The sequence below is a fragment of the Oncorhynchus nerka genome, unplaced genomic scaffold (assembly GCF_034236695.1).
Source record: "Oncorhynchus nerka isolate Pitt River unplaced genomic scaffold, Oner_Uvic_2.0 unplaced_scaffold_16___fragment_4___debris, whole genome shotgun sequence".
Lineage (NCBI taxonomy): Eukaryota > Metazoa > Chordata > Actinopteri > Salmoniformes > Salmonidae > Oncorhynchus > Oncorhynchus nerka.
In genome coordinates, this window is record NW_027039968.1 from 32,938 (window position 1) to 105,026 (window position 72,089).

The following is a 72,089-nucleotide window of genomic DNA, read 5'->3' on the forward strand; positions in this document are numbered from 1 at the left end:
CAAGAGAAGAGAATATCAGCACAAGACAAGAGGAGATCGCGCAGAGGACACAGGTAGGCAACGGACAACGGCTGAACCCTCGGACTGAGGGGGCAGGCTGAAACAGCACAAGAGAAGAGGAGTCAGCACAAGAGAAGAGGATATCAGCACAAGAGAAGACAAGAGAAGATATCAGCACAAGACAAGAGGAGATCGCGCAGAGGACACAGGTAGGTAACGGACAACGGCTGAACCCTCGGACTGGGGGCAGCATGCTGAAACTGCACAAGTCAGCACAAGAGAAGAGATATCAGCACAAGACAAGAGGAGAAGAGGACACAGGTAGGTAACGGACAACGGCTGAACCCTCGGACTGAGGGGCAGGCTGAAACTGCACAATCAGCACAAGAGAAGAGGATATCAGCACAAGAGAAGAGAATATCAGCACAAGACAAGAGGAGATCGCGCAGAGGACATAGGTAGGCAACGGACAACGGCTGAACCCTCGGACTGAGGGGGCAGGCTGAAACTGCACAAGTCAGCACAAGAGAAGAGGATATCAGCACAAGAGAAGAGAATATCAGCACAAGACAAGAGGGGATCGCGCAGAGGACACAGTTAGGTAATGGACAACGGCTGAACCCTCGGACTGAGGGGGCAGGCTGAAACTGCACAAGTCAGCACAAGAGAAGAGGATATCAGCACAAGAGAAGAGAATATCAGCACAAGACAAGAGAAGATGGCGCAGAGGACACAGGTAGGCAACCGACAATGGCTGAACCTTCGGACTTAGGGGGCAGGCTGAAACTGCACAAGTCAGCACAAGAGAAGAGGATATCAGCACAAGAGAAGAGGATATCAGCACAAGAGAAGAGAATATCAGCACAAGACAAGAGGAGATCGCGTAGAGGACACAGGTAGGTAACGGACAACGGCTGAACCCTCGGACTGAGGGGGCATGCTGAAACTGCACAAGTCAGCACAAGAGAAGAGGATATCAGCACAAGAGAAGAGAATATCAGCACAAGACAAGAGAAGATCGCGCAGAGGACACAGGTAGGCAACGGACAACGGCTGAACCCTCGGACTGAGGGGGCAGGCTGAAACTGCACACGTCAGCACAAGAGAAGAGGATATCAGCACAAGAGAAGAGAATATCAGCACAAGACAAGAGGAGATCGCGCAGAGGACACAGGTAGGCAACGGACAACGGCTGAACCCTCGGACTGAGGGGGCAGGCTGAAACTGCACAAGTCAGCACAAGAGAAGAGGATATCAGCACAAGAGAAGAGGATATCAGCACAAGAGAAGAGAATATCAGCACAAGACAAGAGGAGATCGCGCAGAGGACACAGGTAGGTAACGGACAACGGCTGAACCCTCGGACTGAGGGGGCATGCTGAAACTGCACAAGTCAGCACAAGAGAAGAGGATATCAGCACAAGACAAGAGAATATCAGCACAAGACAAGAGAAGATCGCGCAGAGGACACAGGTAGGCAACGGACAATGGCTGAACCCTCGGACTGAGGGGGCAGGCTGACACTGCACAAGTCAGCACAAGAGAAGAGGATATCAGCACAAGAGAAGAGAATATCAGCACAAGACAAGAGAAGATCGCGCAGAGGACACAGGTAGGCAACGGACAACGGCTGAACCCTCGGACTGAGGGGGCAGGCTGAAACTGCACAAGTCAGCACAAGAGAAGAGGATATCAGCACAAGAGAAGAGAATATCAGCACAAGACAAGAGGAGATCGCGCAGAGGACACAGGTAGGTAACGGACAACGGCTGAACCCTCGGACTGAGGGGGCAGGCTGAAACTGCACAAGTCAGCACAAGAGAAGAGGATATCAGCACAAGAGAAGAGAATATCAGCACAAGACAAGAGGAGATCGCACAGAGGACACAGATAGGCAACGGACAACGGCTGAACCCTCGGACTGAGGGGGCAGGCTGAAACTGCACAAGTCAGCACAAGAGAAGAGGATATCAGCACAAGAGAAGAGGATATCAGCACAAGAGAAGAGAATATCAGCACAAGACAAGAGGAGATCGCGCAGAGGACACAGGTAGGTAACGGACAACGGCTGAACCCTCGGACTGAGGGGGCAGGCTGAAACTGCACAAGTCAGCACAAGAGAAGAGGATATCAGCACAAGAGAAGAGATATCAGCACAAGACAAGAGGAGATCGCGCAGAGGACATAGGTAGGCAACGGACAACGGCTGAACCCTCGGACTGAGGGGGCAGGCTGAAACTGCACAAGTCAGCACAAGAGAAGAGGATATCAGCACAAGAGAAGAGAATATCAGCACAAGACAAGAGGGGATCGCGCAGAGGACACAGTTAGGTAATGGACAACGGCTGAACCCTCGGACTGAGGGGGCAGGCTGAAACTGCACAAGTCAGAACAAGAGAAGAGGATATCAGCACAAGAGAAGAGAATATCAGCACAAGACAAGAGAAGATGGCGCAGAGGACACAGGTAGGCAACCGACAATGGCTGAACCTTCGGACTTAGGGGGCAGGCTGAAACTGCACAAGTCAGCACAAGAGAAGAGGATATCAGCACAAGAGAAGAGAATATGAGCACAAGACAAGAGAAGATGGCGCAGAGGACACAGGTAGGCAACCGACAATGGCTGAACCCTCGGACTGAGGGGGCAGGCTGAAACTGCACAAGTCAGCACAAGAGAAGAGGATATCAGCACAAGAGAAGAGGATATCAGCACAAGAGAAGAGAATATCAGCACAAGACAAGAGGAGATCGCGCAGAGGACACAGGTAGGTAACGGACAACGGCTGAACCCTCGGACTGAGGGGGCAGGCTGAAACTGCACAAGTCAGCACAAGAGAAGAGGATATCAGCACAAGAGAAGAGAATATCAGCACAAGACAAGAGGAGATCGCGCAGAGGACACAGGTAGGTAACGGACAACGGCTGAACCCTCGGACTGAGGGGGCATGCTGAAACTGCACAAGTCAGCACAAGAGAAGAGGATATCAGCACAAGACAAGAGAATATCAGCACAAGACAAGAGAAGATCGCGCAGAGGACACAGGTAGGCAACGGACAATGGCTGAACCCTCGGACTGAGGGGGCAGGCTGACACTGCACAAGTCAGCACAAGAGAAGAGGATATCAGCACAAGAGAAGAGAATATCAGCACAAGACAAGAGAAGATCGCGCAGAGGACACAGGTAGGCAACGGACAACGGCTGAACCTCGGACTGAGGGGGCATGCTGAAACTGCACAAGTCAGCACAAGAGAAGAGGATATCAGCACAAGAGAAGAGAATATCAGCACAAGACAAGAGGAGATCGCGCAGAGGACACAGGTAGGTAACGGACAACGGCTGAACCCTCGGACTGAGGGGGCAGGCTGAAACTGCACAAGTCAGCACAAGAGAAGAGGATATCAGCACAAGAGAAGAGAATATCAGCACAAGACAAGAGGAGATCGCACAGAGGACACAGGTAGGCAACGGACAACGGCTGAACCCTCGGACTGAGGGGGCAGGCTGAAACTGCACAAGTCAGCACAAGAGAAGAGGATATCAGCACAAGAGAAGAGGATATCAGCACAAGAGAAGAGAATATCAGCACAAGACAAGAGGAGATCGCGCAGAGAGGACACAGGTAGGTAACGGACAACGGCTGAACCCTCGGACTGAGGGGGCAGGCTGAAACTGCACAAGTCAGCACAAGAGAAGAGGATATCAGCACAAGAGAAGAGAATATCAGCACAAGACAAGAGGAGATCGCGCAGAGGACATAGGTAGGCAACGGACAACGGCTGAACCCTCGGACTGAGGGGGCAGGCTGAAACTGCACAAGTCAGCACAAGAGAAGAGGATATCAGCACAAGAGAAGAGAATATCAGCACAAGACAAGAGGGGATCGCGCAGAGGACACAGTTAGGTAATGGACAACGGCTGAACCCTCGGACTGAGGGGGCAGGCTGAAACTGCACAAGTCAGAACAAGAGAAGAGGATATCAGCACAAGAGAAGAGAATATCAGCACAAGACAAGAGAAGATGGCGCAGAGGACACAGGTAGGCAACCGACAATGGCTGAACCTTCGGACTTAGGGGGCAGGCTGAAACTGCACAAGTCAGCACAAGAGAAGAGGATATCAGCACAAGAGAAGAGAATATGAGCACAAGACAAGAGAAGATGGCGCAGAGGACACAGGTAGGCAACCGACAATGGCTGAACCCTCGGACTGAGGGGGCAGGCTGAAACTGCACAAGTCAGCACAAGAGAAGAGGATATCAGCACAAGAGAAGAGGATATCAGCACAAGAGAAGAGAATATCAGCACAAGACAAGAGGAGATCGCGCAGAGGACACAGGTAGGTAACGGACAACGGCTGAACCCTCGGACTGAGGGGGCAGGCTGAAACTGCACAAGTCAGCACAAGAGAAGAGGATATCAGCACAAGAGAAGAGAATATCAGCACAAGACAAGAGGAGATCGCGCAGAGGACACAGGTAGGTAACGGACAACGGCTGAACCCTCGGACTGAGGGGGCAGGCTGAAACTGCACAAGTCAGCACAAGAGAAGAGGATATCAGCACAAGAGAAGAGAATATCAGAACAAGACAAGAGAAGATGGCGCAGAGGACACAGGTAGGCAACGGACAATGGCTGAAACCTCGAACTGAGGGGGCAGGCTGAAACTGCACAAGTCAGCACAAGAGAAGAGGATATCAGCACAAGAGAAGAGAATATCAGCACAAGAAAAGAGAAGATGGCGCAGAGGACACAGGTAGGCAACGGACAATGGCTGAAACCTCGGACTGAGGAGGCAGGCTGAAACTTTACAAGTCAGCACAAGAGAAGAGGATATCAGCACAAGAGAAGAGAATATCAGCACAAGACAAGAGAAGATGGCGCAGAGGACACAGGTAGGCAACGGACAATGGCTGAAACCTCGGACTGAGGGGGCAGGCTGAAACTGCACAAGTCAGCACAAGAGAAGAGGATATCAGCACAAGAGAAGAGGATATCAGCACAAGAGAAGAGAATATCAGCACAAGACAAGAGGAGATTGCGCAGAGGACACAGGTAGGTAACGGACAACGGCTGAACCCTCGGACTGAGGGGGCAGGCTGAAACTGCACAAGTCAGCACAAGAGAAGAGGATATCAGCACAAGAGAAGAGAATATCAGCACAAGACAAGAGAAGATGGCGCAGAGGACACAGGTAGGTAACGGACAAAGGCTGAACCCTCGGACTGAGGGGGCAGGCTGAAACTGCACAAGTCAGCACAAGAGAAGAGGATATCAGCACAAGAGAAGACAATATCAGCACAAGACAAGAGGAGATAGCACAGAGGACACAGGTAGGCAAAGGACAATGGCTGAACCCTCGGACTGAGGGGGCAGGCTGAAACTGCACAAGTCAGCACAAGAGAAGAGAATATCAGCACAAGACAAGAGGAGATCGCGCAGAGGACACAGGTAGGCAACGGACAACGGCTGAACCCTCGGACTGAGGGGGCAGGCTGAAACTGCACAAGTCAGCACAAGAGAAGAGAATATCAGCACAAGACAAGAGGAGATCGCGCAGAGGACACAGGTAGGCAACGGACAACGGCTGAACCCTCGGACTGAGGGGGCAGGCTGAAACTGCACAAGTCAGTACAAGAGAAGAGGATATCAGCACAAGAGAAGAGAATATCAGCACAAGACGAGGAGATCGCGCAGAGGACACAGGTAGGTAATGGACAACGGCTGAACCCTCGGACTGAGGGGGCAGGCTGAAACTGCACAAGTCAGCACAAGAGAAGAGGATATCAGCACAAGACAAGAGGAGATCGCGCAGAGGACACAGGTAGGTAACGGACAACGGCTGAACCCTCGGACTGAGGGGGCAGGCTGAAACTGCACAAGTCAGCACAAGAGAAGAGGATATCAGCACAAGAGAAGAGAATATCAGCACAAGACAAGAGGAGATCGCGCAGAGGACACAGGTAGGCAACGGACAACGGCTGAACCCTCGGACTGAGGGGGCACGCTGAAACTGCACAAGTCAGCACAAGAGAAGAGGATATCAGCACAAGAGAAGAGGATATCAGCACAAGAGAAGAGAATATCAGCACAAGACAAGAGGAGATCGCGTAGAGGACACAGGTAGGTAACGGACAACGGCTGAACCCTCGGACTGAGGGGGCATGCTGAAACTGCACAAGTCAGCACAAGAGAAGAGGATATCAGCACAAGACAAGAGGAGATCGCGCAGAGGACACAGGTAGGTAACGGACAACGGCTGAACCCTCGGACTGAGGGGGCAGGCTGAAACTGCACAAGTCAGCACAAGAGAAGAGGATATCAGCACAAGAGAAGAGAATATCAGCACAAGACAAGAGGAGATCGCACAGAGGACACAGGTAGGCAACGGACAACGGCTGAACCCTCGGACTGAGGGGGCAGGCTGAAACTGCACAAGTCAGCACAAGAGAAGAGGATATCAGCACAAGAGAAGAGGATATCAGCACAAGAGAAGAGAATATCAGCACAAGACAAGAGGAGATCGCGCAGAGGACACAGGTAGGTAACGGACAACGGCTGAACCCTCGGACTGAGGGGGCAGGCTGAAACTGCACAAGTCAGCACAAGAGAAGAGGATATCAGCACAAGAGAAGAGAATATCAGCACAAGACAAGAGGAGATCGCGCAGAGGACATAGGTAGGCAACGGACAACGGCTGAACCCTCGGACTGAGGGGGCAGGCTGAAACTGCACAAGTCAGCACAAGAGAAGAGGATATCAGCACAAGAGAAGAGAATATCAGCACAAGACAAGAGGAGATCGCGCAGAGGACACAGGTAGGTAATGGACAACGGCTGAACCCTCGGACTGAGGGGGCAGGCTGAAACTGCACAAGTCAGCACAAGAGAAGAGGATATCAGCACAAGAGAAGAGAATATCAGCACAAGACAAGAGAAGATGGCGCAGAGGACACAGGTAGGGCAAGACAATGGCTGAACCTTCGGACTTAGGGGCAGGCTGAAACTGCACAAGTCAGCACAAGAGAAGAGGATATCAGCACAAGAGAAGAGAATATGAGCACAAGACAAGAGAAGATGGCGCAGAGGACACAGGTAGGCAACCGACAATGGCTGAACCCTCGGACTGAGGGGGCAGGCTGAAACTGCACAAGTCAGCACAAGAGAAGAGGATATCAGCACAAGAGAAGAGGATATCAGCACAAGAGAAGAGAATATCAGCACAAGACAAGAGGAGATCGCGCAGAGGACACAGGTAGGTAACGGACAACGGCTGAACCCTCGGACTGAGGGGGCAGGCTGAAACTGCACAAGTCAGCACAAGAGAAGAGGATATCAGCACAAGAGAAGAGAATATCAGCACAAGACAAGAGGAGATCGCGCAGAGGACACAGGTAGGTAACGGACAACGGCTGAACCCTCGGACTGAGGGGCAGGCTGAAACTGCACAAGTCAGCACAAGAGAAGAGGATATCAGCACAAGAGAAGAGAATATCAGAACAAGACAAGAGAAGATGGCGCAGAGGACACAGGTAGGCAACGGACAATGGCTGAAACCTCGGAACTGAGGGGGCAGGCTGAAACTGCACAAGTCAGCACAAGAGAAGAGGATATCAGCACAAGAGAAGAGAATATCAGCACAAGAAAAGAGAAGATGGCGCAGAGGACACAGGTAGGCAACGGACAATGGCTGAAACCTCGGACTGAGGAGGCAGGCTGAAACTTTACAAGTCAGCACAAGAGAAGAGGATATCAGCACAAGAGAAGAGAATATCAGCACAAGACAAGAGAAGATGGCGCAGAGGACACAGGTAGGCAACGGACAATGGCTGAAACCTCGGACTGAGGGGGCAGGCTGAAACTGCACAAGTCAGCACAAGAGAAGAGGATATCAGCACAAGAGAAGAGGATATCAGCACAAGAGAAGAGAATATCAGCACAAGACAAGAGGAGATTGCGCAGAGGACACAGGTAGGTAACGGACAACGGCTGAACCCTCGGACTGAGGGGGCAGGCTGAAACTGCACAAGTCAGCACAAGAGAAGAGGATATCAGCACAAGAGAAGAGAATATCAGCACAAGACAAGAGAAGATGGCGCAGAGGACACAGGTAGGTAACGGACAAAGGCTGAACCCTCGGACTGAGGGGGCAGGCTGAAACTGCACAAGTCAGCACAAGAGAAGAGGATATCAGCACAAGAGAAGACAATATCAGCACAAGACAAGAGGAGATAGCACAGAGGACACAGGTAGGCAAAGGACAATGGCTGAACCCTCGGACTGAGGGGGCAGGCTGAAACTGCACAAGTCAGCACAAGAGAAGAGAATATCAGCACAAGACAAGAGGAGATCGCGCAGAGGACACAGGTCAGCACTGAACCCTCGGACTGAGGGGGCAGGCTGAAACTGCACAAGTCAGCACAAGAGAAGAGAATATCAGCACAAGACAAGAGGAGATCGCGCAGAGGACACAGGTAGGCAACGGACAACGGCTGAACCCTCGGACTGAGGGGGCAGGCTGAAACTGCACAAGTCAGTACAAGAGAAGAGGATATCAGCACAAGAGAAGAGAATATCAGCACAAGACGAGGAGATCGCGCAGAGGACACAGGTAGGTAATGGACAACGGCTGAACCCTCGGACTGAGGGGGCAGGCTGAAACTGCACAAGTCAGCACAAGAGAAGAGGATATCAGCACAAGACAAGAGGAGATCGCGCAGAGGACACAGGTAGGTAACGGACAACGGCTGAACCCTCGGACTGAGGGGGCAGGCTGAAACTGCACAAGTCAGCACAAGAGAAGAGGATATCAGCACAAGAGAAGAGAATATCAGCACAAGACAAGAGGAGATCGCGCAGAGGACACAGGTAGGCAACGGACAACGGCTGAACCCTCGGACTGAGGGGGCACGCTGAAACTGCACAAGTCAGCACAAGAGAAGAGGATATCAGCACAAGAGAAGAGGATATCAGCACAAGAGAAGAGAATATCAGCACAAGACAAGAGGAGATCGCGTAGAGGACACAGGTAGGTAACGGACAACGGCTGAACCCTCGGACTGAGGGGGCATGCTGAAACTGCACAAGTCAGCACAAGAGAAGAGGATATCAGCACAAGACAAGAGGAGATCGCGCAGAGGACACAGGTAGGTAACGGACAACGGCTGAACCCTCGGACTGAGGGGGCAGGCTGAAACTGCACAAGTCAGCACAAGAGAAGAGGATATCAGCACAAGAGAAGAGAATATCAGCACAAGACAAGAGGAGATCGCGCAGAGGACATAGGTAGGCAACGGACAACGGCTGAACCCTCGGACTGAGGGGGCAGGCTGAAACTGCACAAGTCAGCACAAGAGAAGAGGATATCAGCACAAGAGAAGAGAATATCAGCACAAGACAAGAGGGGATCGCGCAGAGGACACAGTTAGGTAATGGACAACGGCTGAACCCTCGGACTGAGGGGGCAGGCTGAAACTGCACAAGTCAGCACAAGAGAAGAGGATATCAGCACAAGAGAAGAGAATATCAGCACAAGACAAGAGAAGATGGCGCAGAGGACACAGGTAGGCAACCGACAATGGCTGAACCCTCGGACTTAGGGGCAGGCTGAAACTGCACAAGTCAGCACAAGAGAAGAGGATATCAGCACAAGAGAAGAGGATATCAGCACAAGAGAAGAGAATATCAGCACAAGACAAGAGGAGATCGTAGAGGACACAGGTAGGTAACGGACAACGGCTGAACCCTCGGACTGAGGGGGCATGCTGAAACTGCACAAGTCAGCACAAGAGAAGAGGATATCAGCACAAGAGAAGAGAATATCAGCACAAGACAAGAGAAGATCGCGCAGAGGACACAGGTAGGCAACGGACAACGGCTGAACCTCGGACTGAGGGGCAGGCTGAAACTGCACACGTCAGCACAAGAGAAGAGGATATCAGCACAAGAGAAGAGAATATCAGCACAAGACAAGAGGAGATCGCGCAGAGGACACAGGTAGGCAACGGACAACGGCTGAACCCTCGGACTGAGGGGGCAGGCTGAAACTGCACAAGTCAGCACAAGAGAAGAGGATATCAGCACAAGAGAAGAGGATATCAGCACAAGAGAAGAGAATATCAGCACAAGACAAGAGGAGATCGCGTAGAGGACACAGGTAGGTAACGGACAACGGCTGAACCCTCGGACTGAGGGGGCATGCTGAAACTGCACAAGTCAGCACAAGAGAAGAGGATATCAGCACAAGACAAGAGAATATCAGCACAAGACAAGAGAAGATCGCGCAGAGGACACAGGTAGGCAACGGACAATGGCTGAACCCTCGGACTGAGGGGGCAGGCTGACACTGCACAAGTCAGCACAAGAGAAGAGGATATCAGCACAAGAGAAGAGAATATCAGCACAAGACAAGAGAAGATCGCGCAGAGGACACAGGTAGGCAACGGACAACGGCTGAACCCTCGGACTGAGGGGGCATGCTGAAACTGCACAAGTCAGCACAAGAGAAGAGGATATCAGCACAAGACAAGAGGAGATCGCGCAGAGGACACAGGTAGGTAACGGACAACGGCTGAACCCTCGGACTGAGGGGGCAGGCTGAAACTGCACAAGTCAGCACAAGAGAAGAGGATATCAGCACAAGAGAAGAGAATATCAGCACAAGACAAGAGGAGATCGCACAGAGGACACAGGTAGGCAACGGACAACGGCTGAACCCTCGGACTGAGGGGGCAGGCTGAAACTGCACAAGTCAGCACAAGAGAAGAGGATATCAGCACAAGAGAAGAGGATATCAGCACAAGAGAAGAGAATATCAGCACAAGACAAGAGGAGATCGCGTAGAGGACACAGGTAGGTAACGGACAACGGCTGAACCCTCGGACTGAGGGGGCATGCTGAAACTGCACAAGTCAGCACAAGAGAAGAGGATATCAGCACAAGAGAAGAGAATATCAGCACAAGACAAGAGAAGATGGCGCAGAGGACACAGGTAGGCAACGGACAACGGCTGAAACCTCGGACTGAGGGGGCAGGCTGAAACTGCACAAGTCAGCACAAGAGAAGAGGATATCAGCACAATTGAAGAGAATATCAGCACAAGACAAGAGAAGATGGCGCAGAGGACACAGGTAGGCAACCGACAATGGCTGAACCCTCGGACTGAGGGGGCAGGCTGAAACTGCACAAGTCAGAACAAGAGAAGAGGATATCAGCACAAGAGAAGAGGATATCAGCACAAGAGAAGAGAATATCAGCACAAGACAAGAGGAGATCGCGCAGAGGACACAGGTAGGTAACGGACAACGGCTGAACCCTCGGACTGAGGGGGCAGGCTGAAACTGCACAAGTCAGCACAAGAGAAGAGGATATCAGCACAAGAGAAGAGAATATCAGCACAAGACAAGAGGAGATCGCGCAGAGGACACAGGTAGGTAACGGACAACGGCTGAACCCTCGGACTGAGGGGGCAGGCTGAAACTGCACAAGTCAGCACAAGAGAAGAGGATATCAGCACAAGAGAAGTGAATATCAGCACAAGACAAGAGAAGATCGCGCAGAGGACACAGGTAGGCAAAGGACAATGGCTGAACCCTCGGACTGAGGGGGCAGGCTGAAACTGCACAAGTCAGCACAATAGAAGAGGATATCAGCACAAGAGAAGAGAATATCAGCACAAGACAAGAGGAGATCGCGCAGAGGACACAGGTAGGTAACGGACAACGGCTGAACCCTCGGACTGAGGGGGCAGGCTGAAACTGCACAAGTCAGCACAAGAGAAGAGGATATCAGCACAAGAGAAGAGGGGATCACGCAGAGGACACAGGTAGGTAATGGACAACGGCTGAACCCTCGGACTGAGGGGGCAGGCTGAAACTGCACAAGTCAGAACAAGAGAAGAGGATATCAGCACAAGAGAAGAGGATATCAGCACAAGAGAAGAGAATATCAGCACAAGACAAGAGGAGATCGCGCAGATGACACAGGTAGGTAACGGACAACGGCTGACCCCTCGGACTGAGGGGGCAGGCTGAAACTGCACAAGTCAGCACAAGAGAAGAGGATATCAGCACAAGAGAAGAGAATATCAGCACAAGACAAGAGGAGATCGCGCAGAGGACACAGGTAGGTAACGGACAACGGCTGAACCCTCGGACTGAGGGGGCAGGCTGAAACTGCACAAGTCAGCACAAGAGAAGAGGATATCAGCACAAGAGAAGAGAATATCAGCACAAGACAAGAGAAGATGGCGCAGAGGACACAGGTAGGCAACGGACAATGGCTGAAACCTCGGACTGAGGGGGCAGGCTGAAACTGCACAAGTCAGCACAAGAGAAGAGGATATCAGCACAAGAGAAGAGAATATCAGCACAAGACAATAGGAGATCGCGTAGAGGACACAGGTAGGTAACGGACAACGGCTGAACCCTCGGAATGAGGGGGCATGCTGACACTGCACAAGTCAGCACAAGAGAAGAGGATATCAGCACAAGAGAAGAGAATATCAGCACAAGACAAGAGGAGATCGCGCAGAGGACACAGGTAGGTAACGGACAACGGCTGAACCCTCGGACTGAGGGGGCAGGCTGAAACTGCACAAGTCAGCACAAGAGAAGAGGATATCAGCACAAGAGAAGAGAATATTTGCACAAGACAAGAGAAGATCGCGCAGAGGACACAGGTAGGTAACGGACAACGGCTGAACCCTCGGACTGAGGGGGCATGCTGAACCTGCACAAGTCAGCACAAGAGAAGAGGATATCAGCACAAGAGAAGAGAATATCAGCACAAGACAAGAGGAGATCGCGCAGAGGACACAGGTAGGTAACGGACAACGGCTGAACCCTCGGACTGAGGGGGCAGGCTGAAACTGCACAAGTCAGCACAAGAGAAGAGGATATCAGCACAAGAGAAGAGGGGATCGCGCAGAGGACACAGGTATGTAATGGACAACGGCTGAACCCTCGGACTGAGGGGGCAGGCTGAAACTGCACAAGTCAGAACAAGAGAAGAGGATATCAGCACAAGAGAAGAGGATATCAGCACAAGAGAAGAGAATATCAGCACAAGACAAGAGGAGATCGCGCAGATGACACAGGTAGGTAACGGACAACGGCTGAACCCTCAGACTGAGGGGGCAGGCTGAAACTGCACAAGTCAGCACAAGAGAAGAGGATATCAGCACAAGAGAAGAGAATATCAGCACAAGACAAGAGAAGATGGCGCAGAGGACACAGGTAGGCAACGGACAATGGCTGAAACCTCGGACTGAGGGGGCAGGCTGAAACTGCACAAGTCAGCACAAGAGAAGAGGATATCAGCACAAGAGAAGAGAATATCAGCACAAGACAATAGGAGATCGCGTAGAGGACACAGGTAGGTAACGGACAACGGCTGAACCCTCGGAATGAGGGGGCATGCTGACACTGCACAAGTCAGCACAAGAGAAGAGGATATCAGCACAAGAGAAGAGAATATCAGCACAAGACAAGAGGAGATCGCGCAGAGGACACAGGTAGGTAACGGACAACGGCTGAACCCTCGGACTGAGGGGGCAGGCTGAAACTGCACAAGTCAGCACAAGAGAAGAGGATATCAGCACAAGAGAAGAGAATATTTGCACAAGACAAGAGAAGATCGCGCAGAGGACACAGGTAGGTAACGGACAACGGCTGAACCCTCGGACTGAGGGGGCATGCTGAACCTGCACAAGTCAGCACAAGAGAAGAGGATATCAGCACAAGAGAAGAGAATATCAGCACAAGACAAGAGAAGATGGCGCAGAGGACACAGGTAGGTAACGGACAACGGCTGAACCCTCGGACTGAGGGGCCAGGCTGAAACTGCACAAGTCAGCACAAGAGAAGAGGATATCAGCACAAGAGAAGAGAATATCAGCACAAGACAAGAGAAGATGGCGCAGAGGACACAGGTAGGTAACGGACAACGGCTGAACCCTCGGACTGAGGGGCCAGGCTGAAACTGCACAAGTCAGCACAAGAGAAGAGGATATCAGCACAAGAGAAGAGAATATCAGCACAAGACAAGAGAAGATGGCGCAGAGGACACAGGTAGGCAACCGACAATGGCTGAACCCTCGGACTGAGGGGGCAGGCTGAAACTGCACAAGTCAGCACAAGAGAAGAGGATATCAGCACAAGAGAAGAGGATATCAGCACAAGAGAAGAGAATATCAGCACAAGACAAGAGGAGATCGCGCAGAGGACACAGGTAGGTAACGGACAATGGCTGAACCCTCGGACTGAGGGGGCAGGCTGAAACTGCACAAGTCAGCACAAGAGAAGAGGATATCAGCACAAGAGAAGAGAATATCAGCACAAGACAAGAGGAGATCGCGCAGAGGACACAGGTAGGTAACGGACAACGGCTGAACCCTCGGACTGAGGGGGCAGGCTGAAACTGCACAAGTCAGCACAAGAGAAGAGGATATCAGCACAAGAGAAGAGAATATCAGCACAAGACAATAGGAGATCGCGTAGAGGACACAGGTAGGTAACGGACAACGGCTGAACCCTCGGAATGAGGGGGCATGCTGACACTGCACAAGTCAGCACAAGAGAAGAGGATATCAGCACAAGAGAAGAGAATATCAGCACAAGACAAGAGGAGATCGCGCAGAGGACACAGGTAGGTAACGGACAACGGCTGAACCCTCAGACTGAGGGGGCAGGCTGAAACTGCACAAGTCAGCACAAGAGAAGAGGATATCAGCACAAGAGAAGAGAATATTTGCACAAGACAAGAGAAGATCGCGCAGAGGACACAGGTAGGTAACGGACAACGGCTGAACCCTCGGACTGAGGGGGCATGCTGAAACTGCACAAGTCAGCACAAGAGAAGAGGATATCAGCACAAGAGAAGAGAATATCAGCACAAGACAAGAGAAGATGGCGCAGAGGACACAGGTAGGCAACAGACAATGGCTGAAACCTTGGACTGAGGGGGCAGGCTGAAACTGCACAAGTCAGCACAAGAGAAGAGGATATCAGCACAAGAGAAGAGGATATCAGCACAAGACAAGAGAAGATGGCGCAGAGGACACAGGTAGGTAACGGACAACGGCTGAACCCTCGGACTGAGGGGGCAGGCTGAAACTGCACAAGTCAGCACAAGAGAAGAGGATATCTGCACAAGAGAAGAGAATATCAGCACAAGACAAGAGAAGATGGTGCAGAGGACACAGGTAGGCAACCGACAATGGCTGAACCCTCGGACTGAGGGGGCAGGCTGAAACTGCACAAGTCAGCACAAGAGAAGAGGATATCAGCACAAGAGAAGAGGATATCAGCACAAGACAAGAGAAGATGGCGCAGAGGACACAGGTAGGTAACGGACAACGGCTGAACCCTCGGACTGAGGGGGCAGGCTGAAACTGCACAAGTCAGCACAAGAGAAGAGGATATCTGCACAAGAGAAGAGAATATCAGCACAAGACAAGAGAAGATGGTGCAGAGGACACAGGTAGGCAACCGACAATGGCTGAACCCTCGGACTGAGGGGGCAGGCTGAAACTGCACAAGTCAGCACAAGAGAAGAGGATATCAGCACAAGAGAAGAGGATATCAGCACAAGAGAAGAGAATATCAGCACAAGACAAGAGGAGATCGCGCAGAGGACACAGGTAGGTAACGGACAACGGCTGAACCCTCGGACTGAAGGGGCAGGCTGAAACTGCACAAGTCAGCACAAGAGAAGAGGATATCAGCACAAGAGAAGAGAATATCAGCAGAAGACAAAAGGAGATCGCGCAGAGGACACAGGTAGGTAACGGACAACGGCTGAACCCTCGGACTGAGGGGGCAGGCTGAAACTGCACAAGTCAGCACAAGAGAAGAGGATATCAGCACAAGAGAAGAGAATATCAGCACAAGACAAGAGAAGATGGCGCAGAGGACACAGGTAGGTAACGGACAACGGCTGAACCCTCGGACTGAGGGGGCATGCTGAAACTGCACAAGTCAGCACAAGAGAAGAGGATATCAGCACAAGAGAAGAGAATATCAGTTCAAGACCAGAGAATATCAGCACAAGACAAGAGGAGATCGCGCAGAGGACACAGGTAGGTAACGGACAACGGCTGAACCCTCGGACTGAGGGGGCAGGCTGAAACTGCACAAGTCAGCACAAGAGAAGAGGATATCAGCACAAGAGAAGAGAATATCAGCAGAAGACAAAAGGAGATCGCGCAGAGGACACAGGTAGGTAACGGACAACGGCTGAACCCTCGGACTGAGGGGGCAGGCTGAAACTGCACAAGTCAGCACAAGAGAAGAGGATATCAGCACAAGAGAAGAGAATATCAGCACAAGACAAGAGAAGATGGCGCAGAGGACACAGGTAGGCAACCGACAATGGCTGAACCCTCGGACTGAGGGGGCAGGCTGAAACTGCACAAGTCAGCACAAGAGAAGAGGATATCAGCACAAGAGAAGAGGATATCAGCACAAGAGAAGAGAATATCAGCACAAGACAAGAGGAGATCGCGCAGAGGACACAGGTAGGTAACGGACAACGGCTGAACCCTCGGACTGAGGGGGCAGGCTGAAACTGCACAAGTCAGCACAAGAGAAGAGGATATCAGCACAAGAGAAGAGAATATCAGCACAAGACAAGAGAAGATCGCGCAGAGGACACAGGTTGGTAACGGACAACGGCTGAACCCTCGGACTGAGGGGGCAGGCTGAAACTGCACAAGTCAGCACAAGAGAAGAGGATATCAGCACAAGAGAAGAGAATATCAGCACAAGACAAGAGGAGATCGCGCAGAGGACACAGGTAGGTAATGGACAATGGCTGAACCCTCGGACTGAGGGGGCAGGCTGAAACTGCACAAGTCAGCACAAGAGAAGAGGATATCAGCAAAGGAGAAGAGGACATCACAGCAAAGGAGAAGATCATATGCCAAACTTGTCATTATATATTATAACCATAGTTGTTGCATTGTAAAATATCAATGTGTACCTTTGTATGCCTTGCTTTTACTCTAACCTCAGATTGCTAATAATAATAATACTCTCCATATCATTTGTACACATGGGCATTGTTTATTGAATCACTTTACGTCAACGTTACACAGTCAAACTATACGTCGCCTTGTAGTAGTAGTTTTATTCTAAAAAGAATCAAGACATTATCCGAACTTGGCCAACACAGACTATCGAACCCTCATGAGGCACCGACGTCGCGTAGGCAAGGCCATGGGTGGGCCGGATTCGCGTAGGAGAATCACCTCGGACAACGAGATGAAGCATAGAACGGATGAAAATTTGAGGACTCCTGGAAGCGATGAAACCTCCACATGCATGGACAGTCCGGTTGAAAAACAAATGATAGCCCCACAAAGCCCAAACCAGATGGGATGGCGTATCGCTGCAGAATGCTGTGGTAGCCATGCTGGTTAAGTATGCATTCTAAATAAATCACAGAGAATTTCACCAGCAAAGCACCCCCACACCATCACGCCTCCTCCTTCATGCTTCACGGTGGGAACCACACATGCAGAGATCATCCATTCACCTACTCTGCGTCTCACAAAGACACAGCGGTTGGGAACCAAAAATCTCAAATTTGGACTCATCATACCAAAGGACAGATTTCCATTGCTCGTGTTTCTTGGCCCAAGCAAGACTCTTCTTATCGGTGTCCTTTTGTGGTGGTTTCTTTGCAGCAATTAGACCATGAAGGCCTGTTTCACTCAGTCTCATCAGGAACAGGTGTTGAGATGTGTCTGTTACTTGAACTCTGCAGCCCAAATAAGCTTTACAATCTCAGGTGCAGTTAATTTGTCTTTTACCAAATAGTGCAATCTTAAGTATACCAACCCTACCTTGTCACAACACAACTGATTGGCTCAAACGTAATAAGAAGGAAAGAAATTCCTCAAATGAATTTTTATCAAGGCACACCTGTTAATTGAAATGCATTGCAGGTTGAAGCTGAAGCTGGTTGAGAGAATGCCAACAGTGTACAAAGCTGTCATCAAGGCAAAGGATGGCCACACTTTTTTGGTTGCTTCATGATTCCATATGTGTTATTTCATATTTTTTATGTCTTCACTATTATTCTACAATGTAGAACATAGTAAAAATAAAGAAAAACCCTTGAATGAGTAGATGTAGGACCGTGTGGTGCCAGGACAACAACCTCTCCCTCAATGTGATCAAGACAAAGGAGTTGATTGTGGACTGCAGGGAAAAAGAGGACCGAGCAACTGCTCGGCCTCCGACCGCAAGACACTACAGAGGGTAGTGCGAACTGCCCAGTACATCACTGGGGCCCAAGCTTTCTGCCATCCAGGACCTCTATACCAGGCGGTGTCAGAGGAAGGCCCTAAAACGTGTCAAAGACTCCAGCCACCCTAGTCATAGACTGTTCTCTCTGCTACCACACGGCATGCGGTACCGGAGCACCAAGTCTAGGTCCAAGAGGCTTCTAAAACAGCTTCTTCCCCTAAGCCGTAAGACTCCTGAACATCTAGTTAAATGGCTACCCAGACTATTTGCAGTGCCCCCCCCACCCCCTCTTTACACCACTGCTACTCTGTTGTCATCTATGCATAGTCACTTTAATAACTCTACCTACATGTACATACTACCTCAAATAACCGGTGTCCCCACACATTGACTCTGTATCGGTACCCCCCTGTATATGGTCTCGCTATTGTTATTTCACTGCTCTTTAATTACTTGTGACTTTTATCTCTTATTCTTATCTGCATTTTTTTGAAACCGCATTGTAGGTTAGGGGCTCATAAGTAAGCATTTCACACCTGTTGTATTCGGCGCATGTGACTAATACAATTTGATTTGATTTGTATCCCAACTTTTGACTGGTACTGTATACCAACCGTTTCTTTCCTCTGTCAGGAATCAACAGAAAAACAAGAGTGGAACGAAAGAGGGAGAAGAGGAAGCAGCATATAAGGGAGGAGGAGAAGAGGCAGAAATGGGAAGAGGCCTGGCAAAAAACTTCAGCGGGAGAAAGCTGAGGAGAAGGACAGAAAGAAAGACCAAAACGAACTGAGCAGGGAGGAGAGGTATGAGAGGTGGGATGCCAAAAGATAACAATATGGTCTGAGAGATTGGCTAGGTGTGTGAAGACCAACAGCAAGAGTACGTCACAGAGGTCTTCACAGAGTATGTCACAGAGGACTTCACAGAGTATGTCACAGAGGACTTCACAGAGTATGTCACAGAGTATGTCACAGAGGACTTCACAGAGGACTTCACCGAGTATGTCACAGAGGACTTCACAGAGTATGTCACAGAGGACTTCACAGAGGACTTCACAGAGTACGTCACAGAGGACTTCACAGAGTATGTCACAGAGGACTTCACAGAGTATGTCACAGAGGACTTCACAGAGTATGTCACAGACGACTTCACAGAGTATGCATGAGCATATGGCAGAAAAGACAGTTGAGGTACAGTATGTACATTATCTGAGAGTAACTTACATTTTTTTTACTAATATGTATATTTTTCCATAGTTGCTTGTCAAATGTCAACAGTATGTAATTCTACTAATGTGTGAAACTCTAACTTCTAATCGTTCTGTTCTGTTTCTCAGATTGAATGCTTTCAACTGACTTGGCATATATGCTGCTCCACCACACTTTACCCTCTCAATTCATGTATTCTTTGCTTTCCTATTTAGACACTGGCCTCCCTCTCAGACGCCAGAGCTTCTTTCCTGCCTTCTCCACCTGAGTTCCATATGCTACCTTCATCCCTTGGATTGGTTCATCATCCATACACCTTTATCTTTCTATTATTCTCATTTGTCAAGTTTTTTTTGCAAGTGCTTACTTAAAATAAAAATACGTTTTTGCACGTTATCACGAGTAGTTGATTTTTTTCCACCACCAGGGGACAGTGCAGGTCTACTAAAGTGAAGACAGGGGAGCTTGAGGTGAGGTACTGTAAATGAGCGAAACAGTATGTCGAGTTTCCATCTGAGGTATACCAAAGTGTTTTTACCGAAAAGGCTCAGACTTTTCTGTTTCCATCTACGCAGGCCGGCACCCATGACTCACTGGGCCATGGCTCCGGCAGACCTGCTTCATCAGGCATATATATATAACAATGGATAACTGTGAACTTGAAAACCTTCTCACAAAGCAACTGTCTTCATAATGCAGAGGTTGTTGATTCTACTACCCAAGTCTTTAGTGTCACACTGCTGATGGAAACACAATTACACTAGAGCTGACGGTAAACATACAACACTGGTGACAGTGGAAGGAAATGCATCACTACAGTAGTAGCCTAGTAGTAGAACACCTCACCCTCCCCCCAGTAGTAGCCTAAATGATAACCAGGATGTCACATGAAACATCCACTGCTGCGTTCCTGCTCAGCAAACCCCAGTGCGACAGACTCATAGAGACACAATAGCAATGCAGCCTCTGTAGACTGCCTTAAAGGTTCGGTGTAGAGCAGGGAGCAGTTTGGGACATTTCGATCCAAGAACCAGAGCACCTCAGCCAGTGCAACGTTTTTAACTCTTACCATTCAAGTAGTCAGTGTGGGGCACCATGCGTCATGTATTATTGCAGTAGTGGTTGTACAGCGCCATGTGGAGGCACATCAGAAAAGGTTATTACAGAGGAGGTGTGTGTGTCAAATATCCCATCTGCAGAAGAACTAAGATCCAAGGATATTTTCATCTAAAAATCAGACTGACAAATGCAATATGTGCTGGCTTATGGCTCATATAAATAATGTTTTATACAATGTAAACAGTACTGAGATGTGCAAATACAGCGGTTGTTCTGTTCTCAGATCCGGTGTGTATTTTCATGTCAGAACCTTCCAGCAGTGCAGGTGGTGTAACCTGTCGGAAGGAACACCATCTCCTGTCATTGCTATCAATATCACCACAGATGCTCTGTAAGTGTTTTCCCTGGTCTTGTGGAGCGGCATCGTGCAGCCCAGGGGTGATTGATCGGCTCTCCCTGGCCCATCTGGAGGATACCCTGCTGCGGCTCGGTCCAAAGCCTCGCGGTCTCAGTTCTGTCAGTCTGAGTGAAGGGATTGAGGTTCTCACACGTACACACATGCACAAACGCATACATTACACACACAGGTGGAAACCAGTGGAGGCTCTCCTCAGAGGGGTAAGGGGAGGACCATCTTACTCAGTGAATTTAATAAAAATACGAAAAATGAAATAATGATCCTTTTTAGATAAAACTATACTAAACGTCAAGTAACTGATTCAAACACATGAAGGTAGCACCATGGTGTAGACAAGTGGTGTGTGGCTGCTATGAAAGTGATCAGGCTGTATTCATTCCGCAGGTTCTGTTGCAAAACATTTCTTAAATAGAAGCAAACGGAACGAAACCGGGAGGGACCTACCTGAATTTCTCCAATTGAAACTCTCGTTTTAGTATGAACTTGCAATGTTTGGACTAACTGTTTGGACTAATGATTCCTGCCAGATCAGCTAGATGCAGGCAAGACTGCAAAGCAGTATTGAATGTGTCACCTTGATTACTCCAATTTGTCTCTCGACCTACGCACCTGTATTATAAACTTTCATTTGTGATGGGTATAGGCCTAAACCTATGGCCTAAACCTATCAACAACAAAAAACGTCCTCCCTAATCTTAAACGGCACCGACTGCCACTGGTGCGCACACACACACACACACACACACACGTGTCCTATAGTGCACACCTGGCATTGCTGCTAGTGTCTGAGTTTTAGATCCCAGTGTCGCCTGCAGGTCAGAGCACAGCTGTGCGTGGATGTAAGAAGGGTTGTAATGTAGTGTAGCAGGGTTGTGCAGAGGTCAACTCCAACCACTGAGATGAGGTCCATTGTGATCTTTCTGGTTGAAACAACTTGTCATGATCTTCCTTGAAATTGGAATCTCTTTGAACATAATGATCTTTTGCCCTGTACAACAACCCCTCAAGAGTATTTTGCTACTTTAAATGGAGTCAATTGGCAATAACTCAGTTTCTTTATTTTGACCTGGCATTGTGCTGCTTATGTAGTAACCCATGAAATTAGTCAGACTGTTTCTTCCCAAGTTCAACTGTTGCAGCCTCTGATCTGCAAAAAACACATGGCACGTACTGCTGCTTTCTCTGCGTGCTCATTTCTTAATGCTAGAAAACAGTGGAGGCTGCTGAGGGGAGGACGGCTCATAATAATGTCTGGAATGGAGTGTAACGGATGGAATGGAGTGAATGGAATGGTATATGGTTGATGCCATTCCATTGACTCCAGTCCAGCCATTATTATGAGCCGTTCTCCCCTAATCAGCCTCTGCTGGAAAACGGTTTGTTTCAATCCTCATGCCATTGTGTGTCTGCCTCACATTTATTTCTCCTTGAGTCAATAACACAGTATCTGGAGTGTTATTGGCTCTAGTCACTGAATCAACATTGTTCAGACTTATTCTCAAAAGTCACTGAATTCTGTCACAAAATACATGCACTACACATAATCCTGAATAAACAGATCTGAAACAAGGAATGAATGTAGCAGATGGCTTGTTACCAGGAGGAGATTGGCATAGTTTGATTGGCATGGTTTGTTTTGCAACGAGGAAACAATAACCTGTACATAAGAAACATGGCTCCCAACAACACAGACAAGAAAGTAACTGTCAGCCTGTGACGGGCTGCCGACGCATTGTCCTCCTCTTTCTGTTCAGCCTGGGCTCCCTGTGACACAAAATCATTACACGACCCAGTACACTCCGTCTTACCCCCTCTTTATTTTTCTACAAAAATATTTCACCTTAGAAAAGACGGCTGAGAAATGTACATGTTTTTTGTTGTTGTAACTGCCATAGAACTTTTCACCTCAAATAGATCTGTATATATAGACTGTAAGTAAATATATCTTAGCAATATTAATAAATCTAGTTGTGTTTTGAGAGGGTGACTATCCTTAGAGATAGTTCATGTTAGGAGAGACAATGGAGAAGGAGAATGGCGCAGCTGGGTGACCGCTGGGTATCGCTGACAGCTGCAGTGGCCACTGGCCTGACCAGACCAAGGCATCATGAAAACCCCATCAAGCACATCCCCGAGTAGGGCTCGACCACAATCCCTCTGTGCTTATTACAAAAATACATCCTAATAATCAATGCTAACGGGTTACCCTCTCTGATAACGGCAGGAGGTGCGACTGTATCTCAGCTGAGAACAAAAAGAAAGATACAGGGGCAAAGGTCTCAAAAGGGCACGCGAGTCTAGTCAAGGAGAGAGAGTCAGTGTCATTACAGGAAGTAGTGTCCATTCCATCCAGATAGCCCTGACATTAGAAACTCAGTGAGAGAACAAGCTGTCCAATTATAGTGGAGTGTTCATCCGACCAGCCCACACATTACCAGTTGAATGAGTGAGAGGAGACAGATACATTTGTCCAGCTAGCTCAGACTGTAAAAAACGCACATGGAGTGGTCTGTGTGTGTGTGTGTGTGTGTGTGTGTGTGTGTGTGTGTGTGAGGGTTCTTAAAGTAACTTTCCAGTAAAAAAAATCATTTAAAAGTTAAAATTCTGCGAACTCATACGCAAATAATGCTGTTGACTATTCCTATACTAGTATTTGTGGCCAAAGCATAAATTGGAGACAAAACACTTGAAAAACCCAACCTCAAACAGTTAAAAAAATGCTTGGTTATTTCCTCAGAGAGGATGGTCATCTTCCTGAGGAGGATGAGCTAGCCATTCAGTGGTCTAGTCGTGTGAATATTTTTAATGACCGGTATACGCCAACACCATTCTGTTGTTGGGGCACGCCCCACAACATTCCAACAAAGAAAAGCTGCTTTTTAACATAATACATTTTTGGGGGGAAGGAAAACTTTCACTAATATTGTAATTAATAATAGGTCATATTTCACAGAAACCCCAAAACACTGGAGAGTTACTTTAAAGCTCTTATAGTGATTGCAGGAACAAGGGGACAGGGAGCACAGCATCCCAGAGGACCACTCTCCTTCTAGACTGCTTAGTCACGGAGGGACATTTTGCTATAAACTTGTTGTCATTATCATCATCAAGTTGATATACTATTTCCATTATCGTCATGTTATCACATTTCTAATTCAATCCAGTATCATAATTTAAACATCATTCATTTGAAAGCATATTGATCCATTGAGAAAGATTTGGTATAATAAATAAAACAAATTAACAATGAGGATCCCAATTAAGATAACAATAACAACTAATTCCTCCAGTCATTGTTTTGATTCGATGGTGTAGCTGGTCTGGCAGAACCCAGGCAAAAAGCCCCTTAAGCCAATCCCCCGCTCTCAGCAGATTGGCTGCTGTACTTCCTGTCACAGAGTGAGGCCGCTCCCCTCTGCTTACATCATAGAGGGAGGTAGGATAGTGCTCCAGAGACAGTCAAGAGGGCAAGTAGCCAGAGGGGGGAGGGGGAGGGCTGGGCTCCCAAGGGCGAGGCAGAGTTGGAGGTGCAGGAGCACACCTCGTAGCCGTTTTCGGCGTGGTCGGCGTGGTGCTGCCCGTGTAGCCGCGTGTTAGCCGTGTTATTGGCCTCTGTGGCTGGGGAGTCCGACTGCATCTCTGTACACACCAGCCAGTCCTTTCCTATGGACCGTGGGTACCCAGCCTCCACCTCCATATCGCTGCCCACCACACGCCAGTACTCCTTCCCCTTGAAGAAGTATGAGGAGCCTTAATGAAAAGAGGAAGAAGACAAAGAGGCTGCATAAGTGAAAAAGAGGGTGTGACGATTGATTTTGCTATGGTAATACATCAGTCACTTGATTCTGTCTCGCTGTTTTTCGTCCAGTCCCTCTCTCTATTCACCAGTTTGTTTTCCCACACCAGTTCGTATTCCCACAACAAACTCTCATTCTCTTCCTCTCTCTCAAATATAATTCCCCCCCTCATCTGTCTCCTGTGTCTCTACAAGCAGCTATCTCTTCCCCTCTCTCTCTCTCTCTCTCTCTCTCCCTTCCTCGCTCTTATCCTCCCTAGCACTATCTCTCCCACTCTTTCCATCCCTGCCACCACATCCACCTCTCTCCCTGAGGTCTTTGATGTGCTTCCAGTTCCCAGGCCCCCAGGGTCCACGTGTATGTATGAATCCTCTGGTGGCTCAGACTGTCATTTTTGCTTGTGTCCTGTGCTCACCGACATCAAACAGCTCCGAGCAGGACCTCTAGAGTTGGCAACGGTACAGAGCCCAGCACACGGAGGAAAGCGCTTACATACACTCAGCCACAGGAGTCGCTACAGGGGAGAAAGGATCTAACTGGCTCATGTGGAGACTCGGCTGGAGCTTGCCATGCGTGTGTGTGTTTATGCACTGTAGAGCGAGTGTGTAAAATGGCTGTGTGTGTTACTGAAGAAGGGGTTTTGACAACTTTTAGTCCCTATACTGTATGAATATGTTTGATAAGCTATTCTATGTATTTGTAGCTACATGATATGCTTGTTTGTGTGTGTGTGTGTGTGTGTGTGTGTGTGTGTGTGTGTGTGTGTGCGCTTGAGTTTCTGTGAGACAGATAGAGAGGTGAGGGCTGTATACTGCATGTGTGCTTTGGTGTGATATGACTTACCAATGTGTCAGACTGATTGTACTTTAATTACTGTTAGACTGGCCCTCCACTGGTTAGGGTCTGACTGAGATAGGCATGAGTAAGGAGCTCACTGCTGAAAGTACTGTGCAATAGCGGGGACATGATGCCCTAGCACCAACCTGCACCCCCCACACACACACACACACACACTCCAGCTGCAGGCGATTGCTGCCATGACAAACCAACAATGAAAACACAGGCTCAGCGATGAAAACACTATGGTTGAATCCCAAATGACACCCCATTCCTTACACAGTGCACTACTTTTGACCAGAGCCCTATGGGCCCTGGCTGTCATTTGGGATTCAACCATAGTGTTTTCATCGCTGAGCCTGTGTTTTAAATAGGGAATAGGATGCCATTTGGGACACAGCACCTATCACTCCCAGATCACACTCCAGATCAAAAGACCGAATATCAAATTACATGTTAGGGGCCGTCTGCATTGAGGGCTTTAGAATGCATAGCGGCTCCAGCAGGACTGTGGTTTAGGCAGGCTTGACTGACCAATGACCTGGGCTGTTTTTGACTAGATTAGTTTCCAGTCTGAGAGTTAGAGGGCAAGGGGGCTGGAGAGGAAAAGGACCCAGTGTGGGTTAGTAGTGGATATACTGTAGAAGTAGACCTGTCAGGACCCTGAGGGCAGGCATGAATGACATACACTCAGGTACTCCATTCTTTTTTACTAATGCTTCCATTATTTTTGTGTACTGTCAAGTGCAGTGTACTGAATGTGTTTTTCAGCTTGTATTTAGTTTTACGAAGTGAGCGATATGTGTATATGTAGTGAGTAAATGTGTGTGTTTAGTATGTTGATCTGTGTGTGTCTAATACTCACTGTCAGACCATCGCATGGCGTCGTCTAGTGGGGACGGGATCCCCTTCCACAGTGTGCTGTCTTTTGGGTAGCCCTGATCCATACGCCGTAGATGGTCGTCATAGCGCCAGTAGCGGTTGTCCTTGAAGAAGTAGGTCTTGTCATTGTGGAGCCACACAAAGGCCGCGTCTACACCCTCCATAGGCAAGCCGAAGTCACTGATTGGCCGAGGATAACCCTCCTCCACGTTGTTGTCCTTGAATATCCAATACTTTAGTCCTGAGGAGGCGGGACAAAGGAACGTCAATCAACGAGAGTGAACTGGATAACTTGTTTAATTTAATAACTCAACTGAATGAAAGTGACTTGTGATTAAATGTGTTTTGTGATTCAACTATTCAATTGACTGAAATATAAAGATTTAGGTTTTACCAAGATACAGGTTTTTACCAAGATACAGGTTTTACCAAGATACAGGTTTTATCAAGAGGTGTTCTTGTTTTTGTGCTTTGGTAATCTTGATTGTATTTTAAACTCTCTGTTATCCACAAAACCGTCAAAAACACCCTCCAAGGCCAATGATGACACACGTCCATCAATGATGACACATGAAAGCAGCAATCAGCAAATACACAATAACAAAGTGTTTCCCCACCAGTGTTTTGGTAAAAGGCTGAGGGATGCAGCCGGAGAAATATAACCACTCTGAAATTCATTGACAGAGCTATGATCATCCATGATGTAAAATGATAGTTTTAACCCTGTTTGTGGCTATATAGTGTTTGTTTACATTTGCTTTATTTACAAACATTGGAGTAAAACTATCTTATATTTTGTGTTCTGATGGGGTGTGACAGTTGAACTAATAAGCTCATGAGGCATTGTATAAGTTAAAATCTTTCAAGAATCAATGGGCACCGATCATGCATTTATAAGTTCACAAATGGAAGTAGCAACTGATAGACCTCTTTTCATGTGTTTCTCAGAACACATTCACCTTCCTTTGACCAGCCCATCATTGGGATCATAGCTGACCTCCCTGCCTCAACCACGGCCACGGCAGAGTTTCCGAGTTATGTACCTTTGAAGAAGACGATCTTGTGGTCCCCAGGTCTCTCGTAGACAGCGTCCACACTGTCCAGGTTGGTAGGCAGGCCTCTCCAGAACCTGTGGGTCTGAGCCGGACGCAGAGACACCAGGTGCTTCTCCCGCGTCAGACGCCAGAAATACTTCCCTAGGAGGAGGAAGAGAGAGAAAGTAAAATAAAAGTAGGAAGGAAGTGGAAGAGAGAATACAAAGTCCTTCTCTCTCTGTTTAAGTGTGTGTGTGTGTCTGTACAGGACTGTATGTGGAGTGTGTGTGTGTTTGTATGCATTGTATGTGTGTTAATTGTAAAATAAGATAAATGGTCCACAGGGATAACATGTGTGGACACCTCAGGGCATATTGTACCCAGGCAGGCACACAGCTGGCGGAACCAACCAAGCGAACAGGGAGAAGCAGATTCAGCCTAGCTCCCAGTATCTGTGTCGGACTGCCTTAGTCTAAGTTTGTCTGAGTTTAGCCACAGCCTGTGCATTATTACTTTGTAATCTGCAGCTCTACAGGGTATTAACAGCGTCCATACATACTTAACTTTAATTATTACCAGGAGTTCTCTTGAGGTCAACTGATGTTAATTAAGATTTTTTTTTGTTGCAAGAGAGACCTGTCTCATAAAACCTTATAACTGGACAGTAAAATGTATCCAGTTGATTGTGTGAGTCAGATGGAACTGGGGGCCCCTCTAGGGCTATCCCCTGTTTTGGTGTGAAGGTGTGTGTGGAACTCAGAGAGATATGCTTGGCTGGGTTCTATATTGATCGCAGGCAGCGCCACACTGTTTTCTCTCCTTTCTGGCCTCTCTCTGTACCTTTGAAAAAGAAGGCCTCTCCACGAATCTGGGCCACTGCATCGAAGTGACTTGTGCACCTGTTAGGGGCATCTCGTGCCGGCCTAAAAGAAGAAAGAAAGGGAGAGAGGGGGAGGGGAGAGAATGAGAGAGAGAGGGGGAGCGAGAGACAAAAGTGAATAATATAATTAATTGAAGAAACTAAGACAGAATGCTCTGTACACCAAACCACTTCTCTATCCCCAGTCAGACGTACTGTAATGTGTGTACGTGTTACTATGCCAGTCTAAATCAGTGTCTTCTCATCTTAAACCAATGTGTGCGTGTCTCTGTTTGTTTCATGTATGCAAAGCGCCCATGCGCACTATATTTGTGTTTATTTTCTGCGTATGCGTGTCAATTAAAAAACGAGCCAAACATCAGAGGAGATGTTATCGTCCTGACGCAGGAGACCGAGGTCCTCACACGCATTATCCCAGTGCTAATGACTGAGTAAAGCGCTTGACGTGTCCTGGCTGCAAATGACGAGGCAATTACAACGACAGGGCTGCTTTTGTGAGACGCTACTCGCCTAGATCCTTATTAACAAAGATCTCCATTCAGGGCTTATTAACAGAGGAGCTGCGAAGAGACTACTATATTAGTGACCTTTGTCGGGCTAAATCCACCTTCTCCACACATTATCCAGCAAGATGAAGTGGAGGAGAAATGAGAAGGGAAAGCTACAGAAAAGAGGACAAAGTCTCCGCTTTGTATGAAAATCTATTACATTAGATGAGTGCTGTGTCATCTGGAGACTGGATTTGGTATAAATGGACTCATTTTGTACTGTTAGCACACGCTCGGCTGTACTTTACTGTGACTCGAGAACAAGGTGAAGTAAGGACTGCTATCTCTCACTGCTGCGGCGTTGTGACAATGTCCAAACTCGCTGACCTCCAGGACAGATGGATGACTGAGGGAGAGAAAATGGGTCTGGAAGTTTCTGAGCTTCAGTTTGGAGGTATACAGGGGTGTGTAGATTTAATGTGTCTGCTTGTGTGTCCATTTGAGTGTGTGTGTGTGTGTGTGTGTGTGTGTGTGTGTGTGTGTGTGTGTGTGTGTGTGTGTGTGTGTGTGTGTGTGTGTGTGTGTGTGTGTGTGTGTGTGTGTGTGTGTGTGTGTGTGTGTGTGTGTGAGACTTACGGGACAGTAGATCTGTTCTCAGGGAGGTCCAGTAGTACAGGTGGGTCAGCGGTCTGGGAGGGATCATCAGGACGCGCCGTATGAGACACTGAATCTCTCACCCCTGGGAAAGATGAGAGGGCAAAGGTCAAGTCAACAGCACTTTGACACGCAACCCCACATTCAGATACAGATATTCAACACATAGGCTGTGTTTACACAGGCAGCCCAATTTGTATATTTTTTTCACTTATTTGTCTTTTAACCAAACAGATCAGCTCTTTTGCCCATAATTGGGCAAAAGATGAGAATTGGGCTGCCTGTGTAAACGCAGACATACAGCCCCAGCATGACTCAACATGGTCTCTCCCTCCCTCCCTCCTTCCATCTCTCTCTCTCTCACCCTCCCTTTCTTCTTTGTCCTACCTTGCCCGCTAACTCGAGTCTCTTCCCTTCTCCCCCAGCCACTTATCCTCTCTCACCTATCAGTCTTCCTATCCTCCTCGCCTCCCTCTCTCTTCGCCCCTCAAGTATCTGTCTCCCTCTACTCTCCTCCTCTTCTACCTCTCTCAGTAGCATGGCACACAGTGATAAGCAGGGCCTGTGCCACAGGGATGACCAATTAAAGCCCTCTCTTCGCTCCTTGCATATAAACAAATCAATTCTGCTTCCTGTGCCGAGGCCTTGGGTTTTCTGCTCTGCACCGCCCATGTCGCGCTGAGGGATGGGCGGCCACATCCCGCTAGGAATCATAGGAGACATTTGCAGTAGGAGACATTTGCAGTGAGTGGTTGAGGGGTGGTGGTAGGTAGGATTTTCTGCACAGCATGTGTACATAGAAGGGATGGCAGGATGCCAGTCCAGTGATCTGTGTAAGCGAGGTAGGTGAGGTAGGAGGGGGCAGGTATAGAAGAGTTATGGAGGAGTAGCTAGGCAAGAGGTGTTCAGATGTGTGGGCCGAAGGATAAAGATGACTGAAATAGGAAAGATAGGAGGAGAGTGGAGGGAGATGACTGGAATATGTGAGATGGAGAGGGGGAGGAGAGAAAGAGAAGTGTTGGTTATAGGAGAGAGGCGTGGGCTGGAGAACGTACCGTAGAGCTGCCAGACGCGGACCTTGTCCTCATAAGGGAGGTCGTACTTGAGTGGGTCCCCCACAGGACCCTGGTAGTACGGCCTCATGATGGACTCTATTGCTGAGGTGTGGGCCAGGCCAATAGCATGACCAAACTCATGCACTGCTACCGCAAACAGATCCATCCCGTGAGAGTCTGAGGAGTGAGAGCGAAAGGATAGAAGTGAGAGAGATAACGGTGAGATTTCTCCATCCATTGGAGCAGAGAAATGCTTTAATAAAGCTTTTGTATCATGAACACACCCCTCACTGATAGACAAGACAAGTCAGAAGAATGTTGTGTTGGACTGCCCTAGAAAGCCTTGGCTTGAGTGAACTGGAATGGCTAATAGGAGCAGGAGCCTATGAGGAGGTAGGCCCCAGGAGCCGAGAAGAGAATCAGACGATAGGTGACCGAGTTGATGCGACTCAGGATCTTGAATGGTCCTACATAGCGCAGGGGAGACTCCGAGAGTACTCTTTTAAGCGGAGATCACTGGTGGACAGCCACTCCCGCTGACCAGGTTGGAGGAGCCGAAGGGGCCTTCGTTGTCGGTTTGCCTGGTGTTGTTGTCAAACAGAGGAGCGGAACAAGGAGGATTGCGCTCTGGTCCAGGTGCGGCAAATTTGTCAAATGAACGCCTCTGCTGAGGGCACCCCCGCTTCGGCCTCCTGTTCAGGAAACGGGAGGGGGTGTGAACCCAAACTGACACTCGAAAGGTGACAGTTCAGCAGTGTGTTGAGAGCATATTCGGCCCAGATGAGGAACTTGCCCCAGTTGGTGACTTGAGTGGAGACAAAACAGCGGAGGAACTTCTCCAGCTCCTGTTTGACCCGCTCAGTCTGCCCATTCGTCTGTGGGTGGAACCCAGAGGAGAGACTCCCGACGCCCCAACAGGGAGCAGAAGGCTTTCCAATACCGTATGATGAACTGGGGGCCACGGTCCAAGACAATGTCCTGTGTGAGTCCTTGTAGTCGAAAGACATGGCTAATCATGAGATCAGTTGTCTCTTTGGCCGAGGGCAACTTGCATAGGGTGATGAAATGGGCGACCACCAGGATAGTGGTAAGCCCTTGGGATGGAGGTAACCCCATGATAGTCTAGGGACAGGTGGGAACCAGGGCCGGTTGGGGATGAGCAGAGGTTGGAGCAACCCAGCCCGTTGCTGTCATGAGGACATGCTTTCGGCACAGATGAAGCAAGCTGTAGCGAAGGATCTGAGATTCTCAATCATGTTGGGCCACCAGAATTTCCGCCTCAGGAAATCGTGTCCGATTAACCCCTGGATGCCCTATTCATGTAGAGGAGTGTCCCAATTGTAGTACTCGAGAATGGGCTGAGCGTGGAACATAAAGTCTGTTAGTGGGACCCCTGCCGGGGTCAGGTTCTCAGTCTGGGCTTGTCGGTCCGTGATCTCAATACTCCATACTACAGGGGCCACAATGCGGGATCTGGCGATGATGGGCTTGGGGTCTTTCTCCTCGTTAGAGACATGTTGTTGGGACAGGGCGTCTGCTTTCTGGTTCTTGGATCCCAGGTGATATAGGCTAGTGTGAAGTTGAACCTGTTAAAAAACAGAGCCCACCGAGCCTAGCGAGTGTTCAACCTCTTCGCTTCTTGAATGGAGACCATGTTCTTGTGGTCCGTCCAGATTACGAAGGAATGAGGTGCCCCCACCAACCGGTGTCTCCACTCGTCAAGTCCCCATTTAACTGCCAAGAGCTCCCGGTTGCCAGCATCGTAATTGCATTCCACCTTTGAGAGCCGCTTGGAGAGAAAGGCACATGGGTGCAGTTTCCTGCTCCCCTCATTCCGCTGTGAAAGGACCGCCCCTGCTCTGGTATCCGAGGCGTCCACCTCTACCATGAAGGGACGAGCAGGATCAGGATGAACAAGGATGGGTCCGGAGGTGAAATGTCTCTTGAGCTCCTTAAATGCCCTGTCAGCCTCAGGGGTCCAGCAAAACCGGGTCTGGAACTGACGGGTTAGGGCTGTGAGAGGCGCTGCCACCACACCAAAGTTGTGTACGTCTGTAAAAATTGGAAAACCCTGGCCTTGTTTGAGTGAGGCGGGACGGGGCCAGTCGGTGACCACCGTAACCTTTACGGGGTCCATCTAGATGCTGGCAGGAGAGATAATATGAGAGATAATATAGCCCAGGAATGAGACTTGGATACGTGGAACTTACACTTCTCTATTTTGACATATAGCTGACTCTGCAGGAGGCGTCTCGGGACTTGGCGGACATGCAGGATGTGTTCTGGAAGGGTCTTGGAGAAGATCAGGATGTCGTCGGGGTAAATAAAGACGAAACGATTCAACATGTCCCTAAGAGTGTCATTGACCAATAATCCGAATGGCATGAATCATAGTGGCCACTAGGGGTGTTAAAGGTAGTTTTCCATTCATCTCCCTCCCTGATTCTCACCAGATTGTAAGCATTGCGGAGGTCGTTTGGTGAAGAATTGGGGCCCTTGGGCAAGCTCCAAGGCGGAGGACATCAGGGACAGGGGGTAACGGTTCTTAATCATAATCCTGTTCAGCCCTCGGTAATCGATGCAGGGATACAGATCCCCATCCTTCTTTCCCACGAAGAATAAGCTTGCGCCAGCTGCGGGATGTTGAGGAACGAATTCCAGTATTCCACCCACTCTCGGCAGTGAGGGTGCAGAACTCAATAGTGAAGTCAGCCACTGCTCGCGGAGGTTGAAGAGCCGGCTGCCCGCTTCTCGTCTGCCGATTGGGTGGTCGAAGACTCGTTGCAACTCGGAAATGAAGGCTGATATCAAATAAAATGTTATTGGTCACATACACATATTTAGCAGATGTTATTGTGGGAATAGAGAAATGCTATTGAGCTGCAAGATGGTGGCTGCTGTTCCCACACCACTGTTGCCCATGCCATGACTTTACCCGAGAGTAGAGAGAGGATATAGGTGATCTTGGCCCGATCGGTGTGGAACAAGAAGGACTGTAGCTCGAACACCAGAGAGTACTGTGTTAGGAACCCCTTGCATCTTCCCGGGTTGCCGTTATGCTACTCGGAGGCTGGGATCTTTGGTTCCCGGTGCAGGTTCCCTGGGAAATCTACGGTGACGACTGGAGCACTGGGCGCTGAGACTTAGGCAGTTGTTCCTCCTGGGTTGTGAGTGTGCATTGGTTGGAGGGAGTCGGTAAGTGGCCGGAGAGTCTCTGATATTTGGGAAAGTTGTTCTTGCTGTCACCCCAGCAGTGCTCCTTGGTGGGTTATAACATTCTTGATCTGGCCGATCTCTGCTGGGTCCATGCTGGAGGCAGACGCTTGCTGTGACATGAGGTAGGACCCAGGAGCAGAGAAGAGAACCAGACGAGGAACCAGTGGTTTAGAATAAACGTAAATACTTTACTTGGAAAAAGTTCAACAGTAGGTACATAGTAAAACTGGGACAACAATAAACACTAGGACTCGAAAACCTACTCAGGAGACAAACACACACAGCAAACAAATCAAACATCTGCAAAGGGTAACAGAAAACACACATCTCTTAAAAGGGAATCATAATTAGTAATAGAAAACACCTGAGCGTCATAATAGTCTCTAGGGCGGTCTCTGCCGCCCTCTTCTGACAGGTGGAACCATGACGCCAATCTCCTGTTTCTGTAGCGTGAGGCAGCTTGATGCACAAGTACACCACCTGGACAGGACGCTAGTCTATTGCAGGGCCTTAACCCCCATTGATCTCCTTCATGTTGAGTGTCAAGCAAAAAGCAAATCGTTTTTACAATCTTTGGTATGACTCGGCCGAGAATCAAACTCCCAACTTTTCAATCTCAGGGGGACACAGTGTTTTTCTCTTACTTCTAAACTCATCTTCATATAGTTACAGTTAAGGAGACTGGCAGACAGGCACAGAGGCTTTTAATGCTTTTAGGGTAGTGGTGCAGAGAGATAGTTATGGAAATGCAGCCTGATCCACGAGCTGTCAGTCACAGACGAGCATGGAGGGACACCTGGAGCGAGGGCAGCATGCTAGAAATACCGTTCCTCTCCTCCACGGCTGAATTTGCTTTAAAAAAAAAAGATGGAAAACCTGTTCGTCTGGCTCTGCTAAGCGAGACCAAGAGTTCTAACCTGTGGCTAAGAGATTTCGATTGCGGCTCTATCATCCACCAAACTCGGTGTGGTGTGTGTTAGTGTGCCACAGCTAGCTAGGTTCCCTGGTGCTTTGTGTGTGGCTAGCTTTAGATTAGCACAGGCTTTGCTGCATCTCAGGGTCATGCTGAAACACAGACAAATGAGAGAGTTGGTGATAGATTCACTCCTGGTTAGTGTAGCCACCAGGGCGAGGAAAGCCCAATTCATGTTGTAATCTAAGGGAGCACATTGTGCAGAAATGGAATGGAGAAATGGAGGAAGGGATAAAAGTAGGGAGAGAGGTTATGGTACCATGGTGCCATTTCCTTTACAAGGAGTATGCAGGGTGGAGGAGGAAGCATCTGGGCTGGGATGGGTGACAGCAGGAGGTACAAAGAGAGAGAGAGAGAGAGAGTACAGGCCAGATGGAGTCTGTCTGTCCCATTAGATTTAGGGATGGGAACCTTTTCTAAAAGCAAGCCACAGGTGGCCAGAAAAGGGTGCTGCTGGGAAAACATTAGGAGTCTGTGGAGGATGAGAGGAACAACCCCCTATTCCCTTTTAGAGTCCTTTGTTCACTGACTACAGCAGGTTCAGCCTTGTGGCTGTTTACTCAGCCAAAATGCGTTCAGCTTTGTGGAACCTGACTCCATGCCCCTGTGACCATCTCCAAACATGACTAGGGCTCCATTTCGATGTCTCTCTCCAATCCTCAGGAGAGGGCTGCTGTTCCTCTGTGGTGATGGCGATGGTGGTGATGGCGTGCAGCCTGATAGCCATGGGGTGCACCCTGGTCTCTGAGGAGCCAGTCAGCCAGAGCAGGGAGACTAAATGACTGGCTGACAGCTTGATAATGTGGATGAGCAGGGTGGAGCAATTTCTACCTTCTCCCATATCATTCTCTTCTCTGTCTCTCTATCTCTCTGTCTCTCTTTCTCTCTCCCAGTTTCACACAAACATGAACACACTCAAGTGTGCACACGCACACAGGCATGAACCAAAGCCAAATTGAAAACACACCTGCTTAATGAGCCTTTTGTTTCGGCCACCGTAAGCTGTCTGCATTAGCGAGCAATCAGCAGTGAGATTATGAATAAAAGCAATCTGTCTGCTGTCAAAACAAAAACAGTGTTCCATTTATGTGACTCCGGCCCCAAGAGCCTACCCTGGCCACCACATTTAATGTCACCCCTTTACAATCAACCAGTGGGGAGCAGAATGCTAGCAAACTTAAATGGAGCTTTCAGCATTCTTCTAGCTCCGCTGTTCTTCAAATGCCCATTTTAAATTCAGTGGTAATTACATACATTAGCAGATGGCCCTCAAAGGGTGGAAAGTTGTAAGGTCCTGACAAGAACAATACAATGGGAGATTAGAGAATAGGCAAGGGGCGAGAGAAAAAAAAGGGTGAGAGGAAAAGCAATTGCTCAAGTCCTTATTCCTCTGGTAACGTCCATCCTTCTTAAGAAGATTAGGGCCCAGGAAGTCTACAGAACCACCGCGTTTCACTGCTAGCTCTTAACCTTACAAGTTTTCCAACCTCTCCAAAGATGATCCTCTTGTTGGAAAGTTGCAGCAACAACAACCCACTCCAATGTCTAGGATATTGGGGGGGGGGGGGGGGGAGCCAGGGCCAGGCTTTGAATCCTGTTTCAGACTGACTGAAAAGGACCTTAATGAAAGAAGCACCTGTATGGCTCGCTGTTATGACAGAAAACTAGGGACAACTAGTTAAGGTTTAACTCCCATTTCTAACCCAAAGCACCAACAACGTTTTCATTACACATGTCAAAGAACACAATCCTTCAGTGTCTTAAAACACAACAACAACCATATCACACATACATGTACATAACGTTAGTCAAGGTAAGGTATTGGTATCAGTTTTAGTAAGTGATCTTTGAGATTAGTATCCTACTGTGTGGGGGGGACTAAGAGTCGCGGTGTTGACCCGATGGACTGTGATGTTGAGAAGAAGTTAAGAGATGATTAATTAACTGTATTTCCTGCACCTCGGTTGACTCACGTCTGCCACCAGAAAGTCAAGGATAACACGAAAAGCAAACAAACACAAATAAATCCAAGTGCTGAATGACTAGGAAATTATACAAGAAATCAAGATGGTGGTTTGGGGTGTTCATTCGTTTCAGTAAAAGGGTTCATATCATAAGCAAATACTGGAGCGATCTCATTCCCTGTGTGGGTTGAGAAGGGTAAATCATAATATTTATCATCATCATTATCCTTCACTTCCACCTCCTCATCATCATCATTTATTCATGCAGTGATGTGAGATAGCATGGAGAGAGGCTGGATTTTCCAATCATCTTCCTTCACTTTCTCCCACTTCATTAAATCTAACCCTCCATCCGCCAACCCTCTCAGTGTATTCCCTTGACCCCCACCGCCTCCCTCCCTCCCTCCCTCCCTCCCTGCTCCACCTGCCAGTCCCTGTGTAGGCAGCTGCTGCCTGCCTGCCCGGCCTGGCCTGGCCTGGTGGGAGCCCTAATTGGAGCAGAATGAGCCACTGTCCAGGAGCATATGGCCCCCAGGCCTCCTGCAGGACAGCGGGAGACCAGGGCACGACCTGGCAGCCTGGCGCCATCACCAGGCATACAAGCTGGGCCAGTCTGCATCACGCAGCACCGCTTCTCTCCTACCCCCACCTCCTACGCCCTACACTGAGGTCTGGGTCCCACAAGCAAGCATACAAGGCCCTTCCTCGTCCTCCATTCGGCAAATCAGATCATGACTCCGTACTCTGCTCTCAGCGGTTCTAGTCTCATCATAGACAGGGAGACGTAGGTGGAGCTCATTCTTGAGAAAAAGAGACAAACATTTTCCAAAACTGTCTGCACTCGCCTGCCACCCTCTTCCTCCGTCTGTCTCGGGAAGGAAGGAGAGGTAAGGTCATAACAGAGAAGGCATGACTTTCTCCATCAGAGATGGACAGGGAGGGAGCGATGGGAAGCCACATTGAGTCCACTCAGTCTAATGAGATTGGGAGAGGAGGGGGGGGGGGGCAGTCCTCAGCCGAGCAGCAGCAAGCTGACTTAATGATTAATGAGAGCATCCCTGTGTCTGGGAGCATTTAGTAGATCTGAACGACCCATGGCTGACCGACCAAACGCTGGAGCTGCAAGGTGTCACAAGGTGTCACTGGGCATCACACACATGCAACCACGTGCAAACTCCTGGAAATGCACATACACATAAATATAATGAACAAATGAACATGATATCACATATACAATGCATGCACAATACACACTAGTCGCTGAAGGTACAGTAAACCACCAACCACTCACCTGGTGATCTGAAGGTCCAGGCCTCATCATCATCAAAGTGGGTGTCCCCGGCCGTGAACCTCTCTCCGGGGAAGAAGGCGTGTGCCACGGTGCCTCCCGGCCCATCAAAAGGGTACCCGTCGTTGTGGTCGGCCTTGGTGAAGTCGATCTGGATGTCTGCGTCGTTGCCAGCAACTTCATGGAAGTTGAGGGGGGAGATGTCACTCCAGACCTTGAGGGCGTAGTACATGAGAGCTCGTACCGTATCTCGACCCAACAGAGGAGACTCCTTAGGAAAGGTACGAATCCTGGAGATGGAGAGGAAGAGAAGAGGGAGAGGGGACCAGGTGGGAGAAGAAGAGAGGAGAAGAGGAGAGGATGAGAGGAGAGTGGAAGCAGATGGAAGTAGGAACAGGGAGAGAGGAGGGCCAGGCAAGAGAGGAGAAAAAAAGATAGGAGGAGAGGAGGAGAGAGTGTGAGAGGTCAAAATTCAAAATTAGAATACAGTACAAGTACACTGGCAGAGCAGCATTCACTGTTCAACAAAATGTTAGCTGATGCCAAAATATTGCCAGTTCATGCATGACTACAGGGCTTGTTTGCAGATACCCACTGATTGTATCTCCTTTTCCATTTCATGGCTTGGTGAGCCCTCGCAGCTGGAAACACATTGACCATAGTGTTAGAATACATCAACATCTTTGAACTGAGTTGCGGAGAGAGAGGAGAAAGACAAAAAATTAGATTTTTTTAGGAATAACTTTTGAGGTACTCCCTCCCTCCCTCCCTTCTCTCTCTCTCTCTCTCTCTCTCTCTCTCTCTCTCTCTCTCTCTCTCTCTCTCTCTCTCTCTCTCTCTCTCTCACTGACTCACACTCTCTGTCTCCCTATCTCCCCCATCTCTCTCTGCCTCTGCTGCAGCAGTAATAGGATTTGAATAAACAGTGGGGCAGTCATACTCTCGCCCTCTATCCCCTCTCTCTATTTCCTACCCCTCTTCTCTCACTCTCCTCTGTGTGTGTTTGTCCAAACCGTACAGAGAGTGATTGGGAACCCACTGTGCCACTCCCACACACACATCCCCTCTCCTGCGAGGGCCATTTGGCCTCTCCACCCCAGACGAGATCGGTAGGAAATGTATGTAAAGTTCACCTGTTAAAGCTTGAGGCCCGCTAGGAGTCCCCCACACACACAGACCCCCACACACAGACCCACACACACAGACTCACACACACAGACCCCACACACACAGACCCACATACACAGACCCCCACACACAGACCCACACACACAGACCCACACACACACAGACCCACACACGCACAGACCCATACACAGACCCCCTGCACACACACAGACACACAAGACCCCCCCAGAGTGGGATTCACTTAGCTAGCCATCCTCCATTCTCTATCTACTAAGACCAGAACTATCACATTCCCCAGCAACAACCCCAGACCAAAAACAAGCTCAATAGCATTATTACAGGTGCTTGGTCAGCCATAGTGTAGGAATAGCAGCTTGCTAGCCAGGTCAGAGGCAGACTCCCCTGCATCACAGATGCACCTTAGAGACTGCTTCCCTATGTACAGAGTCTAGATCTGACAAGCGAGGTATGTGATGTCTCCAATTTCTTTGAGCATTCAATATGGCTCAGTGTTATTGTACAGTCATTGTTGATGTGTCGATCATTTTGGACCCCACTGTAAATAGATACATTTTTTGTTGTTTTGGCTCTGTACTCAAGCACTTTGAATTTGACCGGATAAAATGACTATGTAGCATGTCTATGTATCATATGCAGACTCTCAGCTTTAGTTTGAGGGTATTTTCATCCACATCGGGTGAACCGTTTAGAAATTACATCACTTTTTGTACATAGATTCCCCCCCATTTTAGGGGACCAACAGTTTTGGGGAAAATTCACTTATATGTGTATTAAAGTAGTCAAAAGATAAGTATTTGGGCCCATATTCCCAGCACACAATGATTACATCAAGCTTCTCACTCTACACACTTGTTGGATGCTTGCTGTTTGTTCTGGTTGTGTTTCACATTATTTTGTGCCCAATAGAAATAAATGGTAAATCAAGTCTCCCAGGCGCAACTCAAATGTTGACTCTTCGTTTGCAAGTCCAGTCACAGCTCCTCTGCGCTCCCATAGTCTGATGACTCAGAATAAGAGTGGGGAAAAAAACATAGAACGTTGAAACAAAGTAATTTTTCTCTTTCTCACTTAAATCTCTCAGCAGGATTAACCTCCCTAGCCCTGATATGAAATGAGCTGTCTTTCTCTCTTCATGGAAACGTATATATGCAAACATACAGATTCTCTCTACTGACATACATATGCAGACACACATGGACACACGCAGGTGCGTTTAAAGGATGTCACGGATTCTTGCTTAACAAGTACCTCTTCCTCCTGATTCGGCTCACACCAAGGCTCAAACCCAGGACCTCTGCTTTGAAAGCACATGTGACCGCCCTCCCAGAGCCTCTTGCCATTCTTATCAGTTGCGCCACACAAAAAGCTAGCTGATCGGCTATTCGGTGGCGCAAGTGGGGACACATCCCCATGTGCCACACACACACACACACACACACACACACACACACACACACACACACACACACACACACACACACACACACACACACACACACACACACACACACACACAGTGCTCTTGTACACTAAGGACCTGGGGAAGAGTTGCAGGAGTACTATTTGAAGAATGTGCCAATTTGAAGGCTAGAAAAGAAATTGTAGCTCGCGACATGTTTAATTAAAAGTAGCTCTCATGCTAGAAAAGGTTGGAGACCCCTGCTCCAGAGAGATCCCTGAGTGAGTCTCTGTCAGCCCTGACCGAGACAAGTCTTCTTCTCTTTGTTCCTCTGAAAGGGACTGCCACCCCTGTCCTGCAAAACTGTCTAGGGCTGTGAGAAAATAATAGGACTTATCGCTGACACAGGGACTTAACAGTAACTCTATCCTTTAACTTTGACTCACTAGGCTGAGTAATAAATGAGAGTTAAAAAAGATCATCGCTAAGTTAAAATGCAGTGAACTTGTGAGGTTTAAAGATATAGTGTCCTTCAGCAGGATAATACTCCCGTCCCTCGATAAATCCTTTGTCAGGAGTGAGTCCCATCTTCCTCCATCTCCCTGTCAGAGTGGCTATCCCAGCCGTCAATCACGGCTATAATGATGACAGCACAGGGAGAAGGGTGGAATTGATGTGGTGTCCCCTCGTTATTAGTATCACTTTATGGTAACACCCTCATCATTAGATCACCCAGCTATGGTACAATGACGATGTGATGGGGCTTCCTTAGGTTCCTTGGGTCTGTCCTTTGGTTCGCATACGCCCGACTCTCTCCTCCCCTACTGTATCCCTAAAATATATATTTCCTTAACACTTGTGTGTGTGTACACCACTGAACATATGTGACAACCTATACTGTATCCAACTTATCACTCTTATCCATGCTCTTTCTCTGATCCATTGTATGCATCAAGTCACTCAAATCCAAATAGGAACCAGAGGGTACACTAAGGTCATGGTGACAGAGTGACTGATGCTTATAATGACTGTCTCCTTCCTCCACTGCAGCATGTTAACCCCGGCCAGCCAGCCAGCTGGACTAGACAGACAGTACAGGGAAGTGAATCAGAGCTTGAGACCGACAGACAGACAGACAGACAGGAACGTGAATTAGAGCAGTAGACAGACTGACAGAGAGCGAGAGAGAGAGAGATTGAGGGAGGGAGGGAGGCTGCTCTGCTTTCCCCACCTATCTGTTCAGGTGATTAATACATGCGCTAACGAGCAGGAGGCTGTCTGCTGGGGGATAATGGGCTAACAGTGTGTGATGAACTGGACTGTGTGTGTGTGTTTGTGTGTAGGTATGTGCTTTTGTGTGTCATTAGGAGGCCATGTCTTCTGTCTAACAATAATGTGATTTATGCTTGATTCAGCAGGCTCTGTGCGGAGGCCAAATTGAGCTCAGTATGGCGATGCCGTGCGCCTCCCAAATTTTGTTGATGGTAGGTGGGGGCGGTACATCCTGTATAAACACACTCACATTCTTGACAACTTTGACAACTTTTCACAACAAACATGGAGAACTTTGATGAAAGGCATTCACAAATATAAATATCTTTAGGATACCTCGTGTAGGGATTTGAAAGACATGAAAATGTAAATAGTCTGGGTAGCCATTTGATTAGATGTTCAGGAGTCTTCATGCTTGGGGCTAGAAGCTGTTTAGAAGCCTCTTGGACTTAGACTTGGCGCTCCGGTACAGCTTGCCTTGCGGTAGCAGAGAGAACAGTCTATGACTAGGGTGGCTGGAGTCTTGGCCCCAGTGATGTACTGGGCCGTACGCACTACCCTCTAGTGCCTTGCGGATGGAGGCCGGGCAGTTGCCATACCAGCCAGTGATGCAACCAGTCAGGATGCTCTTGACGGTGCAGCTGTAGAACCTTTTGAGGATCTGAGGACCCATGCCAAATCTTTTCAGTCTCCTGAGGGGGAATAGGCGTTGTCGTGCCCTCTTCACGACTGTCTTGGTGTGCTTGGACCGTTAGTTTGTTGGTGATGTGGACACCAAGGAACTTGAAGCTCTCAACCTGCTCCACTACAGTCCTGTCGATGAGAATGGGGGCATGCTCGGCTCTCCTTTTCCTGTAGTCCACAATCATATCCTTTGTCTTGATCACGTTGAGGGAGAGGTTGTTGTCCTGGCACCACACGGCCAGGTCTCTGACCTCCTCCCTATAGGCTGTTTCGTTGTTGTCGGTGATCAGGCCTACCACTGTTGTGTCATCTGCAAACTTAATGATGGTGTTGGAGTCGTGCCTGGCCGTGGCAGTCATGAGTGAACATGGACTACAGGAGGGGCCTGAGCACGCACCCCTGAGGGGCCATGTGTTGAGGATCAGCGTGGCGGATGTGTTGTTACCTACCCTTACCACCTGGGGATGGCAATCAGGAAGTCCTGGATCCAGTTGCAGAAGGAGGTGTTTAGTCCCAGGGCCTAAGCTTATTGATGAGCTTTGAGGGCACTATGGTGTTGAACACTGAACTGTAGTCAATGAATAGCATTCTCACAAACGTGTTCTTTTTGTCCAGGTGGGAAAGGGCAGTGTGGAGTGCAATAGAGATTGCCTCATCTGGGGATCTGTTAGGACGGTATGTGAGTCTAGGGTTTCTGGCTATAATACAGACGTCAGTGCTACGGGTCAGTAGTCATTTAGGCAGGTTACCTTAGTGTTCTTGGGTACAGAACAGTGTTCTTAGCCCTGAATCACTACGAGTGGTGCGTTTTAAGAGGTGCAGACCAATTTATTGGATGTGTATGACTCACTCCGCTATCTTCTGCTCCCCGAAGCGCAAGAAGTATTAATGCTCTGACTTCTGTGGAGGCTGAATCGCCATAAACGCTGTAGGCCACTGCAGATGGCGGATTGACCATAAACCGGCTCTAATACTGGGACTGTTCCGGGTTCATGTCGCAACAGCTAGGTCCACCAACCTACGCTCTCCCCAACCAATTAATCTTCATCCTCACACTAGTTAGTTCTGAAATCAGCCTATAATGGTGTCCTATACATTACTCCAGTCAACGATAGCGAGTCTCATGACCACAAGGCATTATTACTGGATTTACCATGATCATTGTTCCATACTTCTCACTGTTAAAGGGATACTTTGGGATTTTACTTCCACAGTCAGATGATCTAGTGGATACCATTTTTATGTCTCTGTGTCCAGTATGAAGGAAGTTAGAGGTAGTTTCGCAAGCCAATTCTAACTAGCGTTAGTGCAATGACTGGAAGTATATGGGTATCTGCTAGTATGCAGATAAAGGACCTCAATGCCAAAATCCTGAAATATTCCTTTAAGTGTTGTCTCACAGGTGACTCACAGGTGATCTTTTGACGTCAAACCAAAATCAACCAGTCTCATACGTAAAAAAAAAATGATACAAGGACAACAAAACAACACAAGATCAATCCTTATTTTGGGGTTTAAGATACGGTATTATATGTTTGCTTGTTCCTAAAATAGAGCCTGTTTTGGACTGGCTGTGAGCTCTGCCTCTGCTATTGATTATGTTACAAATACCCCTTCCTTCAATGAGTCGATATGGTAATCCAGCCCAATAGAGAATAACCTTCGCTGACAGGCTTAGGCTGCTAGCTCACTAACAATACTATAGGTCACAGGAGGTTGGTGGCACCTTAACTGGCTCGTGGTAATGACTGGGGAGGAATATGTGGAATGGTAACAAATACATCAAACACATGGTTTACAGGTTTCCATTCAATAAATATAGACCTATCTTTGCTAAATACGTTAACTTGAACCCATTTGCAGTCCACATTGTTCTAAGTAATTGCATGTCTTCAATAGCATTCACACTGATGTAGAGGCTAGGCCTACTGTACATTAAATTATGTCTGAGCATGGACATGCCAAACGTTGTCAATAAGCAAGATTAAATTCATTCTTGATAAGGCCTAAACAAAGCGAAACGACATTTTGTTTTAAATATGCTGTGTCACACTTATAGGCACCATAACTTCGGCACGTGGGCATATAATATTAAAAACAAAGCAGACTATGGAGGGTTTTACTCACATCCAAACTTCTCACAGTAGCTGAAAAAAAGATACAATATAAAGAGTAAGGGAGAATGTCCACTCACTATTGTACTGCTCCCAAAAAGGTCTACGTTTTCTGAACATAATCGGAACCCATCTCACAGATCACATCGCATTCACACATCTCCAGAAGTTGCATTGAATGCGCGCGGCGCATAAAATCAGGAAGGTGAATCATTCTAATAAGATTGATCAAACGAAAAATGAAAAACAAGTAATCTGTTTATAAAAATACAAATACATTCTCTGCTCAAATATTTTTCATTGAACACACACACAAATGGTGTATAGGTATTTTGTAGAAAAGACAAGGATGAAATTCTTATCTAAACATAAAAGAGAAGACAGAAACAACAAGACCCAGAGTTCTGGGTCCAAAGTAAATAATACAAAACAAGGACATGTAAACAGAAAGAGGGCAGATGTCACCCCCCCTCTTACCTCCCCACAGCACTGAATGGTCCAAGTAAGAGAGGAGAGGCTGACACTTTCAGACACTCACAGGAAGATCAGAAGCGTGTCTGGGGTCAATTGAAGTCTCTAGAACTTCAGAGACTATCCTAACAATTCCACACCAATAACCATACAAGTTAGAGCAAAGGGCAAAGCAGTGGAATAGTGTACCCTGCACAGCATGACATTTATCACACATAGGGGAGGTATCAGGAAATATCCTATGCAGCTTAGGTTTTGGAATAGTGTAATCTGTGTAAGATCTTGAATTGTATGAGACGGTGTCTGGAGTTAATGGAGCAGGTGTGGATATACTCCCAAGCTCTCTTCCCAATCTGCTACAGAAATGTTAGTGCCTAGCTTTTCTTCCCATTTTGCCTTAATGGCATCTGTAGATGGTGTGCTAACAGATTGAAAAGCATCATATAGACGAGATATTAGTTTGCCTGAGGTGGGACAAATGTTGATGCATCCGTCAAACATGGAAGGTTTAGCATTTCTAAATGTAGGAAGATGTTTTCTAACAGTTTTCTAATAGTCTCTTATCTGTAAGTATCTGAAAAAGTTACTTCTGGGAAGATTATAGATTTCCTTCAACAAATCAGAGGCAAAGGTCCCTTCTATATATATTGTAGATCCCCTGTGGTATTGATCTCTAGTTCTCCCCATCGCTCAAAGGTGTTATCAAGGTTAGAGGGGGAAAAGGAGGGAATCCTGGCAACAGGGAGCAGGAATGATATTGGTGTAGGGTCAAAGTGGACTTTAATTTCCTTCCTGAGAATTGATTCTATTTCCTGAGAATGTACCAAACAAATTAATCAAATCAAGAATAGCTGGAATGCTAGACTGGGGTTCTGTTACATAGAGGAGAATGTCATCTGTGTATAGAGAAATCTTATTTAGAGTATCTTCAGTATTATAGCCGTGTATTGCTGCATGAGATCTGATCGCCTGAGCGAGAGGTTCAATAATTAGAGCAAAAAGCAGAGGCAACAGCGCACAACCTTCCCCCTCTATAAAGGTTAAATCAGGGCGACAATGATTGGTTAGTGAGTATTCTCGCACAGGGGTTCCTATATAAAAGCTGGATTCATTTTGTGATCCCATCTCCAATATTACATTTCAGTAGGACTGTGAATAGATAGGACCACTCAATTTGGTCAAAGCCCTTTTCGGCGTCCAGAGATATAACGGCAAGGTCCACGTTGGGTAACCTCTGAGAATACATAATGTTGAAGAGGCGCCTGAGATTGAAAAATGAGTTTCTGTTAGGGATAAAGCCAGTCTGGTCCGAATGGACCAATTTTCCCAATAAAGTGCTAAGCCTATTAGCCAGAGTTTTTGCGCAAATCTTTTGGTCTGTATTAAGGAGAGATATTGGTCTGTATGACCCTACCACTTCCGTATCTTTACCCTTTCTATGAACAACTGTAATGAACGCCTCATTGAAAGTAGGTGGGAGATCTCCATCCTCAATGGCCTGAACCAACATTTTGTGCAGGTAGGGAGAATATTGCTGAATGTTTTATAGGGAATCCATCTGGGCCCGGGGTCTTGCCACTATTTAGAGATGTAATTGTTTCTCGAATTTCTCCAAGAGATATTACCTTATTCAGGAAGTTGGAATCTTCCTGGTTCAGGGCAGGGAGATTACAGTCCTCCAAAAAGATTAGCATAATTAAGGGATTAGGATCTGCTTTAGATGTCTCACAAAACTGACGAAATCTGTCATTGATGTCCTTGGGGGAAGAGAGTAATTCCCCAGTTACAGATTTAACTTTGTGATCATTCGGCATCATGGCAAGTAATTTGTGTGGTTTGTTACCAAATTCAAAATATTTTTGCTTGGCATAGAGAAAAGATTAAGCAATTTTAGTTGAGAGAATCTGATTATATTCAAATTTCAAAGTGTTCATTTAAAAAAAATGTTTCTCCATAGATGGATGGCTAGCATTCTCCCTATCCAGTAAGTGAATTTGTCCCTCCAGTTCTTCCAGTTTTCCTCTGTTTTGCCTACTCCTGGAAGCCTGAATGGAGATGATACAGCCTCTCAAATAAGCCTTCACTGTTTCCCACAATAATCCTGGAGTTAGTCTCTGTGTTGTCATTGGTACAGTGCCATGCAAAAGAATTCATCCCCCTTGGCGTTTTTCCTATTTTGTTGCATTACAACCTGTCATTTAACATCTTCAACCTATGGGGGCGCTATTTATCATTATTGGATAAAAGACGTGCCCGTTTTAAGCGCAATATTTTGTCATGAAAAGATGCTCGACTATGCATGGAATTGACAGCCTTGGAAAGACAAAACTCTGACGTTTCCAAAACTGCAAAGATATTATCTGTGAGTGCCCCAGAACTAATGCTACAGGCGAAACCAAGATGAAGTTTCATACTGGAAATGCCCCAGATTCTGAAGGCGCTGTGTTCCAATGTCTCCTTATATGGCTGTCAATGCGCCAGGAATGTGTCGTTTCTCCAAGGTGTCTGCAGCATTGTGACGTGTTTGTAGGCATATCATTGGAAGATTGACCATAAGAGACTACATTTACCTGGTGTCCCGCCCGGTGTCCTGTGTCGAAATTATTGCGTAATCTGTAGGTCCATGCGTGTTCCATTTCTTCAGAAGAGAAAGTCAACTGCCACGAAGGATTTTATCGTCGATAGATATGTGAAAAACACCTTGAGGATTGATTCTAAACATCGGTTTGCCATGTTTCTGTCGATATTATGGAGTTAATTTGGAAAAAAAATCGTGTTTTAACCAGTTGCTCCTACCCTCTACTTTTTTGAACATTTTGTTAAAAATCGCGCAACATTTCAGCGCCCTGCTACTCATGCCAGGAATATAGTACGTTCATATGGTTAGAATGTGTGGATAGGAAACCCTCGGACGTTTTTAAAACTGGTTAAATCACGACTGTGGCTATAACATAACGTGCGTTACATCGGAAAGCGCAGGAAAACCTGATCACAGAAAATGGAAATAAATATCCTTGCGCAATTGTTCACAGTGAGCCGAATTAGATAAGACCGAGCATTCAACTCCCACAGCATCCCCATGTTGTCTAGAGTCTTGTGAATTGAATCATCTTTGATTCTTGGTTGAACCGAAACAGGGGCACCACTTACCTCCAGTCTCCGCCCAGATCATTCTCGAAGAGCTCTTTCGTGAAATTTTTTCCAAGACGACAGCTAATGATTTTTACATCGCCTACGGATGATTTTTTTTATCGCTTATTAACGTTTACTAATACCTAAAGTAGCATTACAAACGTATTTCGAAGTGTTTTGTGAAAGTTTATCGTCTACTTTTTGAATTTTAAAAAATGACGTTACGTTGTGAAATCGCTGTTTTTTTCGTTTATCACACAGTCTACATATAACGATATCTTGGCTTTATATGGCCCGATTTAATCGAAATAAAGACCCAATAGTGTTTATGGGACATCTAGGAGTGCCAACAAAGAAGATGGTGAAAGGTAATGACTGTTTTCTATTTTATTGTGCGGTTTGTGTAACGCCGAAATGCTAATTATTTTGTTTACGTCCCCTGCTGTGCTTTTGTGTTGTAGTGTATTGGTGCATGCTATCAGATAATAGCTTCTCATGCTGTCGCCGAAAAGCATTTTAAAAATCTGATTGCCTGGATTCACAACGAGTGTAGCTTTAATTCGATACCCTGCATGTGTATTTTAATGAACTTTTGAGTTTTTGAGAAGCACACGTTGTTCAGTCCATCCTGAGGGAAAGAGAGAGAAATTTCCCAGCTCCCATTGGTGAAACTTTTTTTTTGCGTCACCGGGACGTTCGGGCACGCTGAACGTCTCGTGAGCGCGCGATTCTCACAGTTACACGCCTCATCGAAAGCAGGCTTCACGCTGAAGACGTAGAAACTGTTTCCATGGTTATAACTGCTTGGGAAGTGTGTATACGATGACGTTGAAGTGGTGGCAACTTTTTTCATTACAAGAGAGACTTTGGGAGAATGCATGCCCTGAGACTTCTGCTTTACATAGAGACAAAATTTAAACGGTTTTATAAGCTTTAGAGTGTTTCCTATTCGATAATAATTTTTATATGCATATATTAGCAACTTTTGACAAAAATTTATCATGGTTTATATGGGTGCCGAATTCCTCCAGAAGGGGCAGTATTCAGGGCTAGCCCCAACAGGTTAACTAATACTATTAGCATTTAGCGTAGCACATTTGCATTTCCAGAGCTCTAGTTGGGACGCAAGCGTCCCAAGTAGAAGCAAGAGGTTAATGACTTAATATATATATATATATATGATCCTATGCTAGGCTATCAATACTGTTACACAAATGCTTGTTTAGCTATGGTTCAAAAGCATATTTTTAAAATCTGAGATGACAGTGTTGTTAACAAAAGGCTAAGCTTGAGAGCAAATAGATTAATTTCATTTCATTTGTGATTTTCATGAATAGTTAACGTTGTGTTATGCTAATGAGCTTGCGGATAGATTTACACAATCCTGGATACAGGTTTTTTTTCGTAGCTAATCGTGACGCAGAAAACGGAGCGATTTGTCCTAAACAAATAATCTTTCAGGAAAAACTGAACATTTGCTATCTGAGAGTCTCCTCATTGAAAAGATCCGAAGTTCTTCAAAGGTAAATGATTTTATTTGAATGCTTTTCTGGTTTTTGTGAAAATGTTGCCTGCTGAATGCTAACGCTAAATGCTACGCTAAATGCTACGTTAGCTATCAATACTGTTACACAAATGCTTGTTTTGCAATGGTTGAGAAGCATATTTTGAAAATCTGAGATGACAGTGTTGTTAACAAAAGGCTAAGCTTGAGAGCAAATAGATTAATTTGATTTCATTTGCCGATTTTCATGAATAGTTAACGTTGCGTTATGGTAATGAGCTTGAGGCTGTAGTCACGATACCGGATCCGGGATGGCTCGACACAAGAAGTTAAATAGATTTTTATTTGGATTTCATGTAATGGACATACACAAAATAGTCCAAATTGGTGAAGTGACCAAAGCAAAAACAACAAAGAGACGACCGAAACAGCTCCGTCAGGTACAACACACACTAAACGGAAATCAACTACCCACAAACACCAGGTGGGAACAGGGTACCTAAGTATGGTTCTCAATCAGAGACAACGATAGACAGCTGCCTCTGATTGGGAACCATACCAGGCCAGACACAGAAATACAAAAACATAGAACAAAAACATAGAATGCCCACCCCAACTCACGCCCTGACCAAACTAAAATAGAGACATAAAAAGGAACTAAGGTCAGGACGTGACAGTACCCCCCCCAAAGGTGCGGACTCCGGCCGCAAAACCTAAACCCATAGGGGAGAGTCTGGGTGGGCATCTGTCCGCGGTGGCTTTGGTGCGGGACGTGGACCCCACTCCACCAAAGTCTTGGCCCTCCTTTGGAGCGGCGACCCTTGCCGCCGAACTCGGACTGGGGACCCTTGCAGCGGGCCTCGAATAGAAGGGTGACTCTGGCAGCGCCGGAGTGAAGGGCAGCTCTGGCAGTGCCGGAGTGAAGGGCGGCTCTGGCAGCGCCGGAGTGAAGGGCGGCTCTGGCAGCTCCTGACTGACAGGAGACTGGCAGCTCCGGGCTAGTGGGAGAGTCTGGCAGCTCGGGGCTAGAGGGAAACTCTGGCAGCTCCGGGCTAGAGGGAGACTCTGGCAGCTCTGGGCTAGAGGCAGACTCTGGCAGCTCCGGGCTAGAGGGAGACTCAGGAGGGAGGAGACGAAGAGACAGCCTGGTCCTTGGAGGAGGCACAGAATAGACCGGGCCGTGGAGGCACACTGGAGGTCTCGAATTAAGGGCCTGCACAACCCGTCCTGGCTGGATGGTGATTTTACCCCGGCACGTGCAGGGCGCAGGCACAGGACGCACTGGAGGCACAGTGAGCAGGGCTGGCGCAGGATATCCTGGCCCGAGGAGACGCACTGGAGGTTTGGAGAGCAGGGCTTGCACCATCCATCCTGGCTGGATCCTCACCCTAGCCCTCAGATGCGGGGAGCTGGGATGTAGCGCACCGGCCTCTCTGACTTCCTTGCCAGCCGTGCCAACTCCTCATAGTGTCTCCGCTCAGCCTTAGCTGCCTCCAGTTCCTCCTGTGGACGGTGATACTCCCCAGCCTGTGCCCAGGGTCCCTTGCCTTCCAGTATCTCCTCCCATGTCCATTTCTCCAGATAGTGCTTCTGCTCCTCACCACGCTGCTTGGTCCTTTGGTGGTGGGTAGTTCTGTAACGGCTGTTGGTGGAAGAATGTGAGGACCAAAGCACAGCGTGGTACGTGTTCATCATGTTTATTCGAAACTGAACACTAAAATGCAAAAATAACAAAGAGACAACCGAAACAGCTCCGTCAGGTGCAACACACACTAAACAGAAATTAACTACCCACAAACACCAGGTGGGAACAGGCTACCTAAGTATGGTTATCAATCAGAGACAACGATAGACAGATGCTTCTGATTGGGAACCATACCGGGCCAGACACAGAAATACAAAAACATAGAACAAAAACATAGAATGCCCACCCCAACTCACGCCCTGACCAAACTAAAATAGAGACATAAAAAAGGAACTAAGGTCAGGACGTGACAACAGCGGAGATTGGAGTATCTGTCCATAGGACCACTTGAAGCCGTACACTCCACAGAGCTGGGCTTTACAGAATAATGGCCAGAAATAATCCATTGCTTAAAGAAAAAATAAGCAAACATGTTTGGTGTTTGCCAAAAGGCATATGTGGGAGACTCCTCAAACATATGGAAGAAGGTACTCTGGTCAGATGAGACTAAAATTGAGCTTTTTGGCCATCAAGGAAAACGCTATTTCGGGCACAAACCCAACACCTTGCATCACCCCGAGAACACCATCCCCACAGTGAAGCATGGTGGTGGCATCATCATGCTGTGGGGATGTTTTTCCATAGACAGGGGCTGGGAAACTGGTCAGAATTTAAGGAATGATGGATGCCAATAAATACAGGGAAATTCTTGAGGGAAACCTGTTTCAGTCTTCCAGAGATTTAAGACTGGGATGGATGGTTCACCTTCCAGCAGGACAAAGACCTTAAGCATACTGCTAAAGCAACCCTCAAGTGGTTTAAGGGGAAACAGTTAAATGTCTTGGAATGCCCTAGTCAAAGCCCAGACCTCAATCCAATTGAGAATCTGTGGTATGACTGAAAGATTGCTCTACACCAGCAGAACCGATCCAACTTGAAGGAGCTGGAGCAGTTTTGTGCCAAACTTATAGAGACATATCCCAAGAGACTTGCAGCTGTAATTGCTGCAAAAGGTGGCTCTACAAAGTATTGACTTTTGGGGGGAGGGGGGGGGGGGGGGGGCGAATAGTTATGCACGCTCACGTTCTGTTTTTTGTCTTATTTCTTGTTTGTTTCACAATAACAAATATGTTGCATCTTCAAAGTGGTAGGCATGTTGTGTAAATCAAATGATACAAACCTTACAAGGCAAAAAATAGGGAATTGCCAAGTCACTGTAAGTGCCATCCTGGGTCGACCAATGAGATAAGCAAGCTATAACATCTCAAGGTTATATTGCGTGAACAATGCTGGTCTAAACATAAACCATCTGCAACCGATATAGACAACAGTACATTTACACATTACATATTACATGTGTATATATGTGCGCATGTACACATGCACATACGTGCGCGCACACACACACACATATATATACAGACATAAGCATACACATATATACACACACACACACACACACGCACACACGCGCACACGTGCACACGCACACACACGCACACACACACACACACACACACACACACACACACACACACACACACACACATACATATATATACATTCAGTTGAAGTAGGAAGTTTACATACACTTTAGCCAAATACATTTGAACTCAGTTTTTCACAATTCCTGACATTTAATCCTAGTAAAATATCCCTGTCAGTTAGGATCACCACTTTATTTTAAGAATGTGAAATGTCAGAATAATAGTAGATAGAATGATTTCTTTCATCACATTCCCAGTGGGTCAGAAGTTTACATACACTCAATTAGAATTTGATAGCATTGCCTTTAAATTGTTTAAAACTTCATAAGCCTACTTCTGGTGAAACTGGAGGGCACACAATTCAAATAAAAAATCATAAAAATTATGGATATTAAACATTTAGGTACATACAAGTGTCTTATATCGGTTGAAAGCTTACATTCTTGTTAATCTAACTGCACTGCCCGATTTACAGTACATTACAGCGAAATGGAATGGTACAGGTTGGTTTTTCTTTGGATTTGCGCCTCACATATAACTTCAGACTTCAACTGTATATACACACAAACATTTATACCAAAAACCTAATGGGTAGAAGGGGCCTGCGCAATGACAGAAGCAGAATGGCACAAAACTCCAACATGATATCCAGGTGTCTGATGCCACCCCATCTGCCCCGCCCCAACCATCACCACCAGTCCTCTGCCAACAATAAATAAAAGGTATGCTGATAATATTAATAATAGTAATAATAATAATGCAAGATTTAAACAAATAAATAAAAATAATAATACAAATAAATGAATAAATAATAAATACATAATGCAAGACTTGAGAAATAAATAAATAAATAATGAAACAAAACAAAAATGGGGGACTAGAAGAATATCCATCTGAAAGTGTCATTGATCGAACCTGGCATGCCACTCGAACAGGCATCCTCTAACCTCCAACGACAGGGCAGTCGTCCAGCCAGAATGAAAGTGAAATGAAAGTGAAATGAAAGCTCTGACCGCCCTCCATTGGCTCGGCTAAGTGTCTAATATGTCCGAGAGCAACAATAAAACTACAGTCGGCAGCCCTTGCTGAGACAGTTTAATAAGATTTCATCCGCTATGGCACAGTATGGATTTGAGTCCATGAGCAGACTCTAACACACAATGACAAGGTGCTCTAACCCGTACGGGGATTGCTGTATATTCCAGAATAAACTTCTCTGTGTCCAAAACCGAGGAGAGCCAAATCTTCTCACTAGAAGGAGGGGGGGGGGGGGTAATTCTGCGTCTGGCAGGGAAGAGCAAGGCTGGGCGAAGATGGAGTTTGTAGAGTTTGGTCATGACATCTCTGTAGCCGGCGCAATGCTTTGCTACATCGGGCGTATAATCCTCATAGACACGGAAAGGATGTCCTTTATGTAACAGGTTACCCCTCATTCGAGCCTTCAGCAAGATAAGATCCTTGGTCTTGAAACTGTGACAACAGAGGATGGGCGAGGATGTTGGCCCGGTTGGCACGGGGACAAGAGATGATAACTGGGCGAGGACGTTGGCCCGGTTGGCACGGGGACAAGAGATGATAACTGGGCGAGGAAGTTGGCCCGGCCCTGGCACGGAGACAAGAACGTGATGTGAACGGTCCAGCAGCGGATCCGAAGCCAAAACATCCGATCCCATTGTATCCCTCAATAGCTTGGCGAAGAAGTCGGTGGAGCGAGAGCCAGCCTCCACTCCCTCTGCCTGACCAACAACGTGAAGGTTATGACGTCTGGACAAACCTCTAGGCCGACCACTTTCACAGAAAGCCCCTGCACACTCTCCTGCAAGGATGTGCATAGCTTCTCTAAGTCGTCGATCCTACCAGGATTGAATTCAGAAGCCTTCTCAAGGTCCACAATACTCTGGCCCTACGAAGAAACCTTTCAAATGGTGTCCAGTTCAGCAATAGTAGCCTTAAAACATTTAGTTCTCCCAGAGCCCGAATAAGTTCTGAAAGTGTCACGTTATTTCCGGTGCCTTCCGCCATGTCGGTCTCGTTGTTTGGTGGGGAAGAGGCCTCCGATGAGGATTTATTGTCCTTTAGTCGCCTATTACCCAGCATGTTCACATAAAATGTACAATATTGTACTAGAAAGAAACGAATGTTGTAAAAAGTAAAGTAGGTTAAGTTAGAATGTTTCACAAACACAGCCGTTCACTCCAACATGCTAGCTCCGCCCCTTCAATCTGTTTTTTTGAACAACAACAATAAATAAATGTAAAATGTAACGACATCATAAAGTCGCCAGGATACAAATACTTTTTGTTATAGTAGGGAGGGCCTGGGGTTTGAACATATTAAACGGAAAACAAGCAATTGTTACAGGTTACAGATAACTTCTAAATACGATGGGCGTAACATGTAGCCTTTACATCATGGAGGGGGTTTAACGCACGAGACCTGCATGGCTAAAATAATGTGGGCCTGCCTACAATGCAGAGATAAAAATGGAATGTCTACTCACTGTTTTACTCCTCTCAAACTTGATATTTTATAAATCTTTGGTGATTTAAGATTTATTTTCAAGCGGTCTCAGGAGCCAAACCCTTTATCGACAGTATTGACTATTTCGCGATTGCATTGGGTATTTAAACTAAATACAAAGTATACATGCATCAAATGCACATTAGTCTACTCTTGATCCATGCGAATATGGACAGTGTGCGTCATGGCTGGATAGGCTGTGTTTCCACTTTCAATATTCAAGTCATAACCAACTGCGTTACCTCTAAAAACAGTTTTTGTTTGGTCTTAAATATACCTACCATCGCTGCCTGAAATTAGAACTTTGGATGATGTTGTAAAGGACAAGTCAAACATATTTCCACCCCTCCCATCTGAGCGCAAGTGTGCAGATATAAGACAGGTAAATTGCCGAACCTGGCGTTAGGGCTGGAAAATGACCGTTTTTAGATGATGAAATAGCAAACTAATGTGCGTTTGACACTAGCGCCGCCTTAACGCCAGCTGAAAATAGCTCCCTACACACACAAACACACACACACAAACACACACACACACACAAACACACTCAGGGAAGTTCAGTGAAGTCCACACTTCAATAGAGTTCCACATATAGATGTGGAACTCTATTGAAGTGTGGACTCCACTGAACTTCCCTGAGTGTTTTTGTGTGTGTGTGTGTGTGTTTGTGTGTGTATCGCTCTCCACACAGCTCCCAGCCAAGTCCCTGCCCCATGACCCTCTGCTCTACACCAGCCCCTTATCACCAGCGCTCTCAAACAAACCAGTAAGGAACATTATTACAGTGTTTGAGCCCTGACCTTACTGTCACTGGGGCTGGTAGACCCGAGGCCAGTCTGACTAAGAGCAGTAAGTAGAACTGACTGAGAGAGAACTTCACCTGTTTAAAGAACTTCTGTTGACTCTTTAGATGACTGGAGGAACATGGATTCAAGCTTCTTTTCTGGGATGCTTTAATTTGCACGGTGCAGTGAGGCAAGACTGGGTTTAAGTCAACAGATAATCAATGGGTGCTACTTTCCAAACCCCAAGGTAAAGAAGCATATAGAAGATATGCTTGGTCTCTGAGCTCTACAGCCCAAACCAAGAAATCTGTGAGAGAAAACTCCAGCTCTCCATCCAGTGAGCACAGTGTTTTCAGGACTCTGTACAAATCAGTACTAGTGTTAATACAAACACATTCTCCCTGGTCTCAACAGACAGTCAGGCTGCCAGCAGACAGTAGAGGTGAGAGGAGAGCAGGAGCAAGCAGACAGGAGCAAGGCATATGATTGGCACTAGAATGCAGGTGAAAGAAGGAGGGAGGGAGAGAGAGAGAGAGAGGAAAAAAGGAAAGAGATAGATACAACTGCAGGATCTGTCAATGAGGGGGAAGAAAGGTGCGTGTGTGTGTGTGTGTGTGTGTGTGTGTGTGTGTGTGTGTGTGTGTGTACGTGTGCATGTGAGAGAGGCTATGTAGGTGTCAGCAACTTACGCACGCACACAGAAATGTTCCATACGCACAAAAAGCGTATTTCTCTAAAAGTTGGTGCACAAATGTGTTTACATCCCTGTTAGTGAGTATTTATCCTTTTCCAAGATAATCCATCCACCTGACAGTTGTGGCATATCAAGAAGCTGATTAAACTGCATGTGAGCATTACACAGGTGCATCTTTCGATGGGGACAATAAAATGCCACTCTAGAATGTGCAGTTTTGTCAAACAACACAATGCCACAGATGTTTTAAGTTTTGAGAAAGTGTGCAATTGGTATACTGACTGCAGGAATGTTCACCAGAGCTCACAACCTCACACCATGTGTAACCACGCCAGCCCAGGGCCTCCACACCTGGCTTCTTCACCTGCGGGATCATCTGACACCAGCCACCCGGACAGCTGATGAAACTGAGGAGTATATCTGTCTGTAATATAGCCCTTTTGTGGGGATAAACATATTCGAATTTGCTGGGCCTGGCTCCCCAGTAGGTGGGTCTGGCTCCCAAGTGTGTGGGCCTATGCCCTCCCAGCCCATGGCTGCTCCCCTGTCATGTGAAATCCATAGATTAGGGCCTAATGAATGAAATTAAATGTACTGATTTCCTTATATGAACTGTAACTCAGTAAAATAGTTGAAATTGTTGCATGTTGCAATTATATTTTTGCTCAGTATACCCCCTTGCTTCCCTTCCCCATGACCCTGGCCTGCACACACATCCATCTGCAGTCCAGCACAGCGGTCCGCATGTAGGGACTGTTTGTACAATGTTTCACCCATTTCATAAAGTAACCTCACACATCCAACGCTGATCCTCCCTAAAATCCAACACGCCTGCTCAACACCATGTGCATCATTAGCCATGGACTAGATTGTACATGCAAAGCAGGTTATGTGTTCCATACCATCACAGGTACCATACTCTCTACCATACCCAGTCCACACTACATCTCCCCAGTCAGCCTCACACTGGTAGCACACAGACTGACGTTGTGGCCAGGTGGGTTTATTCTATTGTAGTGTACTGTACCTCCAGGAGAGGTGTCTCTTGCTCCACTTGTTCTGGGGCGTCAGGGCTCGTCTCCTGCGGCCCACCACCGCCTCGGTCTCAGACAGGTCCGGGAGGGAACACCTCGGGGTCTTCATCAGGCCCAGGGTGGCTTGGTCTGAGCAGGGGAACAGATACGCAGATGTACACGTTCATATTGAGTAGTAAACTAGTGAGCATGTCGACCCATTAATCAATTAAAGCTGTATTGTTTTAGCAGAACATAACAAGACAAAGACAAAGACAGTGTGTGCATACGTGCCACACACACACACACACACACACACACACACACACACACACACACACACACACACACGCACCTAGCACTCCGGTCTCCTCCAGTCCTCCAAACTTCTGCATAGCTTTGATGGCTTTGGTCAAGGCCTCCTTGGTCTGGAGCTGTCCAGTCACTGGGTCAGGGGGTGGGAGATACCCAAACTTACTCAGCCAGTCCTGGAGGAGACAAAACAGGAAGTGTTAAGGACCATTCCAGCCATTCCAAACCCCTGTGAATGTGTCAGTGTTATGAATGTGTAGGTGTGTGTGTTTAAACATCTACAGTATATATTTGATGTGTGTTTGAGCAAATGCATGAGAATATTTGAGGTTATACAACGGGTATGTCTAATTCTAGATGGTGTCTAATTCCACAAGTTACCACCGACTAAATCTATGACGTTAAAATGCCTATTTACTCTGTTCCATCTGACTGCGCAATACAGTGTCTCATCAGCCCAGCCAGCCAATTTATAAACTTAATCTCCACTGTAAAAAGCTTCTAGACATTATCTCAGATTTATTTTAGACTTACATTTAGTTTTCAACAGCAGAGATTTGTATGAACCTTGCTGTCTGTCTCTCTGACATTTGCAACATTGTTTAAATATTGAAATTCAATCTCCAGCTGTCCCATAGTAATGAACGTGCCAGGATTCGGGACAAGACAGTCTGGTAGCTTTTCTCAGCTAGTCGAAATCATGAATCAGCATCAGTTTTGTGGATATATGCAAAGAAATCCCATTAGAAAAACACAAAATGGAGTCAGTTTGCTGTCATTCCAGATTCAATTTGAAGTGATTGCTGTCTAAGTTAGTTGGTTAGCTTCTCTGAACAGTGTCCTGGCGGGAGAGCAAATTTCCTATGCCAGGCGAAATCGTGCATCATTAGCTCATTGTTATAGATGTATTCTGTTATTCTGGCTGCACTGTTTGATGTGACTGTGTTAGCCGAAGTTGTCTAGCTAGCAAGCGAGGGATAAGAACATTGGGAAAGGGAAGGGAAAGCCTAGTCAGCTGCACTAATCTGAGAGTTAATCATGTCTGGCTAAAATGAAAGTTAAGTACTGACATCCTCTCTAACCACTCAAGCATTTTCTCCTCCATCTCTGAGCATGCAGTCAGAGTTGGTTAGTTTTAAATGGGCTTTTGATCAGCGTTGAGTGATGAACGACTTGCATCGATAGCCAGGACACCCCCTTCTATTGACAACACTCCACAAATTACCCAAATTGCTTTGTGCTTACACCGCAATCCTACCGATGATATGTGCCTCCCCATCCATGGTATTAGCAGAGTTCAGGGCTGCAAACTGGGAAAAGTTTCTGGTGCAACGTTTAAGGACTCTTAACTTTTACTTGGAAGCACATGAAGTTACGTTTTCTATTCAAAAGGTACAAATCCTTCTACCTCATAAAATACATTTAAAAATAATTTGATTTAAACCACTTCATAACTCCAGCTAACGAACAAAACTAGAAAGTTAGTCACCATGACTACACTAATCAGTGTGTGTGTGTGTGTGTGTGTTTGACATCTCAAGTCTTGGAGTGTGAAAGCGAAAAGTGACATTCTGAAAGTGTTGATTCTGTGAGCAATGTGTTTGCACAACAGCAGTGCTGTCAAACTAAACCAGGGCACTCTGACTTCCTGCTTGCTTAACTCAGCAGCCAGCTCACTATATCACCACAATACCACATGTGGACACTCAAACACAGCCACTGGCCCAGAGCCTCATTCTATTGCCTGACCTATGGAAGCCAATCTAACACATCTGATAGCTGCAAAGGCTACTGGAGAAAGAAGGAAAATGGAAAAAGTTGGCATCTATAGCAGCTGAATTAGAAGAATGACGACATCAGCATTTCACTCGTCTGCTGACTGGAGAGTGGAGAGAATGGAGAGAGATGTTTTGTGAGTCGAGGGGTTTTGGGCGGTACTGGGCCATTCTGCTGAGCTTATAGATTTTGTGTTGCCCAAAAGTCCAACTGCCACCACACAACTCTAGTTTTTAATGTATTAGATTCAGTAGAGCAAGTGTTTGGTAAACTATTTATTGTATAAATCTAAAGCTTTTCATACTGTACACTGGCTTGGGCATTCGCTATGCTGACTCTGAGACACACCTAATACCCATAGAGAGAGAGAGAGAATACAGAGGGCAGTGCTCTGTACTGAAAGGACAGCCCCTATGGAGGACAACAAGTAATATCCTCTCCTCTCTTCTCCTCTTTCTATCACTAAATTCCAGTCTCATGTTGACTGTGGTGTGCTACACTCCCTGCTGACACTGTTTGTGTGTTGACCAAGCATCCAGCTGTGTCTCTCTGTGGAGAGAGGGCTCACTCTGTCTCTCTCTGTGTGTGTGTCTGTGTGTGCATGTGTGTGTGTGTGTGTGTGCGTGTGTACATGAGTTTATGTTTATGTGTGTGTGACGGTTTCTCTCTCTCCCTCTGTCTTTCTGTCTGTGTATGTGTGAGTGTGTGCATGAGTGTGCATGTGTGTGTGTGTGTGTGTGTGTGTGTGTGTGTGTGTGTGTGTGTGTGTGTGTGTGTGTGTGTGTGTGTGTGTGTGACTGAGTGACTGAGTGACTGAGTGTGACTGAGTGACTGAGTGACTGAGTGACTGAGTGAGTGAGACTGCTCTCCTCCTCTGGCAGGCTGGGAAATCGATGCATGACAAGTTAGAATACACAGCTCCTCCATGGCATTGACCAGGCACAGTTATCAACTACAGTGCGGGCTCCTTCAGCACTGGGAGATGAGATTCCTATCACCCGCAACAACACAACACAGCCACACCAGGACACCCACACTGCCACAGTCCTTTCATCTACTTACCCAACTCTAAACCAGCCTCTGATTAAAAGGCTAGGACAAAAACCAGCATACACCGTTGAGAATCAGAGGTATACGCCACTGGCCTGATGGAGAAAGGGAATACCAATATAATCATATGGGATTTGACTCAATCACAGCGCAGATGATTTCACCCTACATAATCAGTCCACTACTCTAGCAATGAGAAAACCAGCTTCCAACAAAAAAGCTATGCAGACAGGCACGTTGTCCTCTCCTTGAGTTACTTACAGTAAGAGACCTGAACTATAAGTGTGTGTATGTGTGTGTTTGTTTGTTTGTGTGTGTGGGTGTGTGTCTGTGTGCACAAAAGCTCAGGAATGGGATGGGTATGTCCTCACTAACAAGCAAAAAAGCCAATTTGTTTAGGCTACACATCAAGCGAGAAAGAGAGAGAGAAAGAGAGAGAGAAAGAGAGAGAGAAAGAGAGAGAAAAGAGAGAGAGAAAGAGAGAGAAAGAGAGAGAGAAACAGAGAACCTCATAAGACATCACAGTAAAATGAATGTATTGCAAAAGGAAATAGCAAAATGGCATTATACTGGGAAAAATGAGTTCATCTGTGGACATCGGAGAGCTGGAGTTAAGATCAGACTGAATGGTGGATTGGCCGCTGTGGGTGAAAAGCCAGCACTTGAGGAAAGAGGAAATTAGGAATATATGTATCATTATTTAATAACATGCATCATACATGTGAGAGAAAGTAGCTGTATGTAGCAGTAGAAGTATTGTTGTCTGTTAGATTGTTCCAATCAGGGTAGGGATGGCAGGGTTGGGGGAAAATACAAGGGGAATTATAAATGATGCAAACAGTTGATATTGATAGAACCCACAATCTATCTGCAAGATTAAATCTGCTCTACCCCCCAATGAAAAAAAAAACCCAGAGAGTCTAGGGGCAATAACAGTCTGGATTACCTCCAACATGTCGTCCTCCAACAAATTGAAAACCTACGGCAAGGTTGATGTTTGTTTAGCTGTAAGGCAAAACAAAAAGCTGAGTGTGTGTGTGCCTTTGTCCTTGTGAGTACAGTATTTTATTCAGACCTTGCTGTGGCATGCTGCTGTGTGGAATCTCACTTGACATTTGGGGTCTTTAATGACAAAACAAAACAGACACATCAATCCTCCTGAATCTGTCCTACCTGCAGCATTTGTCTTCCACTATCTTTCCATTACATTTTCTCTCTGTCTCTCTGTCTCTCTCTCCCTATCCCCCCCCTCTTTCTCTCTCTCTCTCTCTCTCTCTCTCTCTCTCTCTCTCTCTTCTTTGCCTACCTGCTGCCTCTGTCTTCTACTATCTTACAATTTCCCTTACATCCCTTTTCCCCTTCTCTCACTGTCACCCCCCCCCCCTCTCTCCTTTCCTCCCTCTCTCTCTTCCCTCTCTCTTCTCTGTCTGACAGTTTAACCTGGCATGATGTCTGGCTCTGTGCCACTCACCGGATACAGTGAAAGGTTAATAGGCAGATTGGATAGGGAGGAGAGACACAGGGGGCTTCATCCATAGGCCTATTGCATGTAAAGTTAAAGAGCACCCCTGAGGGTTGACAGGCGATGGGTACAGGGAGGAGGGGCGAACGAAACCAAACTCTGCTACAGTCTCAGAGTAATAATCAAAGAAACACTTCTGAAAGATACAATAAAATGATTTTTTTTTCAGGTCTGTCTGGCCAAAAATAATAATAATTAAAGAACGCAGAGAGAGAGAGAGAGAGAGAGAGAGAGAGAGAGAGAGAGAGAGACGCTGCCCAGTATTCCGCAATTCCGTCTCAGCATCTCCATCCAGAGCAAAGTGTGGGAGCAAAGCAGATCGGTGATGAGCTCCTTTTTTTCCTGCTGTCTGTTGCCGCCGGCAAGACTGTCAGTCCGGCTATAGGCACCTGCACTTATCTCAGAAACAGTCAGTCTTTCCTGAGCAGCCCCCGCTTCTCCTTCCTGACCCCTTACGCCTCCTCCTTCCCCTGGCGCCCCACTTTACCGGCAGACCTGCCTAGCAGCCACGACAGGAGCAGTGGGGGGGGAGAGAAGGAAGGGCAGATGAGGAAGGACATACCGTGTCTTCGGGAAGTATTCAGACCCCTTGATTCAATTAATTGGACATGATTTGGAAAGGCACACGCCTGTCTATATAAGGTCCCACAGTTGGCAGCGCATGTCAGAGCAAAATCCAAGCCATGAGTCGAAGGAGATAGGATTGTGCCGAGGCACAGATCTGGGGCATTGAAGGTCCCCAAGAACACAGTGGCCTCCATCATTCTTAAATGGAAGAAGCTTGTAACCACCAAGACTCTTCCTAGATGACCCGATGGTTACCCTGACAGAGCTAAAAGGCACCTAAAGACTCAGACCATGAGAAACAAGATTCTCTGGTTTGATGAAACCAAGATTGAACTCTTTGGTCTGAATGCCAAGCGTCACGTCTGGAGGAATCCTGACACCATCCCTACGGTGAAGCATGGTGGTGGCAGCATCATGCTGTGGGGATGTTTTTCAGCGGTAGGGACTGTGAGACTAGTCAGGATCGAGGCAAAAATGAATAGAGCAAAGTATAGAGAGATCCTTGATGAAAACATGCTCCAAAGCCCTCAGGACCTCGAAGGTTCACATTCCAACAGGACAATAACCCTAAGCACACAGCCAAGACAACGCAGGAGTGGCTTGGGGACAAGGCTCTGAATGTCCTTGAGTGGCTCAGCCAGAGCCCGGACTTGAACCCGATCGACCTGAAAATAGCTGTGCAGCAACGCTCTCCATCCAACCTGACAGAGCTTGAGAGGATCTGCAGAGATGAGTGGGAGAAACTCCGCAAATACAGGTGTGCCAAGCTTGTAGCTTCATACCGAAGAAGACTCGGGCTGTAATCACTGCCAAAGGTGCTTCAACAAAGTAGCCAACATTTCTGAAAACCTGTTTCTGCTTCGTCATCATGGGGTATTGTGTGTAGATTGATGAAGGAAAAAAAGCTTTGAATCAATTTTAGAATACGGCTGTAACGTAACAAAATGTGGGAAAAAGTCAAGGGGTCCGAATACTTCCCGAAAGCTCTGTATTCTCAGCCCTCTGGGGAAACCTGTCCATGTCTTTCATGTCCCTGGAATGAGTTGATGCTATAATGTAACTGTACAGGGCACGCCTATCATCTATTTGTTGGTCTTCTACCAACCCCTAGGGCAATATGTTTGTGTTTTTACGTACTATTTGTACATGTTCCTTGTTATACTGAGATGAGGTGAGTACTGAGTAGGCTAAATTATGATCTAAACCACCCCCCCCCCCCCCTTTTAAAAGCTCAATAGCTATATTCTGACAGTTTAAAAACAATATTTGTAGAGGCTGCTGCCTAATGTAAGGAACAGCGGAGTCAATCACCACCTTCCGGAGACACCTGATACCCCACCTCTTTCAGGAATACCTAGGATAGGATAAAGTAATCCTTCTCACCCCCCCCCCCCTTAAAAGATTTAGATGCACTATTGTAAAGTGGCTGTTCCACTGGATGTCTTAAGGTGAATGCACCAATTTGTAAGTCGCTCTGGATAAGAGCGTCTGCTAAATGACTTAAATGTAAATGTAAAATGTAAATGTTATTATACAAGACCAGAGAAAGTATTATAGGGTTCAAAAACAGGTCCTGACAAACAGTATAGTGAGCTGTGTGCTGTGTGTGCTGGTAGAGTGTGTCTCATTAGAGCCTTCTAGTCCTTCAGTGAAGCCCTAACGATTTATAGAATTTGTATTTTATTTTTGTATTTACAATTATTTTAACTATATATTTCATTTGTTCAATAATTTAAGTTATATTCTGATTATATCTATTCAGTTTGTGTAGGAAAGGGAAGGATTAACACATTAGAGAAAAAAAAAGATCCAATCAGGATTTTTCTTTGCTGGTCTCTGGGGAGAAAAATCTAGCTAACTAGCTCAGCCATTGGCTAGGCCCTCTGAAGCTAGATAGAAGGCATCGGCCATTCAACTGTGTTATGACAGAATTTTGGTGTCACGTTCTGACATTAGTTCCTTTGTTTTGTCTTTGTTTTAGTATGGTCAGGGTGTTGGCAGTCTATGTTCTTTTTTCTATGATTTGGGATTTCTGTGTTTGGCCTGGTATGGTTCTCAATCAGAGGAAGCTGTCAACCCTTGTCCCTGATTGAGAACCATACTTAGGTAGCCTGTTTTCACCCATTATTTTTTGTTGAGTGTTTGTATTCTGCACCAGACAGAACTGTTTCGTTCGTTCACTTTGTTGTTTTGTATTTCAGTGTTCAATTTGATTCATTAAATATTAACATCATGAACACGTACCACGCTGCGCTTTGGTCCTCACCTTCTTCAACCGACAACGACCGTTACATTTGGAGTGAGAGTGAAAAACCAATTAGATTTAGACTTGCAATGGGTGGGACCGTTATTACATATTTTGGGGTAAAAACCTCGACATTCTCGAAGGCCCTGAGACGTCAGTACTTTGAGCGAGCACAATAGCAGCAGTAGTTTTCCCACGGTAACTTTTGTCATGTGTGGTTGTGGCTGCGGCAGCAGCCGGTGTTATCGAGGACTCGGAGGATATTGCTAATTTGTTGTCATCGACTTTTGAAGGTGAACTTTCAACAATAAATGACGTTTCAAATGATCATCTGGTAAGTGAAACTGTTCTTTATTGCAGCTAGCTTGCCGTTAGCTCTCTTTAAAAATGCGTGCGAAAGTTAAAAACATTGTTGCATTTAAACTTAAGATCACCAGTTACTTTATGTCAGGGGTTGGGACTGAAATTAATTTTCCAATTGTTTTGTTCTGAACAAAACAATTTCTTTCATTCTATTCCACTCTTCTGACCAGCAAAAAAGTAACGATTTCTATAGTTCCTTTTGAATCCTTCACCAATCAGTGCAGATAGAGCAGCTTGATATATGGAGCGGGCAAGTTAGTTGTTGTTGACCAAACAATTTGATTAGCTCGTTTTAAGGATTAAACTTTCAAATAGCTCTTTGTTGACTGTTGCTGTGTGTTATCGTCCTCCATCAGCACCGACCTGTACCCTACCTGCCCTAAGCTCTCTCCTGGCCCCTTACACCAAGTCTGAATTTGTCCTGCTAGGTGACCTAAACTGAGACATGCTTAAACCAACTGACTAAGCCCTAATGCAATGGTACTCCCTAAAACACCCAGAAAAGGCTACTCTCCTCGACGTTATCCTCACAAATAATCCTGATAGGTATCAGTCTGGTGTTTTCTGTAATGACCTCAGTGATCACTGTTTAACGGCCTGTGTTCGTAATGGCTGCTCAGTGAAATGACAACTTTAATGAGCCTTCCTTCATGACCTGGCCTCTGTAAAATGATATAGAATCAGCTTGATCCCCTCTGTCGAAGACGCTTGGACCTTCTTTTTCGATATCTTAGTGGTATTGTTAACTGTTACGTATACAGGTATCCTGAGTGTGTATCCTGTGTGTGTGTGTATTTCTTATCTCTCCTTCTCCCCTCACAGGTGGCAATCATCATTCCCCAATCAGTCATCACTCTGAAGACGCACCTCCCTCCTGTTTCCATTACCCAATCACATCCCCTTCCCTTGGTTTAAAAACTCATTCAGTTGTTTTCCCAAAGTTTCTCTAAAACTCTCAGACTCTCGCAGTCACTCTCTCGCTCTCTCTCTCTCACGCTCTCTCACGCTCTCACTCTCTCTCACGCTCTCTCACTCTCTCTCACTCTCTCTCACTCTCTCTCACTCTCTCTCACTCTCTCTCACTCTCTCACTCTCTCGCTCTCTCTCTCTCTCTCGCTCTCTCTCACTCTTTGTATGCAGAGCTCTCTTTTGTTTTTGCAACTATATGTCACTTTGTCTGTTATCCTGTGAGTATTGTTTTGTTATGATGTTTGACTTTTTGTTTGATGGTGGGAAAGGGGGTACCAAGACAAGTTGCCCATGGGCATACACTACCCGTAGGTAAACTGTCTAAATACATTAGTTAGAACTGGGCAGACCACCCACTGTATTTTTGGTTAGTTAGCTAACTGTTGTTGAAGCAGGTAGACTAGCTTATCGGTGTTTATTATTATTTCTTTACTTGGGTCCAGCTCAGCCCCTTTTCCCACCCCCCTTTACCGTGTGTTTAAAAATAAACCCTGAGTGTTTGAAGGTAGATTTAAGTTGTCTGTGGTTTTTGTTCTCACTGTTACTTTTTCACTGTTATAATTTGCATGAGTGATGTTACCAGCCCCCCCTAGACTGCAGAGAAAAAGGGATTCGTAACATTAACAAACACGCCCCCATAAAGAAAATGAGAATTAAAAACTGGTTCAGACCCTGGCTCGACCGTGATCTGGCAGAGCTACTCCACCTCAATAATTGCATTTGGCGAAAGGCTCAGCACACGCATACTCATGCTGACTGGCTCTCGTTTAGGAAAATTAGAAAAAAGTGCACAAAAAAAAGTTGATGTGGTTGTTACTGACAAGAGGCACATGGCTGAGCTCTTTAATCACCACTTCATTAAGTCAGGATTCCTATTTGACTCAGCTATGCCTCCTTGCCCGTCCTTACCCATGCTAGATTATGGAGACATCATTTATAGATCGACAGGTAAGGGTGCTCTCGAGCGGCTAAATGTACTTTACCATTCGGCCATCAGATTTGCCACCAATGCTCCTTATTGGACACATCAATGCACTTTATACTCCTCTGTAAACTGGTCATCTCTGTTAACCCGTCACAAGACCCACTGGTTGATACTTATTTATAAAACCCTCTTAGGCATCACGCCCCCCTATCTGAGAGATCTACTGCAGCCCTCATCCTCCACATACAACACCCATTCTGCCAGTCACATTCTGTTAAAAGGTCTCCAAAGCACACACATCCCTGGGTCGCTCGTCTTTTCAGTTCGCTGCAGCTAGCGACTGGATCGAGCTGCAACAAACACTCAAACTGGACCGTTTTATCTCCATCTCTTCATTCAAAGACTCAATCAAGGCCACTTACTGACAGTTGTGGCTGCTTTGCGTGATGTATTGTTGTGTCTACCTTGCCCTTTGTGCTGTTGTCTGTGCCCAATAATGTTTGTACCCTGTTTTGTGCTGCTACCATGTTGTGCTGCTGTCATGTGTTGCTCATCGACGGGGCTGTAGTGGAGCAGGTTGAGAGCTTCAAATTCCTTGGTGTCCACATCAACAACAAACTAGATTGGTCCAAACACACCAAGACAGTTGTGAAGAGGGCACGACAAAGCCTATTACCCCTCAGGAAACAAAAGATTTCTACAGCTGCAACATCGAGAGCATCCTGACCGGTACTGGTACAGCAATTGCTCGGCCTCCGACCGCAAGGCACTTCAGAGGGTAGTGCGTACGACCCAGTACATCACTGAGGCAAAGCTGCCTGCCATCCAGGACCTCTACACCAGGTGGTGTCAGAGGAAGGCCCTAAATTGTCAGACCCCAGCCACCCCAGTCATAGACTGTTCTCTCTACTACCGCATGGCAAGCGGTACCGGAGTGCCAAGTCGAGGACAAAAAGGCTTCTCAACAGTATAGTTCATGGTTCTTTAATAAGAACTCAAACATGAACAAACGATAAATGTGAAAACTGTAACAGTCCTAACTGGTGCATAAAACACAAAGACAGGAAACAATCACCCACAAAATACCCAAAGAATATGGCTGCCTAAATATGGTTCCCAATCAGAGACAACAATAACGCTGGTCTAACCAAAATAATAAAGAAAACAAAGATAACTAAGGCCAGGGCGTGACCATAAGACTCCTGAACAGGTAACCAAATGGTTACCTGGACTATTTGAATTGTGCCCCCCCCCAACCTCTCTTTTACGCTGCTGCTACTCTGTTTATGTTATATAGTCACTAACTATACATTCATATACATACTACCTAAATTGGCCCGACCAACCAGTGCTCCTGCACATTGGCTTACCGGGCTATCTGCATTGTGTCCCACCACCCGCCAACCCCTCTTTTTACGCTTCTGCTTCATCATATATGCATAGTCACTTTAACGAAACCTACATGTACATACTACCTCAATAAGCCTGACTAACAGGTGTCTGTATATAGCTTTGTTACTCTTTCTTCAAATGTCTTTTTACTGTTGTATTTCTTTACTTACCTACACGCACACACACACACACACACACACACCTTTTTTTCCCCCTCACCATTGGTTAAGAGCTTGTAAGTAAGCATTTCACTGTAAGGTTTACACCTGTTGTATTCGGCACACGTGACAAACTTTTGATTTGATTTGCTACCATGCTGTGTTATATGCCGCTGCTATGTTGTTGTCGTAGGTCTCTTTATGTAGTGTTGTTTTGTCTCTTTTGTTGTATTCTGCCCTATATTTAATTAATTTTTAATCCCAAATTTGATAAAGGTTTCTGTTTAAACGTTAAGAACATTCTTCCATTCGTCACATCCCTAGTGGCAACTAACTCAAAATGCGGCACTGGCCTGTTTCATTCATGATGTCATCAAAACACATTGATTCTCCTGCATCTCCTGTTCCTCTAAACAAATAAATCCCCTTGAGGGCGAGCCAGACTGTACGCCACTGGACCCTATCACTTCCAGGGTCACAGATCAAATTGACAACCTAGTTGGACAGATTAGGGGAGTTTAGGGCTTAAAAAAGGGACACCCAAAAGGTATGTGGAGGATGCTGGTGGCTACTGTACTCCCCCGGGTTGTTCTGAGACTTTGGACATGCTTTAGACCACAGTTCAGAGTCAGAGCAGACTTTAGAGCAGGCAGGCGGCACATGGGCACACATACACACACCCTGTAATCCCCTAACACTCTGTCCCTGTCACACACACTGCCTGGGCACACGGACAGACACACACTCACACAGGCCATGCATGTACACACATTCTCCCCATATACATCCCTGCACACACACACTCCCATGCGAGTCACCAGATTAGTATCCACTCTGTGTAACATTGGGAGTTACAGGTTTTTCCTCTATTCCGCAGTGTAAGAAAACGACCTCGTCCCTCGTTTCTCGGTGTAATCCCTAAGTATCAGCAGTTACCAACAGTAATCCTAATGGTCTAAAAACATGCAGCGGTGCATCATATCCAGCTGTACATCTTGGAATAAATGAGAGGGGAGGGGGGGCAAGAGAGAGAGACAGAGAGATACAGCATATAGAAAGAGGGGAGGAGAGAGAGAGAGCTAAAAGAGAGAACCAGTCCTAAACAGAAAATGTAGTTCCAGTCACTTCATCCCTCCTGTTGTGGATTAGGACACTGGCAGGATCACATAACACATGATATCTGATGAGATGGGGAGATTCAATTGGACAACAAGGGAGGACTCTCAAACTGAGCTCTAAGAGGTCAAAGTGCACAACCGTTCCTCTTCCACCGCTGCTCTGCTGACTGTAACTCGTCAGCTGGTTCTACTCACCATGCCGCCACACACAACCGCCATGAACAGCCATGTGTTCCCTTCTGATGACCTTCTCCATTCCACAATGCTCCTCTCTGTGGGGCCCTCAGGACCAGCTGCAGACCAAGGTTCTTTTATCTGCCTTAGTGACAGGAAGTGAATCATCCAGCCAGACTTAACCCACTGACCCCTCTCTAGCCCTCCATATCAGTTGTGGAAAAATAGCGTTTACACAGCTATTTCACGATAGGGTCAGGCCAGGTCAGATCAGACTAGCTCATACCGTGTTCCTCCACGACATGAAGTCTAATGAAGCATGAGGCTTGAAGTAGCATGAAGTTTACATAAAGTGTGAACATGGGTTTGGCCACACCCCATTCAAAGTTAATGTGAGGATCGTGTAAACAGAAAAGTTGCAAATCTGATAGCGAAGTAAGGCAAGTGGTTACTTTGCATATTTTGTAGGTGTAAAAAGTCACAGACAGAGAAACGAACACAGCCAAACCCAGAGACACACATACACATGCGTGCACATGCACACAACTGTTCTGGTTCAGAATATTCAGAGGCTATTTGTTTCTGATGCAAAGATTAAATCTCAGCTTACATTTTTTTTGAGGGGGAAGAAGTTGGGTGTCTTCAAAATCATCCAGATCCCTTTCCATTACAGACAAAAACGTATTATCGTTTGCCCTAAGCCGTTACATCTCAAAAGCTCTATAATCTCAGAGAAACAATTTATGTAGCTGCTTTTTTTTTATGTGTCTGTGATACATCGATGGGAGGATTCAGAACAATTGTGTGCTCTGATCTTGCGTGAGGAGAGGAGCCGAACAGCAAAACACAGTTTGTCTTTGAGAGTAAACAGAGTTTAGTGATGGATGAGCGAGGGGGGAGAAAAAGAGAGGGAGAAGAGAGAGCACATGCAGGCGACACTCTGGGGGGTTCGGAGCCTTACTGACACCAATATCCAACACCAGATTTCATGTGGATTATAAACAAGCAAAAGTGAGAATGAATCCCTGTCTTGATCCTATCTTGCATCTGTTATGCTTTTTCTTCTAACCTCTCCTCGTCAATTCAATGTTCTCTGTTCACATGCTGCCATAATCAAAAGTTTCCTTACAAACACAACTCTCTCAGTTGAACTCACCAGAGACCAATTCCCATAATAAATGTCATTGTCTCCGAGACGGATAACTGGAAATCACAGTTAAACACTGCTGTCTGCGGTTGTCGGCTCTGGCTACAAGTTGCCGGTGGAAACTGATCTAAAATCAGCTTACCCTCACCCCAACCTATCAGTTTCATCTTAACAATGCATGTCCTGTCAAGTTCTGATTAAATAAGAAAGGACCAGCGAGACGTTTCACCTTTACTAAAGCTATGGAGCGTATAGGCCGACTGGGCTGGTTCATTCCCATATTGTGCTGTGTGTGCAGTATGTTGACAGCACATGTTGGCCCTGGGTTATAACGATCACCAGAGGATGAGCAAGGTACAAAGGTACACACACACACACACACACACACACACACATACACACACACACACACACACACACACACACACACACACACACACACACACACACAGCTACAAGAGC

The 72,089-nt window shown here is 46.7% G+C and overlaps 1 protein-coding gene across 1 annotated transcript; it reads right to left on the reverse strand.

Annotated features, from left to right (window-relative positions):
- Window positions 1-22,730: 22,730 nt before the first annotated feature.
- LOC115101116 (matrix metalloproteinase-17-like) lies at window positions 22,731-58,389 on the reverse strand. Its single transcript, XM_065015607.1, has 9 exons — window positions 58,265-58,389; window positions 57,924-58,059; window positions 38,005-38,291; window positions 30,561-30,737; window positions 29,488-29,590; window positions 28,324-28,406; window positions 27,493-27,645; window positions 26,433-26,690; window positions 22,731-24,683 (listed from the first exon to the last, which is right to left on the reverse strand). Exons 1-9 carry the CDS (start codon window positions 58,302-58,304, stop codon window positions 24,358-24,360), a joined length of 1,563 nt encoding a protein of 520 aa, XP_064871679.1. The 5' UTR covers window positions 58,305-58,389; the 3' UTR covers window positions 22,731-24,357.
- Between the last annotated feature and the right edge of the window lie 13,700 nt (window positions 58,390-72,089).

What these genes read in the sequence shown, in the direction of transcription:
- LOC115101116 (XM_065015607.1), bottom strand. Translation starts at nt 58,304, where the DNA reads ATGCAGAAGTTTGGAGGACTGGAGGAGACCGGAGTGCTAG. An exon ending in GGAGGAGACCGGAGTGCTAG is followed by an intron (nt 58,060 to 58,264) that starts GTGCGTGTGTGT and finishes TCCCCTGCTCAG; the next exon opens with ACCAAGCCACCCTGGGCCTG. An exon ending in CGCCATGCGATGGTCTGACA is followed by an intron (nt 24,684 to 26,432) that starts GTGAGTATTAGA and finishes CTTTTCATTAAG; the next exon opens with GCTCCTCATACTTCTTCAAG.